General features: G+C 44.3%; 3 protein-coding genes and 1 long non-coding RNA gene across 4 annotated transcripts in view; 2 read left to right on the top strand and 2 right to left on the bottom strand.

Annotated features, from left to right (window-relative positions):
- Positions 1–964, top strand: part of LOC125705833 (excitatory amino acid transporter 2-like) — a 34,517-nt gene extending 33,553 nt beyond the window's left edge. The window contains exon 11 of the mRNA XM_048972121.1: positions 1–964. This exon is cut by the window's left edge and continues 3,469 nt beyond it. The gene's annotated coding sequence lies outside the window, so the exon portion shown is untranslated.
- Positions 965–5,527: 4,563 nt separating this feature from the next.
- Positions 5,528–7,971, top strand: LOC125705838 (uncharacterized). The gene is made up of 2 exons (XR_007381700.1): positions 5,528–6,148; positions 6,330–7,971. It is a non-coding gene; the product is annotated as an uncharacterized LOC125705838 (long non-coding RNA).
- Positions 7,972–13,081: 5,110 nt separating this feature from the next.
- Positions 13,082–25,389, bottom strand: cd44b (CD44 molecule (Indian blood group) b). The gene is made up of 8 exons (XM_048972123.1): positions 25,017–25,389; positions 19,933–20,101; positions 19,433–19,578; positions 18,720–18,812; positions 16,810–17,139; positions 15,354–15,416; positions 14,313–14,391; positions 13,082–14,082 (listed from the first exon to the last, which is right to left on the bottom strand). Exons 1-8 carry the CDS (start codon positions 25,093–25,095, stop codon positions 13,869–13,871), a joined length of 1,173 nt encoding a protein of 390 aa, XP_048828080.1. The 5' UTR covers positions 25,096–25,389; the 3' UTR covers positions 13,082–13,868.
- A 10,366-nt stretch (positions 25,390–35,755) lies between these two features.
- Positions 35,756–66,293, bottom strand: pdhx (pyruvate dehydrogenase complex component X). Its single transcript, XM_048972122.1, has 11 exons — positions 65,977–66,293; positions 63,429–63,512; positions 60,346–60,446; positions 51,997–52,193; positions 50,608–50,706; positions 46,374–46,524; positions 43,643–43,790; positions 41,357–41,415; positions 39,669–39,827; positions 37,190–37,254; positions 35,756–36,500 (listed from the first exon to the last, which is right to left on the bottom strand). Exons 1-11 carry the CDS (start codon positions 66,110–66,112, stop codon positions 36,218–36,220), a joined length of 1,482 nt encoding a protein of 493 aa, XP_048828079.1. The 5' UTR covers positions 66,113–66,293; the 3' UTR covers positions 35,756–36,217.
- Positions 66,294–72,089: the final 5,796 nt, after the last annotated feature.

Below are 72,089 nucleotides of genomic sequence, written 5' to 3'. Positions count from 1 at the left end.
TATTCCCCATAATCATAGAAACATGCCAACATTAAACAATTGCAGACTAATCCGTATAGTCAAAGTGAAATTAAGCCTTTTTAAAGGAAGAACCTCTTTGCTGGATATTAAATATACAAGGTGTTGATAAACAGACGGTCAAATATCTGCTTGGTAAATCAGACTGAAAATTTATTTAAAAATATATATATATATATATTGGTAACACTTTACTTGAAGCAGACACATGTACTGTGTTATAGATACCTTAATAATGCATTATAATGGATTCATAAGGTATTATAAACATGGCTATAACTATTTAAACCATGTGTATTATACGTTATGGATGCTCTATGAAGCTCTTATCTCTAATGCATTATGAATACCTTCATAATGCATTATAATGGCTTATAGTGACCTTTATAATGCACGATGAAGGTATTTATAGTGCATTATAGGTGAGAGCTTCACAGAGCTTTCATAATGTACAATAAACATGGCTATAATGTTTTATTTCTTTTTAAAATAGTCATAGCTGTGTTTATGAATGCATTATAATGCATTATGAAGGTATCCATAATGCATTACGGCTGCTTTAAGTGTTACCAATATATTCAATACAAAAACATGATGTGATGCAAACATAATTGAGCCTTTATGCAGTATATCCTCTGACAAGCTATGAAAGCCTGAAGTGGCTCCTTTGTTCTGTCATTGTCAGAAATGACTAGCACTGATTAATAATTTCACTTCTGCATTCATTTCAATTATTTCGACGGGTCCTTCTGGAACATTGGCTTAAGACATCATTTGGATGTAACGGGACAGAACGTATTTGTGAGAGATAAATAAGTATAGGTATAGGTAAAATTGTTTTCTCTACTAGATTTGTGGAATGAAGCTATGTTGGTGCATATCAGTGAATGCTGTATTTTTGTGCAAATATAATCATGGAAACTAATAAACATTGATTTATGAGTAACATTTTTGCTATTTCTGTCAGCAATTTTGGTAGTGCAGTGGGTAAGACTCTGGCCTCGGCCCTTGCTGCAGCGTAAAAGTTTGTACACACTTGCCCTGTCAGTAAAAAAGTACTGTTGCCATACCCTCAAGGGTCTGCTAAGTGTACCATAGCTGTAGGCAAATGTACTTTTAGCATAATTTAATGTGCAGAAATTGACTCTGAGGAACATTTTTTGTACCATTGGAGTAGTACTCCAAGCAATATTAGCAATATTAAAGAAAATTAAAGAAAAGTATTCATAGAACAAATTTTTCAGGACACACATCTAGCTGGTTCTCATGGGGTACAAAACTGTACAAGGGCTGTATGCTTTTTTCTAACAATGTAGGTGTGTGACTGTTTACTAATTTCATGTAAGTATATCACACCATATCTAACGTATTCTTTTTAAAAAATACCCATCGAGATTGAGACTGGTGGGTTCGTCTCAGATGGTACTACTTAATGATATGGTCCAGGTCAAGGAATTCAAGCACAGGATGAATGTGAAAAAATACCTAATACATATTAGTACTTACAGAAGTGAGGCAGGACAGAATTGGCATAACCAGACACTAGAGAGGCGGCAGAGGCACAGCAAACAGCACAAGACACTCATGCTGGAGTTAAAGGAAACTCTAGCCTGATAATAACAATATCCGATAACCAAGAAGACATGTTTCAAAGAAAACCTCTTATCCAGCACTGCACCTGTGGTCCCCAAAGCAGAGAATAAATAGCTGACTAAAGTTAAGCTCATTTAGAGAGCAGCCAAATTTGTACTAAAGGCCAGAATTGTCATGACACCATCCCCCTCATGTAATACCTTAATATAAATCCTGGTAGAAAAGGATGATGCATTTTAGTGAATCAATGATATAAAGCCACCAGTAGGTGGCGAAAGAGAGAGTATCAATGCATTAGGGTTTTCAGCCTTTCTATCACCGGAGACAAAGGATGGACAATGCCACAGATTTTTTATGTTCTCGATATAATTTGCAAATACATTATATAAAATTTTACAAAATTAAACAATTTCAAAAATGAATATTTTGATCCCGCGACCCAGACGGATAAGCGGTTTGGAAAATGGATGGATGGAATATTTTGATGTCAGAATCAATTCTCAAAACTCATGGTGGGAAAACCAAACCAGATATTTAATCTGTCCAGCTCTATCGCAGATCCTGAATGAAAACAGACTTAATGATAATACTGGCAAATTTCCTGGGGGTTCCCTGCAACTACTCTACTGACCCCCAAGTGACCCCCATGTGGAAAACCCCTGACCTAGTTCTCTGATCTTTTTCATAGTACTGTTTACTTAAAATAATAAATTAAATTAAAAGTATTCATAGAACAAATTTTTACGGACACACATCTAGCTGGTTCTCATTTGTCACCATGAACAGGATCATGCTTAAACCTGTCAAAATTCTGAAGGCCTAGCAGTTTTAGCTTCTAGCTAAGACCATACACCACCCCTGTATGAGGACAATAAAATAATAGTCCATTAAACTTTCAAAGTTTAAACAAAATTATTTTATTGCCATTCAAAAGGACTGCAATTTCTTACCAAAGTTCATCTTCACCATAGATTGACCTCTAATTTTCTTCAACAAATACAGTGGAAGCAAGTTTCCCGAGCATGGCAGGGAGTGATCTCACTAGCCAAACAAACTGGCTAGTCAAGGGGGTGAAAAGTACAGTACGGATCGGCTGGTGTGAGTACACCCTTAGGGCAAGACATGCATTTCACAGTAAAATGTCACATGGGTACGACACTTCATTGCAGCGTAAAATACACTGATGCACACATTAAGGAACAGTAACAGTAGGCTTATATGACTGTCCTGTGGCATCACAATATATTTATCCTTGTAATTATTCACAGAAAACTATAGACATTAACACCTATTATAATGAACTATCTGGAACTGGTTCTGAAACATATAAAGGCTGCTCTCCCACCAACACTGGACCCCCATCAATACGCATACAGAACCAATAGATCAACAGACGACACCATTTCTACAGCTCTTCATACTGTTCTGGTCCACCTGGAACACCAAGGAACATATGCAAGGTTGTTATTTGTGGACTATAGCTCCGCATTTCACACTATCCTTCCAAACAGACTGTTCCATAAAATGTCCGACATAGGCATCCACCATAACATCTGCTTTTGGATACAGGATTTCCTAACCAACGGACCATAGTCTGTCAAGATGGGCCCTCCACCACTCCTCCCTGTCTCTTAGTACAGGAGTCCCACAAGGCTCTGTCCTGAGTCCGTTCTTTTACTCCCTGTATACATACGATTGAAATCCAACCCACAATACTAATTTCATCATGAAATTCGCCGATGACACAACTGTGGTGGGCCTGATTAGCAGTGGAGATGAGACAGCATACAGGGAGGATGTTCATAGTTTGGCAGACTGGCAGACAACTTGATTTTAAATACCAAGAAAACAAAGGAACTCATCATTGATTTTAGGAGGAAAAGGGTGGATCACCAGCCTCTGGTGATAAATGGGGAAGTTGTGGAGAGGGTGTGAAGTTCCTGAGCACATACATATCGGAGGACCTCACGTGGACAAATAGCACAAATTGCTTGATCAGGCTGTACTTCCTGAGAGTTCTCAGGAGAATCGACCTGCCACAACATCTGCTGGTGTATTTCTATCACTGCTCCATTTAGAGTGTCCTGACCTATGGCATCTTGGAGTGGTTCAGCAGTAGCTCTGCAGCTGACAAAAATCCCATGCAGACAGTAATCAGAACTGCAGAGAAAATAACCAACACACACCTACCTACCCTGGAATATATCTTCATCTCTCGTTACCTCCGCTAAACATCAAATATCCTAAAGTACTCACCCTGCTCATAATCTCTTCCAACTTTTGCCTTCAGGCAGACGATACAGGACAATAAAAACACACACAAGACTTTTGAACAGTTTTTACACACAGGCCATCACCACCCTGAATTTCTTTTACTTACTTAATTTAGGCTTATTTATTACTTTTCTTATTTATCTATTTGTTTATTACTTTAAGATAGGAGCTGTATTTTCTTTATGTGAGCACAGTGCAATTTCGGATCCAGGGAGGAAGGAGGAGAGCCGATGAGGGAGCAGGGGACGAGCAGGGAAGTCAGGAAGGTGAGCAGGCAGGACACAGCGGGCAAGACGAACCGGGAAAACAATACTCAGAGAGATCGCTTCGTAAGGCACATTACTAGAATGACAACAATACTTCGCACTGCCTGCCAGGAGAACTGTGGTTAAGTAGCTGACTGATCAATTGGTGATCGGCGGCTAATGCTCTGCCCCGCCCATGTGGGCGTGACAGTGCCCCTCCCTTGACGGCCACCTCCTAGAGGCCAAGGGCGAAGAGGATGGCCACACCGCCGGTTTGGACGAGTGAGCAGCGTGAAAGTCTGAGATGAGAGAGGGGTCGAGGATGTCAGAAGCAGGCACCCATGACCATTCCTCCGGCCCGTATCCCTCCCAGTCGACAAGGTACTGTAGGTGCCCGGTCCAGTTGTGAGTCGAGGAGAGGTCGAACAGTGTATGCCGCAGAACCATCGGACAGCATCGCAGAAGGAGAAGGTACCATGGCCAACGAGGGATGCGAGGGGCTGTAACGGACAGGTTTTAGGAGAGAAACATGGAAGGTAGGACACATGTTGTACACACTGAGGAGATGGAGGCGATACGAGGAGGGCCCGACTTGACGAAGGATGCGGAAGGGGCCAATGTACCGAGCGGAGAGCTTACAGCATGAGGGCAGTCGCAGGTTCCGGGTGGAGAGCCAGACTCTCTCCCCACCCTGTAAGTGGGGCCTGGTCACCGGTGACAATCCATTCGGGCTTTGACGCGAGTCGACTGTGCCAGCAGGGCTCGCCGAGCAAGGCGCCAGACCCTCTGGGCTTCCTGAAACTGATTCTTCTCTTAGGAACTCCACTGATCCCTAAAACCGCGATGGGTTGGTCGAGAGGGTATATAGGGCTATGCAATTGTAGGGTTAGGGACATCCATCCATCCATTTTCCAAACCGCTTATCCTACTGGGTCGCGGGGGGTCCGGAGCCTATCCCGGAAGCAACGGGCACGAGGCAGGGAACAACCCTGGATAGGGGGCCAGCCCATCGCAGGGCACACTCACACACCATTCACTCTCACACGCACACCTACGGGCAATTTAGTAACTCCAATTAGCCTCAGCATGTTTTTGGACTGTGGGGGGAAACCGGAGTACCCGGAGGAAACCCCACGACGACATGGGGAGAACATGCAAACTCCGCACACATGTGACCCAGGCGGAGACTCGAACCTGGGTCCCAGAGGTGTGAGGCGACAGTGCTAACCACTGCACCACCATGCCGCCCCCGGGTTAGGGACAGGTCCATGAAATTACCAGCTGCACCTGAATCGATCAGGGCCGATGTACCATGCATAACTCCATTAAACTTTATGGTCACCAGCATAAAGTTCTGCTCTGCCCCGCCCGTGTGGGTGTGACTCTGTCTATCTATCTATCTATCTATCTATCTATCTTGCAAAGACGAGCTTTAAAAATAAACGTTGAAAGCACGGTGGTTTTGGGCTTCCGTAATTTCCTGTGAATGATTGTGGTCTCTCGTTTCCTATCTACTCCTCTCTTGCTCTTTAAGCTGCACTTCCGCATTCTTTGTTTTAGATGAAGATGGTGAATTTCAAAAAAGACATAGATACAGAAAAAAAAGATGTCTATGCCTATGTCAATCCATCAGATGATAAATGCACAGTTTACCTGTGTCCCTGTTTCTGGACTGCACATGGATACCTGTGTGAAGATTCCCAACCAGGTACCCTCATACATGAAGTCTCTCACGTTTTTGGGGACCGACGACATCTCTTATGACCTCCTGACTGTGGAGCTGTTTGAAGATCATGGCACATTGTTGGGGAAGCGGAAGCTTCTTGAACAGGAAAGTGATATGACCCTGGAAGATGTAACCCTAATAAACGCAAATAGTCTGGAACATGAATTTGAGACTGTGATCAATCATCAGGAGAAATACCTTAATGGAAAATATTTGTGCTGCAATGAAACCAAAAGAAATTCTGTCTGCAGATCTCGATCAACTGGTCATTACCATTTGCATGAAAGATTTGGTATGTATATCTTGTAATACTTCTCCTGTTTAGCTGTTATACTGTCTGGACACCCTTCATGTTAGTGACTGCTATGCGTTTCTCTACCACAGCTGAGTGACACTGTGCAAATGAAACTACGTACCGATGTCACTTAGCTACATGCATTCGCCTCATTTGACATGTTCCTCCTTCTCTCCAGAGTACAGAAAAACAGAAATGGCAGCCAGAAAAGAAAGGCTCTGTAATGAGACAACTCCTGCAATTGTGCGACTAGCTAAAATTAAGGGCGGAGCCTGTCGGAGGACAGTCATCTGTGCAGCCTCAGAGTAAAGATGAGGTTGGACAGATGAAGACAAGAAGTTCATTCACCAGAAATCGGAAACAGAACACGCTTTCCTCAACTTAGACCACATCAGGAATTTTTAAAAGATGTAGTAAATTTCACGAAACATCCTTACTTTAATTTTAGATATCTTTCATGTTTCTGGACATGACTCACTGCTGCCCGTGCATCTTTATTCCTTTTAAGTAAGGCATTGGCCACTCAGACTTCAGTCAGCTGCTGAGGGGGGTGGGGGTAACATACTAATATTGCATTTAATTTATTTTCAAAACACAAGCATCCAACCCAGTTTGGAATTTATTATACAGCACAATACAGAGGACATATCGGGCTGGATATCGCTACATGGTGAGACACCCACTTACACTGAGCAGATTATCAATATAAGTTTATTGGAACAGCACATCTTTGAAGCACATCTTCTGTAAGCATGGCAAAGAGGCCCATGCGGACATTCAGTTAACAAAAGTGCTTACAGGTGAGAGATGGGGTCAGTATTGGGAACAAACTGGATTACCCAGAATCCCTGGCAAGTGTGGGGCTAAGCCATCTATACCGCCTATACTGGTACTATACCACCTGTGGAACTACCATATAAATCAATTTATTTAATTTAACTTGTTTAATGTGTGTCTATATGGTTCACAATACACAGTGCATATTAAATGCCATAGAAAGGAAAACTACTTTTCAAAAAGTTGCATGGGATCAGTCATTACATTTGTGACTGATCCTTTCATGCCATTTTTACAGAAGAATGCTAAGAAGCTAAAGAAATCCAACCACATATGTGAAGTGTATTTAAAGTGCATGCATCAGTATACCAATGCAAATATAAGTATCTTTATACTGTATATATAATTATATTTAAAGTATTGTTTCTGCATAGAAGTCAGGCTCATAAACACACACCTTGCATTATAGGCAATTCTTTACCCTATTTACGGGGATGCAGACGCTGTATTTTTTTATGTCGGCCTCCCTGAAAAATTAGAATCCCAAATTTTTTAGGATTCAAAGTGGCAACCCTGCCAGGGGGGCGTGTCCCCCTGAAGTGCATTTTATATATCCTTTTTCTTCTGTCCCATCTTCCTATGATATAAATTATAATACATACTGTATGTGTACTAACTAGTGAGTGTGACTTATGTAATTGAGGAAATGCTGAATTATAATTTACTGTCTTAAAGAGAATATGATTTAACCCCATTTTAGAATTGATCTAGATTGGTGTTTATTGTTTTATGAATTGCTAAACGAAATTTAACTGCAATTAAATTGCAAACACCAGTATTCGTATTAACTTGTGTGTATTTAAGTTGTGTTGGATTCTGCATATTGTGTTTTTAAATGCATGCTATTTCATGCATTCTGTCTAGTTATACTGTATAGTCACATACAGACCATTTTGTCATATTATGTAACTGCATGTAGTTGAACGAGTAAGCATTCCTATGCACCTATTTCTTATGGCCAATAAAAAATCTTGAATTTTGAACATTCAGTATCATATTTTTACACAATCAACCGTACAATTAGGAGCAATAGACAAAAGTTGCAAAGTTTAACCCTTGGTTTCCCTGTTCTCAAGAACTTACAACTTTTGGAAAAGCCGCCCCCCCCCTGGTGGTAGGTTGACCTGCGATTTGGCAGAATATACCACAGAAACAAACCGCTATATCTGCTGGCATACAGCTGGCATAGCGTGACTTATCTAAGACAGCAGGGGCCTCATGTATAATGACGTGCGTAGAATTCACACTAAGACATGGCGTATGGACAAAACTAGGAATGTGCGTAAGCAAGAAAAAATCCAGATGCATAAAACTGTGCGTAAGCACAGATCGACGCACATTTCCTTTATAAATTCTAATGAGCGTGAAATTTCACATACGTGAACGAGCCCACAGCCACCCCCCCCCCCCCCCGACCAGTCCATAATTATGTATATTTGCATATGTAAATCTGTATAAATACCCGCTTTGTTCTGTTTTTATTAAACAACAATGGATAAACCACATGGGAAAAATAAGTATTTCCGTGAGTTAGAAGTGGAGGTCATGTTAACAGAAATCGAGAAAGGAAAAGTGATATTATTTGGTGGTTTAAGTAGTGGCATCAGCACTAAAGTTGACGGAGCGGCAGAACTTGGCGGAGTCAGTTAGAAGTGTTTTTATCTATTCGCACGGTGGCCGAAATTAAAAAGAAGTTGTCGGACATTAACGTCGACGTGACAAAACAAGTGGCAGCTCAACGTAAGAGTCTTAACAGCACAGGCGGAGGCCTTTTGTTTTTTCTGTTTGTGTATTCTTAGAGACAATAGTACAAGAGGTGCCCCCAGTGCTGAGGACGACACAGGCGGCGATGGTGCTGCTGTGCCGAGCACATCTTTGGGTGCTGGTTGCACACATTCCCGTGCCTCAGAAACCGGGGACGACCACCCGGCCGAGTGCTAACTGAAGCTGTGCTGCAGTCAACAAAATGCGATAGTCAATGCTGTAAGAGATGTTGCCAATGAATTAAAACATCTAAATGATAAGATGTGTGATATTAACAACACATTAAAATAATTCGTTAAAAAATAAATGCGGTGTATGGTTACCTGTTTTACATTCTTGCTAATACATTCAAACGAAGCTGTAATGCTGTTCCATTTGGCGGGAAATTTGGTGGCTCAGGTTCATCTTGCCTAAACTCTTCAGATACCGGCAAGCCACGATTTTGTGCCAGATTATGCAGCACGCAACATTCGTGTACAATGCGACACTTCTTGTGAACTGAATAGTAGCACCCCACTGCTACGAATAATTATGAAATGTGAGGGGGACACATCCCCCTCAGATTTAATGGCGGCGACGCCCTTGCATTAATGAGACGCATGTTCGAATCGCACATAATTTGTACATTAATAGAGTGAAAGTGCTTTCTATTTACATAAGCAAATTCGTTCTCTGAAGGTGCCTTTATAGCAATGTGAGTGCAGTCGATGGCTACATTTTTACATTGGGAAAACCTGACATCGATGCAAATTGCGCTTTAATGTTTGCCTGTTCAACCACAACGTAAGAAAAAATTATATATCTGGGTCACAAGCGGATTATCCCGTCCCATACAGCTAGCATGGCGTGACTTAGTATTGACTAAATAACCATGATCCCTGAATACACGCTCTGTTCTACTACTTCCATAAGCTACGTCTTCCAATAACGCTGCTTATGTTGCTATGGTAGTTGTAATAGTTCGGTCATTTTCTGCACCGTTTTATTGTTACATATTGAATAAAAATCAGGTGCCATACAACGTAAACAACATACAATTATTGTCGGTGTATTGAATAAAGTCAACGTCATGATTGCAAGTTAAAAAAGGGAAATCACAGTTGCAATGACTTACCACTGGGAGCCGTCCGTTTACAAAACCAAGCAGGAACGTGCGTACGTCATGTCTGGAGCTGCTGTGAGAATGTGCGTAGCGGTACGTTAAGTTTCGTTTTTATACATCTCGACGTGAGCGTGGAAATGGACGTACGCAACATTTTCGTACGTACGCACCGTTTATACATAAGGCCCCGGCTTTGTACATGTCTATCTTTTCATCTTACAACTTGTCACACGTAATTTTTACAGGATTACAGAGGGGCCTGTAACTCATCCAAGCCAGCAATGCACATAAAGTATGGGGATCCTTATCCAGAAACTTCCAGGGTTTCCGGGATCAATATTCTTAACCTTAATCTTAAATTCATTAAGCATCTTATATTTTTTTCCATAATTTCCCTCTGGGATCAATATAGTTCATTCTAATTTTAACTCAAGTGATGCCAGTCCAGCCCAGGGCACATATATAAACACTCACACTATGGATGATTTATGGCAGTCATGTGAGATGCTGTGTCACATAACTGCCAGTCTGTGGACTGCAGTCATCCATCCACCCACCACCTACCTACTTATGGATGTGGGGGCACCTAGAGCTTACTTTAGCAATATAGAGGGCAAGGCTTAAGTGTTTCCTGGATGGAATGTCAATAGAAATTTGTCACGCATGAAAATATTGTTAAAATATACAACCAAATCTGTACATTCCTTCCCCTTCGATCTTTGACTGCTTCTTTCTCTTCTGTTTCAGTCCGTCCTTAGTGGTGACATTGTTGCAATGGTAATTTTTCAGGGGAGTACCTGCTTATGTCTCTTATATCACCAATTAATGTGGTTAGATGCTATTGTCCCAAATTTTTGTGGAATTTATTCTGAAAAAGATTCATGCTATTTATTTATTTCATTTATCGGCAAATTGGTACCGACACTTTCCACGAAATCATGTGAACTGTGTATTTGAGATGTGGCATTTAATTTTCGTTAAAAAATTATTATTATTGATCATATCTAGGCAGAATGGGGCGGCATGGTGGTGCAGTGGTTAGCACTGTTGCCTCACACCTCTGGGATCCAGGTTCGAGTCTCCGCCTGGATCACATGTTTGCATGTTCTCCCCATGTTGTCGTGAGGTTTCCTCTGGGTCCTCCCGTTTCCCCCCACAGTCCAAAAACATGCTGAGGCTAATTGGACTTGATAAATTGCCCGTAGGTGTGCATGTGTGAGTGACTGTGCATGTGAGTGACATGTGAGTGTGCCCTGCGATGGGCTGGCCCCCCTTTCTGGGTTGTTCCCTGCCTCGTGCCCATTGCTTCTGGGATAGGCTCCGGACCCCCCGCGACCCAGTAGGATAAACGGTTTGGAAAATGGATGGATGGATGGATATCTAGGCAGAAAAACAGCTGCATCCAGTGACATTTCATGTGTTGCATACACACACAAAGACATTATTGCTTAGCTACAGATGGCTGCTCTCCATTATGTTACATTGCTAATAATGACCTATATCATGACCTAGATCCAATGGCAGGCATGTTCTCTCCAGATCAATGACAGCAAAATTTTACTTCTAATCTTTTTCATTTAATGTGTATTCATATTTATTTCATTTCACAATATTCTTTTTGCTCTCAGGTTAATTTGGATCTGAAGTAAGTTTCACACATTCCTTTTGAATGAGCATAAATGCTGTTGTTTCTGTTCACTGCTTTACGAATTAAGCAATTTGGATTCTTAATGCTATGTGAAGCCCCCCTTAATAAAGAGACAGAGTCATGGGCAGGGAGTTGCTGGGGGGCGGCCAGTAGATTGGGGGTAAGAGAGAAGTGTGGCACTGCCATTCAGGCTTCCTTGGGGTAAATGCCACCATGGACAGGTGCCAGGCTCCCAAACAAGTGGCCCACTGTTCGAATATCAATACACACTGAGCTCCCCAGAGCTTTCAGTCAGCTGACTCAGGCACGGATTGTGGAGAAATTGGCTGAAATATGATGCCAGATTCCACCAGGGGGAATAAAACCTGTAGTGAATAACAGAACAGCTGCTGTTCGCCTTTTACTTCTGAAATATGAAACATAAATATATGTATCGTAAATATATGCCATTTCGGGCAGCTGAATATTTCTGCAATTCAATTTATAATCCATTACAAAAAAAATTTAGTTTGGTATGTAACGTGTGTGTGTGCGTGTGTGTGTGTGCGCGTGTGTGTGAGGGTTTGCATAGATCACATTTGGGGACCAAAACGTCCCCAAAGTGTGCTAAGACTTGTTACTTTTGGGGACATTTTTCAGGTCATTTGGATAACCTTGATTTTATAAAAATGAATTAAATAAAATAAAGATGGTTAAAGTTACGGCTGGGTGGGGGTTAAGGTTATGGTTTTTCCCATAGGAATTAATGGATGGATGGTCCCTGCAAAGATACGAGCCATAGAGTATGACTTCAGGACACCTCTGCTAGTGATTCAGGGGATGTTGAAGTACAGCGCTACGTCAGTGACATCCTGCGTCCATGTCTTAACCCTCTTTCAACAAGACAACACCCATCCACACATGGCATGTGTTTATGGACTGTCTGTGTCATGTTGAGGTCCTCCCGTGGCCAGCCAGGTTCCCCGATCAATCGAACATGTGTGGAATGAGTTTGGACGTCAACTCAGAGCCAATCTGCAGTATCTCAAGGGCCAATTATAACAACTGTGGGCCGACTTGCTGCAGGATAGGATACAACGGCTGCACGACTTTCTTACGCACTGTGTCGCTGCATGTATCCAGGCCCGGAGGGGTGCCCCACCTTACTGACATGGGACCAGCAGTCTACCCACACTGCTAACCATTTGACCTGATATTATAATCATTACGATAGAGTCACATGACCTTTCACCACGTGCAGATTCATTTAATTTCCACCACTCGGTCTCAGTGCATAACTTTTTTTTCTCAGGGAGTGTATATATTCATGTACCAAACTTGTCACAAACGTGTGCACACGCGTGTAAAGTGCGTGGTTTGGCGCTGCAGCTCAAAGTATGATTGCATTTCACATCCTCCCTGGTGTCTCCGTGTTTCTCCATCTGGCATGCAGTTATTCACGCGTTTTCAGGCTTTCTTTTTTTTGAAAGACCTAATTGTTCAAATCAGGTCACGCCATTTAGAATTCTGGCCAAGGCGTGTGAGGAGTTTTCTGGCATCGAGCGAATGTCGTGCCGCATCACAAACATTCACCCACACATTCATATTCCATTTTTTTTAATTAAATTACTATGAGAGAAGAAAAAAAAAGAACCGGCATCTGATTTTATAATGGAGCCTAAATGGGGTACAAATTGTAAAATACAAACAGTATATACAGAACAATACAAAAAAGTCAACAGTCAGGGACAGAAAATACATCCCAATCCACAGGGCACACCAACAGAAACATACAAATAAAACTCAAAGCAATCACTTAGAAATGATTTGCACAACGGTAGATTATCCTGTAAAGTTGTCAACTAGTATACTGTAACTGTACAACTAGTATTACTACCCCCCCCCATCCCACCCTACCCCTGTCATGATGGTTGTCTGCAATTCTCTTGTTTCAGGTGTGTGATTCAGAAAATACCATATTTATATATATATACATCCTTTCCTTCATTCCCTGGCCTCTGAGAATTTCAGTTCACCTCCCAGTAATACCCCCCCCCCCCAACTGATTTTTTTCCTTATCAACCCACCCAACCTCTCCTACGCTCTCCCCTTAGCTCACGCTTTATGTAGCTCTTGGACCTAGAAGACACGCCACAGCAAGTCTGGATTTTGATCTGCTTCAGGGTGGCTAGTGATGGTACGTTTGGATTAATCAGCAGGTTAAATGAGTCAGTGCTCCCTCTCAAATACACATTTAACAAGTTAAGTACTGCATCACGTTTATCAGACCAAACCATACATCAAAACATCTGCTGGTATAGGCCAAGTACCCAGGTTTGCTCGGGCCACGCCTCCCTAAAGCCCCTCCCTGTCATCCCACCCTCATTTCACGCCAACTCGGCCTTCTCTGGTGACTCCTCTAGAGCAATGACGGTGAAATCCTCCTTTTTGCCGTTCTCCTGGATGTCCTCCTTGTGCATCAGCGTCACCATCTCCTGCTCTCTTTCCTCAGCTCGCGAGCTGGCTCCAGCCCCGGCCGCTGCCCCGTTCCCTTCACCTCCATCCTTGGTGATCATCAGAGTCTGATGTTTTCCGCACCATCTGCCACAGCACAAAACAAACAAGAACATCTCAGTCATCACCCGTCACCTTGCCAACTAGATACGTATGGTACTGTGCAACTGGGAGGATTTACATCCAAACGTGGCTAATTATTCAGTGCACATCTTACATAAATAAAAGTCAAGCAGAATAGGTTTGTGGTGTGGCCTTGCTCCTAAAGTACATAAATATTTCATACAGCAGCCAGATTATGAGTTTTGTGGACCCACCTCTTCCTATTCGTAACGGCAACAGCTGCCAGAACGATGAGCACCACCAGCAAGACCACGAGCAAGATGATCAGCCAGTCTGGGGACAGAAGGATGCAAGTCAGTGAGACAAGGGCACATCGACAGGGACCCACCATATTAAAATAGGAAAAAGATCAATATTTTACAGAAAATATGCATTGAGTGTTTTGGCTTCTAGCATTGTTTGGGCTGGAGTTGTTAATGAAGTAGACCACTCACCTGGTACATTTACATCTTTTAATAACATAGACCACTCACCTGGTATGTTCTCATCTTTTAATAACATAGACCTCATATGTTGTCATCTTTCAATAAGATAGACCACATGCCTGGTATGTTCCCATGTTTTAATAACATAGACCTCATTTGTTCTCATCTTTTAATAACATAGACCATTCACCTGGTATGTTGTCATCTTTTAATAACATAGACCTCATATGTTGTCATCTTTTAATAACATAGACCACACGCCTGGTATGTTCCCATCTTTTAATAACATAGACCAGTGTTCCCAAACCCGGTCCTCGGGGGCCCATAAATGGTCCATTATTTTACTCCCTCCCAATTGCCTGGCAGACTCTCTGCGGGTCCCAGAGGACCAGATTAGGAAACACTAAAATAGGAACATGCCAGGTGAGTGGTCTATCTTTTAATAAAGTGGACCACACACCTAGTATGTTCCCATCTTTAAATAACGTTGATCACACACCTGATATGTTCCCATCTTTTAGTACTATACACCACTCACCTGATATTTTCTTAAGGTTTAATAACATAGACCAAACACGGGTATATTTCCAGGCTTTAATATTGAAGACCACTCACCCGGTATGTTCCTTGCTTTTAGTATTACAGACAACTCGCCTGATATATTTCCATGTTTTAATAATGTAGACCACACACCTGATATGTTCCCATCTTTTAATAATTTAGACCACTCACCCGATGTATTCCCATGTTTTAAGAACATAGACCACACACCTAATATGTTCCCATCTTTTAATAATGTAGACCACTCACCTGGTACGCTCCCATTATTATTCTTGGTTTCTCCACCACCCGGTACCATGCGATTCTGTTTATCTGTGGTAAAACAATATAGAGACACTTTAACTAAACCCTGTTAATAACAGATATTCCTCCCACCCTCTTTACCTCCTTTCCTCCATCCATCCATCCATCCATTCAATCTCCTGAATAGATTAATAGATTGATGTGTGTAAATCTTTATTATATTATACAGAATGTTTTTAAATGGACCAAAAGTTTAATAAAATAATAATTCGTTTAAAAATATTAATGTTACCTCACTGGCACATTATTTGCACTTTTACCTACGTAGGTTTGTAAATTATTATTACCTGGTGTAATTGTAGCCCTGAACACTAGAGGGGGCATTTCCTCTCCAGATCTGACTTTTTAGTTGTGTCTCGTGCTTGAACTGGAAGCGCAGCAGATTTTGTTTCTGTGCGTGATTTCGTCGTAGTGCTACTGATCATAAATGGCCAACCAGACCCTTCCAGTTCTCTGGTCAGAGCTGTTCAGAACTGCCCAAAGCTCACCTTTAGGAAGTTTCTGGGTTTAATCTAATTTTCCCAGTAAATTTCGAATCCTCTGAAAGTAATTCAGCACGTGCATGGTAGACTGTGAAGTACTGCTCCCCGTTTGGTGATACTGTGGTAAGTAGTATTATTAGTCTGACCGTGTTGTGTATGACCATGGTGTGGAGGTCCAATTCCCAGCTTAGCACTCAGTTATCAGGTCAGGATTTGAACCTTTAACCTTCCAGTCTTGCACCTTATCATCAGCAGCAGTTCTCCACCAGCTGCTCTTTCTGCAGGGGCGGTTTAGACCGCAGGGATGAACCGCGGAACTATCTGCCATTACCATGACTACCAAACTGCGAAATGTAAACATATGTGCAAAGTTGTTCTTCATTTAATAATAAGAATGTGTCGATAAGGCTGGATGAGAACTGAGGCTTTCGCACTTCTCTTTGAAACCTTTTGTTTTCTACATGATTTGACATTTTCTGTGCATGTCCTAATATCTATTTAACCCTGTAGAGCCTTCTAGGACCAAGTCATAAGTGAGCAGGTGGGAGATGCATGGAGGTAACAGTACAGTAGTGAGTTTGATATTGGAGGGGACACAATTTAAATGCTAAGACATGTTTATTGGGGGGGTGGGGGATGAATGTCTTAATCCAAATAAAACACTGGGGGGCACAGGTCCTCCCCATCCAATTCCTTCCTATTTTCATTCCTACTTATGACTCAGTATAATTTCACTATAGATGTTATTATATAATATGTAATTATATAATTATAATATAAATTATATAACTATAATTTCAGTACAAAAGTTCCCAGTGGGCACCAGCCTCACGTCCTACATCCATAAGCAAAAAATAAATAGCCAACTTTACTCTCATCACATACTGTTCAACAGCTGCACCAATACATCTCAACTTTACCTTGTATGTTTACTATATTGTCTGACACATCAGACGTCGGGGTACTTTCGTCCGGCGGTGTCCCTGATCCGGTTATGCCGTCAGATTCCTCTTCCAGGCTGGAGGTGATGCTGATCGTTGGTAGCGTGGAGACCACATCATACCTGTCCTCCACCTCAATTCCTCTGTCTGTTCTGTTCTGTGTTTCTGTTGGACTGGGGCTTTTATATGCTTCTGTGAATGTCACGGGGTCAGGGATCACCGTAGTGTCACCTTCGGAATCTGAGGGACTGACCCACTCATTCGTGGCAGAGGTGTACGTCTGAAATGTCTCATCTGAACTGTCGGTCTCTGTAGTGGAACGATGGACACAGGGAAGTAATGAAGCATTTTTGTTGCTAAAGCAGTGAGACTATAACTGTGTGGTCATTTTCGGGTCGGGGTTAGCCAGGGTTGACGTCATAAGACAGGGGACAACTTGGATGGAATAACAACCCAATACGGGTAATTATGGGCAATTTAAAGATGACACAACATGTCTTCTCACTGATATACATTCATGTAAATGTTAACTCCTGGGGGCAGGAATCGAATTCATCATTAACAGGCTCAGCATCTCCCAATCGATTACTGTCAATGAATTGTCATTTAATATTAGCCATACATTTCTTATGCAAAGTATGAAATCGGCTACCTAGTTTATCATGCCAGCAGTTAAATAAAAATATTGCATTCTAGTGGCAGGTAAGCAAACGCCCTGAGCTGTGTTAGAAAGTGGGTCTGTGTTTACGGGTCGATTACCTCATAATGTCTAGCATCATGTATCTAAAAAAAACAGCACAATGGAATCTCTGTGCTCTGTATTCTCATAATTGCTAATTACTTTCTCAGTGTATAAGTTTTTAAATGGTTTATGTGAATGTGGAGCCACTAATGGAAGGGACAACAAGCTGATCCAAAAGATTCCCATTCCAGCGCACAACAAGAATTTCCACCAACAACATGAAGTCTTTAGAAAATCGTACTTGTTTGGAAACATTTTACGGAGTGCTAACTCTAAAAATCTAAATCTAATCTCTCAAAATCTAGTTAGATAATATGGACCAGTAGTACAATACTAAGAAGCTAATTGCTAAATCACTAACCTTTGCAAAAAGAAACGTTTTGGTTGTTCATCATAATTTGGTCCTCCAGGACATGCCAGAAGGCAAAAGCAGGCAAAAAGCTTCACTATTTATAAACATTCCCGCATGGAAACACTTTCCGGCCAGAAACTGGTCTCCATGGTCTTCACTGGACTTGCTGTGAGGAAGCAATGTCCTTTAGACCAGTGTTTCCCATCCCAGTCTTCAGGGAACGCTGGACAGCCCACATTTTTGATTCCTCTCAGCTCCCAGCGCACCTATACCAGGTATTTTGTGTTCCTGATTGGCTGGGAGCTGGGAGGGAGCAAAAACACGTGGACTGTCCAGGGTTCCCCAAGGACTGGGTTGGGAAACACTGCTTTAGACACTAAGGTGTCAGATTACCAAAATACCTTCACAACTCGATTAATTGCTAACAGAGGGGTTGACACAATAGTTAATCGCCAAGATAATCCCTTTTGAATCTTTGATTGTTTGCAGTAGCATTCTTGATCAACGAAAAAAAAAATGTCTTTACTGAGATCTGAACCTGGGAACTTTTTCTCAGATGATCTTCATCGCACCACCCAGCATAAAACACCCTCCTGTTACGTTGTTTGGTTTTCCAGAAGAGACCACAGTGTTACATTAATGCTGCAAACAGACGTGTCGAATCTCCTACTCCTCACAGCCTGTGGCATTTTTATTATTTTTTTTTATTTTTCAGTTGAGTCATGAATTTCCCTTGACTGCTGATGACGAGCAAAGCACTTCCTGAGTACATCTGCAGGCGGGCGTGCGGCTCACCTGTTGTTCCCATCGCATCATCTCCTGCGGGAACATCGTCCGTGTCGTTGTTTTTACGAGTGAAAGCGGCGCTGCAGTTCTTGTCTGAAAGATCTGTCATAAAACCATGCAAACAAAAAAATCTTCAGGCCCTTTGCTGCGAGCTCAAATGCAAACAAACGCTACCATTTTCTAACAGAACGTGAACAGAAACTAGCTGCCCATCAATTCCACTTATGACTGTCACGTTTTCAGGAGTTGCGTTTGGCTTTAGCTTGTTATTTTATGATCTCTTTCAGCTTCATTGCTGTGATTGATATTGAAAAGAAAATCACGTGAGATAAGCTCTCAAGAAACATGGTCCAACAAGTCATACTCCACAAAATTTGAAATGTTTGTGGTCCCTGAAACTGTTTTGCTTTCTAAGCTGATGCGTTCATCCAAAAAGGTACACGTTACGCCATTTGATGACAATTGGATCTTTAGAAGATTTCAGGTACCTCAGCAGAACCCCTCGTGGGAGTGGATTTGTTGTCTACTTAAATTACTATAGGTTAAAGGTCATGACCCGAACTGCTCTCATAAAAAAAATTTCTAGTTTCACGCATAAAAACAGAGGGATTACACATCAAACAATTGAAAGTTAAAAAAAAAACAATGCTATTGACAAAACAATGTGGAAAACATACAGCTTCTTTATCGTCTCCGAGGACGTTTCACAGAGAAGGCCTTACCCTTTTCGTCAAAGCAGTAGGCGTCAAAGTGCATGAGGGGGACTGAGGTATTCACATAATATAAAATTCCTGTTAAGTTGTTGGCACAGTTGGGGTGAGGTGTTCTCCTGAGAATGGTGACGTTCCCATTGCTGATCCAGCCGTATCTACAGACAAACAACAAGATTTTACTGGACATCATAACATGACTGATGTTACTGGATTACAAATGTAATATTGCAAAAGCCTTACAGTACCTGATAATTACAGGAAGGAGTAAGTGTAAAATAATTTGTATTTTATTCGTATTTTTGTTTATATTCATATTTTGTTTATATGATGTTGCACTGTGGTGATGGTGTAAATACAACTGAATTTGTTTTTGTTGATAGAGCAGCATCGTTATGGTAACAGCAATTTCACACTAAAAACAATCTGACAGAGATATGTAGATAACAAGTCATCGTCTGAATGTGCTCTGCTGGTGTCGGTGTGGCCTGTGCTGTCTGCGCTAGCTCCACCTGCATATCTCCATGTCTTTGTTGTAGGCTGCTGTGATGTTCTCCAAGGAGGCCAGCGTGGTCCCCAGGCTCCTGCACACGTTCTCTGCTTGCTGGAAGTCTAGGGCGTAGCGGAAGCCTCCCACTGCATGGAAAACTCCAACATAGCTGCAGCTACGTGAAACCACCGCTGGGAAAGGAAGACAACATTAAACCTCTAGGTTTCACACTTCTCTGAGCAATTGTTCCAACCTGCTCTTAAGTGACCTGGGATAGGGTCCAGGACTCCCTGCGGCTGTAGGCAGGATAATTGGTGAATAGATGGATGGATTTTAGAATTATGTTTGTGGGGATCAAATAAGTTAATCCGTCCATCCATTCGTCCCTCTATTTTCTGTAACCACTTGTCATATTCAGGGCGCGGGGGGTCCGGAACCTATACCAGAGGCTATGGGCGTAAGGAGGGGAACAACCCAGGATGAGGCGCCAACCCATCGCAGGGCACGGTCAAAGAGTAATACAAAAATATAATCAATGAATATGAAGAAAAGCGGAATGTAAAACGTTCAGGTGAGCCAGCATTCTGAGTATTCAGCTGAGGGGTATTACAGTTATAGCAGATTATCACGACTCCATCGCCCTGCAGCTCACACTGTAGTTGCAATCGGGTCCAGCTCTCTAACTTGAACTAACACTTAACTGTGGCTCTAACTCCTATCAGACTATTGGATGTTCTTTAAATACTGGCCTTAAGCATCTAACACAATGCACATGAATTTAGGGAGGATCCCCACAACCTCATGTATCCAATGTTACAGGTTCAAGTCCTGCTGCATGTGAAGCCTGCGTTTCTCCCTGTGTTATGTGGGTCTCCTCTAGGTCCTCCGAGACCCTCCGGTGATTAGGCTAAGCGATGCTGATTAACAGTTAGGCTAAGCGATGCTGATTAGCAGTTAGGCTAAGCGATGTCGCTAAATCGTCTGTATGGCGTGGATATGTGTGGTATCCCATTCGTCCGGCATGTGACAGGATGAATACATTTCCTTGTGCACAATGCAGCACTATTCTACACAGTGTAAATAAAAAAAAATCTAATTCGTGAGAAATTATAGAAAAAAGATGGATATTTTCCCTCACTATTTTAACAGCAAGAAATGAAAGTTTGGTGTTTTGAATTTTCAATCCTGGGTAATGTTTGACTTAATTCAATCAAACTCTGACATCATGTAACGCGTAACATACAATACATGTGGTCGCAGACCAGGCAAAGGGTCGCGATATATCCCCCATCGGCACTGATCGAGACCACATGCAGGCCACATGATCCCCTCAAAAACACAGGGTTCAGATTTCTGAATGGTGGGGGCACGGAGGTCTTATGAATTACCCCCCGCCCTGGTAATGCCACCCTTTCATGGCATTATGACCTCAGGCACTGTATTAACCATGTGAGCCAGTACATTCCGGTCATGGCTGCCTGCTTGGGTCCCGTCAGATTAGCCCTAAAATCAAATTACTACCTGCTTAAATATAATTTATTATGCTTGTTTAAGATTGATTCCAGGCTCGTCAGATCTAAGGAAGCTCATTAGGCCAAAAAGATCATCGCCATGGAAACCAAGCAAACAAGTACAAAGTCAGCTATAGGTGAAAAGCCCTGCTTCCTGTTCCATCTGAAGCCACTGTGAAAATCTCACCCTCTCTGCTCAGTGGGCTGTGCAGTACGTGCTGACACGACACAGCTGTGTTTCGTCTTGCAACCGTGAAAATGCTACGGCTGGGTCTGACCTGCTGAAACACAGTCAGCCACACCGGTGTGACGTGCAAATGGGAGACGAAAGCTCCCAAACCCCCATTCCATTGCGCTGATGGTACCCAGGGTCTGGCCGCTGCCAACCTGCACCCATGAAAGAAATGGCTCCGAGATAAGGTGCACCGTCACTCCCCATGAGCGCCCTGCATGAATTAATGGAGCCAAAGTTTGAAAGTGGGTCAAGGAAGAAAGAACATTTCAGCCTACAGAGAATAGCTACAGTCCTGCGAGGCTGTGGATGGTGTTTATGCACAGAGGTGGTCTGCTTATCTCTGTCTGGCAGGGCAGGTTATTACTTCCAGCCCAGAAGGGATGATGAGCCCGCCGCTGGATTCCTATTTAATTGTAAATTACACATCAAAGCATCTGTGTCCTGTTAAGGGAGAAAGAGCCACACCTTCCTTTAAAAGAACAAAGTCCAAACTGCTGAAATCCCCACTAATCGCAACATCGGCTGATAAATTGCCCCCATAGTAATGGGACTCGCTAGGAAGTCTGCCAGCAGCTTGGCCCGGTCTCAGGGCATGACGGGACGCTCCTCCGCGCCCGGCGGACGCCCTGCTCCCCGGCGCCGCCACAGAAGCCGTACGTGGGCGACCTGGTGGGCGGAGCCTGGGCCGTGTGAGCAATAAGCGTTTCCGCGAACCAAACGGACCAAACAGAACCACGAGGCATCCACTGCTCCATATAGGAAATTCAGAGCAAACGCCCCAACTGCTAACGTGCCCCCCCACATTCTCCCAAAGGCAGCACCAAATGCCCGCAGCCCCCGCTCTGATATGGTATCTACTGAAAGAAATATAGAGATGAGCCTTATGTAAAGTAGAATGAATATGACGATTTGTGTCCATCCCTTTACTGTGGAAATGTCCGCTATATTAACCTTCCAATTAAGCCATAAGGATCCGTTCACATCACATTACATTGTTTATCTGATATTTTCCTGATAAGCGATTTGACCTCTAGTATTTAACCTTCTGTCTTTGGACCCCCTCGGCTCTGGTATTGTATCCTTAAACACTTGCACTTCTCCTACAGGGCCTACTGACCGAAAGGCCCTCCCCAGGGTGAAGGTGCCCCCCTCCCCCCCCAAGCTGTGCGCGGGTGGGACCAAATGAAACATGAGATGCCCTTTCGGGTCTCGTTCCCCTGGCTCCAGCTGCGCGAGTCACAAAAAGAGAGAAAAAAAATCTTTGTGTTTCGGCACCTCCGCCGACCGCTGAGGTCCCGCCGCCAGCGCGGGTGTGTTTACGGTAAACAGTGTGTCCTCTTCCTCCGCCTGCCACCCCTGTGCTGCCTTTCCGGACGCCTCACCCTTCCGTTTTTGGAATTTTTTTTGTTTTTGCAGATGAAGCAAAATTAAGTGGGGAAAAAACACTTTCTGCAGTAAAAACATGCACATTTCAAATGGCGGAGCACAGATTCAATACAAAATCTGTAAGTCGGGGTTGGGTGACAGGGGGTTGGGGGAAGGGGTGGGGCAAAGGAAAAGAACTCAGGAGGCAGCTTCCTGGCCAGGAAGATGTGGCACGCACCGCTTTGGCTGTCAGCTTGCCCGAATCGTCTCCTGCTCTTGGCGGCTGCCTGCGCTAATGCACCCGCTGGAACGGCTGCACGGGAGCCACAAAGACTTCTGTGTATATGGCGGGGAGCCGGGTTGGGGGGGGGTTGGGGGGGGGTTGGGGGGGGGGTTAGTGAGCCAAGAGTTCATGAAAAACAGGGCTTTAAGATGTAATTAATAGGTTCAGCTGAGGTCAGAGCGGGTGGGATACTGGACACCCGAAATACGAGAGGAGATTCACCCCTTAAAGCCAATAAAAGGGTGAAAGTAGGATGCCCACCGACCTGGTGCTCCCGGGGGAGGGGGGCATTTTCGGAATTCTATCATATTACCCACAGCCACGTGTTTATTTGTGTGGGGGGGTGACTGGGTTCAATGCATGTCTGAAATGCGCCTCTGGCCCCCATCCACTGTCTAGAGTTAGCCTCGTCAGTCACGCTCTGAGGAATATCATCCCCCAATCCCATTGAAAGGAGACAGCGCTGGGGGGCCAGACACAGATGAGATGCGGGTCACCAAAAAAGCAGCAGGATTCTCGCCGTGGTCTCCATGCAGGTGTGGTAGGAGACCGTCGCCTATTGTGTGCAGCCCAGGGTGACTGGCAGCTCCCTCTGTTTGCTTAAGGGCAGCCGGACCTGACGCGGCTCGCCAACGCTGATGGCGTTTTTAGAGGCATCGAAAAATGGCAGCTCATTCCACGCTTGGAAGCTGCAAATGGATTCTGTCAGCCAGCGTGATCGGGGGGCTAATCCGGGCACTGGGTCTGTGCTGGGATCACCGTGACTGTGAAGACCCAGCCGCTAATTGGCAGAAGCCGTCTGTCTGATGAACCAGTGCACCAAGCGGGAAAATCTGCCCGACTCCAGCTCTCACCCAGGGAGTCCTGTGTATGCCCCCCCACAGCACAGCGAAGCTCACCCCCAGCTAACTGCTTTGTGGGCTGACTCCAGGAGTGAGGAACGTGCACTGGGGTTAAACTGAAAGTTCAGCACCCGCCCCCCCCATAAATACACACCAGCACAACCCTCCTCTTGCTTTCCTGTAACGGTCTGCCCCCACAGCTGTACCATGGTGAAGCTTTAACAATAAGTCCAGGGAGGAGGTGCAGGGGGTTGGAGGGGGGGGGGGGGCACATTATGTCTTCCTGGCATTCACAGCCCAAGAGACAGTCTATAAAACCTGAGACCTGTTTGACTCAACCCCACCTTCTCCTGTGAGCCCAAACCCTGGCAAACCCCCCCCCACCAATGAAAATAAAAAAAGGCACGGAAAAGCACCCCCACGCTGCCTGTACCCACACAGGAGCGAGAGAGAGTGGGCTTCAGTGATCACGCCAGGGCCGGCAGAAAAGGTACTAACAGTCAGATCCATCCATCAAGTGACTGGAAACGACTGAAGCGATTCGAGGCGCGGCGACACCACCTGCTCTTCGCCGTCGCCCAGCAGCGACGGCCCTCTTTGTGTCTGCCTCAGCGGCGCCGGGGGACCCATGCGGTCAAAGCCCGCCGCTCGGTCTAACGGAGGCGCCAGAGTTGCGCCACAGCATGCATGCCTCCCCTCTCCTCCGCGCACTGGGATCCCCCGGCTGCCTTCCGCCACATGCTCACACAGACACGCGCGCCCTCGCATGCACTCACACCCCGACGCGGCTCCCGCACGTGTGCCGGCAGCCACGCCACAGCCTGTCAGCCCCCCCCCCCACCAGACATAAAGGGACGTGGAATCACTCACCGGGAATCTTGCTATCCAGTGTGCCTGAGCGGGAGAATCCCAGTAACGCCAGGGCGACAAACGGGGGTAAAATCCACATGCTGATCCTCGGCAGGAGTGATTGGGGGAGAGGGGGGCACTGGATGATGGTGGAGGTCTGCTCCCTGTCTTGCCACCGCTGGAGGGGGGTGCAAAGGCCAGTTGTTTGGGAGGTCCTGTTGCTGCCGTGTACTTTGCCCAACTTTTAAATATTCTGTGGCTGAAAGAGACACTCGTACCAGTGGCCAGTGCCACAAGACAGGACCAAGAGGGGGGTACGAGCGTGTTCACACCCTTTTTGTCCCCGTAGCTCTCTCTCTCTCTCTCTCTCTCTCGCCCTCTCTCCTACACCCCTCCCTTCTCTCTCTCTCTCTCCGTCTCACAGCCTCAGTGTCTTCCTGTCATTCTCTATGGCTTTCGCTGGTTTCTTTCTCGTTCTAATCATCAGCCTCTTCTCTCTCTCTTTGTTTCATCCTCTCCCCCATCCTTTCACTTCAGTGTCTGATAGTAACACTTACACATGGCAGTTTTTTTTCTCACCATCTCTTCTTAGAGGGGCAGGGGGGTCCATTCCTCTCCACTATCCTGTCACTTTCTGTCTGAGGAAAAAAAAAATCACACGGCAGACCCCCGAGCAATCCAGTCAAACCAGTATACCAGTATGTTTGATCTGGCTGATTTAAACCAGAGGGGACAAAATCTCTTTTTTGCAAAATCTCTCTTTCATCAACCCTTTCATGACACAGTGTTCTGTACAGGTTAATGGTCTACCTCTCTTAGATGAATCAATTTGGAGTTCTGGTTTAATGCAAATATATCTGCCAGCTACTAACGTATTGTCACATTTGTCTCCATATGTGTAAAACCGAATGTCCGTCCATCCCCCACAAATGCCTTTTCTGCCTTGGGATAAATGACCATGATCTCTGAATAACACATCAAAATGCCCGCATTTCTAAATTATGAGAAAGCTTTACATTAGGATGGACGTTATTGATTCCGTTGGGGATTCTGGCGCATACGTACAGCAGAAACAACGTAGTGCATAGACGAACATACATAATACACAGTGCTAAACACACAAAGCGCAGGCAGCAAACAGCGCGAACAATAAAAAGGGCAAACGGAGCGAAAAATAAATTGCCGGCGGTTTGGGATTCTGCCACCAGGGAAGATGGGCTCTACATCTGAGCAGGGTATGCACTGACTTCACACCCCGTATTTTAATATGTGACTTCTTTGTGCGTATTGCACTACCACTGGCAAAACACAACTACTCAAACCAGTGCTGAATTCAACGACATTGCTACCATCCAATACTGGGGTTAATCGCACAGTCTTGGTCGTATTAACACCAAGACCTGACACAGATGGTAATAAATAGATAATTATGGATACAGATTACGGATATGATGCCATAATGTCAGGGCGCCCTGCGCCCTCATGTGTGCTCTCCAGCCCCCACCTTCTGCAAACATCTGCCCAAAGGGACGTGCACATTTCTGTTTGTTAGCCCACATAAGCATGTTGTTACTTGCGGTGGCACAGGGCTTGAATTCGTATCCTCAGCTTTTCACTGGACATTTACAGCTCCTTTGTTCGGGTACATGTGCACGATGGCTTTAATTAACCAGGTCAGCTTCTCTCTTTTGGTAGCCGCTTCTCCTTTCTGCGCTCTGCTCCGTCCGTCTGCTCTCCCGCGTTTCCATACAGCTGTTTATTTGCTTTGTTTCATAAACGGTCAGAATAAACTAAGTATCGTCTTCTAACAGATGCCGCCATACATTGTTGATAGGAAACCAAATAAACACAAGAAACAGACCGGAAACAACACGCATATATGTTAAAGCGCGTTTGCGTCCGGTTTTATTTTTATTGTCTTTGTCATACTGGAATTTTTAGGAATACAGTTTTTAAAAATTAATCTTCGCAATACAACGATATACACAGCTGTTAGTTTGACTTTCAGATATCCCCTACATCCCCCGGTACAAAAAAACGCTTTTGAACAGACAGAAATACAGGATGGAAAAAATAACGAAATTATAATGCATCATTATTATGTTTAGGGCTGAATTGTATGACGCTCTTGTCTGTATTTCCTGAAAGCGTAGGGTATTGTTTAACTCCTGTGCAGTTTCACATATTCTGCAGGAAAGGAAGAACGAGGGATCAGCTATTTTATTTAAAAAAGTAAATAGTAGGGTCACGGGAAAATAGGGGATAAACAGGGCTAATGGAAACCTGCGATGAAGTCCTCATTGTTCTCACGCTGTTGTTAGTCAAACAGTATAACAGAGTTGGAGGGAGTGTGCTGTGTTTGGCTTTGATAGGGGCAGTTTGGGAGCGGGGCGGGGGAGGGGGGTCAGGTGAGCATGATTACAGTTTGATTAAACTTAACCTGCAGTGCTGAGAATGACAATTTAGAAATCCCCTTGTCTATGGGGGAAGAAACTCGGAAGCAAGAGGAGTTTATATAATGGGTGCCGATGTTATGTTAACATTAAACGAGTAACTCAATGGTGGAAGGGAGGGAGGCGGAGAGAGAGATAGACTTTATTAAGTCCACAGGATATTGTAGGTTTACAGTAGTAAATCTCACACATTTAGTGAGAAAAACAACATTTAGACAGTAACAATAAATAACTGACAGACATAAGATAATGTCAGTGAACGTATAACACCGAATTCTGTAGTAATGACTCAGAAAGAAATTTGATTGCACAGTTGTTGCACTTTTTGTTTTGTCAGTGTGCCTAAGTGGTTCTGGTCCATTCAGATCGCCCCCCCCCACCACAGGGTGATTTGCTGTACAGTGTAATGGCCAAAGGTAGGAGCCACCTTATGTAGCACTGCATGGAGCAGCACTGCTGCCTTAGTCTGTAGCTGAAAGTGCTCATGGGGGGGGGGGGGGGGGGGGGGGTTATCTGCAGAATCCCGAGTGCCTCCTTCTCCCCCACTATCTCCCCCACTATCTCCAGTGAATCCAGACTGACTCCTAGAACTGAGCCGGATTTCTAGATCAGTTTGTTGAGCTTTTTGGCATCACCTGCACTGATGCTATTGCCCCAACACACCACTGCATTAAAGACTGCACTGGCAACAGTGGACCAGTGGCAGGCATGTGGGAGTGACCTGCACGCACACCGAGGGGCCTCCGTCTCCTCGGGAAGTACAGGTGACTTGGACCCTCCTATTTCACAGCCTCTGCGTTAATCCTCCACTCCCGTCTGTCATCTCGGTGCACCCCAAGATACCTGTAGGTCTTCAGCAGCACCATGTCTTCACTGACAATTGCCTTCAAGTCCACCACCGTCTCCTTCGTCTGACTGATGCACAGATGCAGATGGTTCAGTTTGTCTCGCTCCACAAACTCCTTTACTAGGCCCAGTATTCATCATCCCTGCTGCATTGCTGGGCTGTCAGAGAATTTCTGCAGGTGGCACGAGTCCTTCGTCTAAATGATGCTGATGTGTGGATGGTGAAGAGAAAAGGGAACGGTACAGTCCCTTGTGGGGCCCATGTGCCTTCATAAACTACATAAACCGTGGTCTGCCAGTTAGTCTGTTATCCTGGCTGTGGTGGATGTCCACCAGCAGCAAACTGAGCTTCTCCCCCTCAGATTGCCCTAACTATGGCATTGAAAGCAATAGTTAGATCAACGATCCTTCAGGAAGAAGGCCAATGCTTCCCCAGCAAGCAAATGGCAGCATCATACACTCCAATGTCCTCCTGCTAGGCAAACTGCAGCCAGTCCAGTTCTGTCTTGACCAGTTAATAGAAAAGGAGCAATATATGTCATTCTGGGGTCTTCATTATGTGTGAGTTACGGGCCACTGGTACGGTGACCTGATAAACCATTTCAGGATGGACACTTTGAGCTACTTCAGGCTGTACGAACCACTTTAACACTCAAAGGCTCCCGTGCTCAGCTGAATAGTTCAGTTCTTTTTGCACTTTGACTGCTTTGGTTCCTTGCTTGAAAGACTCACCCAGCTGTATAACATTAACATTAGTGGCACATGCATGATTAAAGGAGACTGACCAATCAGCACACGGCAAGAAGTCAGCGCTTAAGAGAAATCCGAGTCCTTTTAATCGAAATGGTAGTGTACAAATCCTGTCCTAGCTCACAGCATACTCCCTGATATGGATTACCCAGCCACCCTAGCCACTGGTCAGTAGATGTTAAGGACATCTGGTTGTCCTTGTTAGGCACCTCTAATAGGCTTAGGCTCTGGTTCAGTAAGCGTTGAAGAGCCCTGCAAAGCTGCTCCTTAGGGTTTACACCGTCACGTCAGGTGTAAATGCCTGGGACACAGGCCTGGGAGTTACCGTGTACCAGTATACTTTCAAAACGAGGTATGCGATAATACAATACCCTTTACATAAAATGCTTTTAGATTAGGGCTCTATTAAAGATTTTCAATGGAAAGCAGTAATACTCCTTCCTGGTTGTAAACAATGCAAGCACTTTGGTTGTGACTTTCCAACAGAATCCACAGCAAAATCATACCGTTCAATTAGTGAATATGGGGAAGGAGAACGAGGGGAAAGACAATGAACCGTTGCTTAGTTCTTTACGTTTTAAGACATTGACAAATGGCTTACAGGTTAAAAATATCATAATTTGCATTTTTTCATTTTGTTGGAGAGGAATTACTTAAAATGAGCGTCTTTCCAGTTTGTTCATAAACATTCACCCTGCTGTTTTAGAGCCCATGCCATGAACTGTCAGGAAGGCTTTTATGTTGAAGCTGCATTATTGGAGCCAGGCAACACAGATATAGGCACAATATATTTTTGGTTTTATATGTTCGCAGTAATGAAAATGTCTATACTGAATAGTTATAGCTCAACTGTGAAGCAAACCCTGTCTTGACCACACCGTTTTAATAAAAATGTTAGCGACGTTCTACATGTGGCTTTGACTTAGAATGAAATATATACCCCATTTAATAGAAAGTACCTACCTAAATACACAGACACACACACACACACACACACACACATATATATATGTATAAGTATCAGGCAAAATTTGGGACATACCAAGCAACCTACAAAGGACAGTGATACCGTCACATCACATGACCTGGCCACCTGACCTAAACACAGCAGAAATGATTCTGGAGGAGCTGGACCAGAGAGTGAAAGAAAAGCATCCCAGGAGACCACCTCATGGAAGAGGCAGAGAGGAGGCAGTTAGGTCAACCAGTCCCTGGAACTATTGGGCTGAAAGACCCAATGGTGGGACAACTCTGCTAACCCCGGGATGAGATCCAGCAAACTTCCAAATCCCAACCCCCAGAGCTACCCAACCGCCCCCTCCCCCTCAAGAAAAAAGCAGTTAACCCTTTCTGTTATATACTTTTTTGGTCAGTGCATAATTCCATGTTTGTTAATCTTAATTTTTAGCTTTGATGTTTTTGTAATTTTTCTAAATTTAGAGAATAGCACAACTAAACCTCTCTATTGGCAAGTGTGTCCAAACTTTTGACTGGTACTGTATATATACCGTGTATAACGAATCTGAGTTAAAATACATGAGATATGGCTTTCGGTGACTATTGCCGAGCCCTACAGGGACATAGCTGCCGTGTGCAGTGTGGCATACAGCCATGCTCTGTTTCACTCTGCTAGGAGCCAGGATCCCACTAGCTAGAGAGTGGGTGGAGTGGGAGGGCGGCAGGTGTGGGGCAGCAGTGCTAACCACTGCGCCACTGTGAGCACCGGCTTCAGAAACGAAGAAACCTTGTCAGCTTATGTAGTACCCAAAACCAAGTCTACAACCTTTCAATAACGAATGCCACCTGAAAATGTTTAGGTGGCAAGATGTTTGTGGTACTGCTGTTTCCTGTGGTTATAAACAAGACACCCAAGTGGGAAAATAAAAGTGCTTTCACAATGTTTTGAGGGTGAGTGAGGGAGGGTGGTTGGGTACTCCACCACAGCGGAAGCTCAGGCTGCAGTCAGCATTTAGGTTTTAGCTTGATATCTGGAGGTTGGAATTACAACATGGACCTGAGCTACAGCATTCACAGAAAGTCCTGGGAATCTTGCTTAATTCTGTAAAAATGTTGCAGAATTATCAGCTTCGTAACAAATGTCCATTGGCAAAGCAATTTTTGACGTATCCGCACATATTGTCCACATAGACATCTTATTTTTTGATTGACACATTCAGCTCTGCTCTTGCCATTTTGATATTAATTGCAATTGTACTCAATGGCTCCCAAAGGGTTACTAAAGGCAAATGTTTGGTGTTTTATTCTATTGCAAAGGTGCAACAACCCAGAACAGCTCATTCGGAATTATAATTTGGGTTTCAATGTATTATTAACTTGAAATGAATATTTAACTTAAAAATACTGGTTGTTTGCAACGTGATGCATATTTTTTTGTGAACAAATCAATAAAATAATAACTATTATTATTAAACCATTACATTTGTAATATATTTACTGAATTAAACACGCTTCCCAAGACTTTTTGCACCTTCAGTGCTCACAGAAATGTCAAGAGACACAGCAACCCAGTTACTAAACTTACATGATATTTGCTGCCTCCATTCTGTTGATGCTAGAGAAGATACGAGATATGAGGTGATTCTGAAACCCGCGTTGGGTGCACTGTTGGTTACCAGTTGTTTTCACTATCCACTTACTGAGGCTTCACATTTTGAATTACTTCACCATACTTTACTTTACCATAGAAACCAGCCAGAATGGATTTTTTTTTTTTATTATTATTTTATTTTTTGGAGGGGGGGGTTGCTTGGAGACAGACATGTCAGAAGCCTTTGAACGCTCAGTTGAAAGGGTCTGTGTCATGTTCCTGTCCCAGACCTCACTCCAGGGTTCCAGAATTAGCATCAGACATTGACAAATACGATGACAAGTTAGCTGGAGTTCCACAAAGCGGGCTTCCCTTGTACTTTTCAATCATAGTAACAAATAAATAACTAAGCTGTATTAATAGCAGACATAAAAACCTGTCTTTGCAAACTATACCATAATAGATGAAAGTGCCTTTCCGAGGAAGCTTTAGAAATGAATAAGAGCATTGAAAATGATTATTAGGGAAGGTCGTTTCATTTATACACGCAAGTTCCATATTCAGTAGAAAAGCAGGAGGGAGAGAAGACTGGAGACAATATGAGATTCTATGCCCAAAGGCCCAAGCAAGCTTTCATGAGAGCGTGTGGTTCTGAGCGGCCTGAGAGATGGTCACAGACGTGCCCAGACAAGACCGGCTCTGTGGACATGATTAATCGAGAATCTACAATGGCGCTCGGCATGAGGAGAACAAATAAGCTGGAAATCACCAAGCCCTGCATAACAGGCACCACGTACAGTCAGGGGCTGGAGTTCATAATCCTGCCGTTGGATGGTTGTCGTCTAATGACATAGAAAGGAAGATGAGATCATTGGTTTTATAAATTCTTCTTTTGGCTGCTTGTCTTGAGGTAAAAATGTTCAGTATATACAGTTCCTCAGTAGGTTTAAACAGCACAATGTGGATGTTCAAATGAACAAGCTAATGACGACGGACATGGTCTGCTCTGCCACGAGCAGCTCACCAACGGCCATCACAAGACCCGAGGAGGCAGAGCCGGGGATGACCCATATGTGTCACGGACAGTCATTCTGGCATCGTCCTGAACACCAGTGTCTTTCCTTGCAGTTGGATTGATCCGTGTGAGATCACTTCAGCTCACCACAGGGGGAAAGTCCCAGAGAATGCAAAATTAGATTTGAGGTTGTTTCCAGGAAGTTCTTCCCCCATTTCTTTTTAGATCTACATCTTCTGCAAGGAGAGCTAAATGTCAGACTCAGTTGGGAGGAAACTGGTTCCGGTGTCTGAGAAATGAGTGGGGTGATTTTTTACCACTTTCTTTGGATGATCCACCAAGAATAAATGATTCTGCTAATTTCAGGATTATTGTCTCATTCGGCATGTTGTACATCATCGCCATTGGCTCTCCTTTTGGTCTAGTCGTCGTCTCACAATTCTAACAGCTGAAATAAACATTTATGTAGGGGGTCTCCTGGTGTGTCGAGGCACGGAACAATGTTCCTGTATTTTCTGTCTGTGATTCATGAAGCTGCTGATTATCCCTGTGTGGGTGTCTTACTCCCCACAGGATATTGCCAGGACTCCGTCTAAGAAGCACTACAGACACCCCCCACTTCGTCTTAAGCCCATTCTTTCCTCTACTCTGCCTAGCCTGCCATCCCAGTGGCATGCACCCCCGGGCTAATGTACCTAGGTCTATCATTTACAGCCTGCCTGCAGACAGAGTCCAACAATTCACACCATTTATGAAGAGACACTGTGCTAAGAAGAATCAAATTCAGTAGAATAACAAGCGAATGGGTGGTTAACTATTGACCTTCTATTACATGGAGTCCCGCCGAGCTCCTGTTCTGCCGCTGTTTACTATACTGCACGAGTAATCGCCGAACTTCCAGCAATCACAGATAAATAGATAATGTAGCTTCACTGACATTCTTTCCAGCTATGCTGTTGCTTTAAAGAAAATTCAGCAGACGGAGCGATGATTGCAGCATTACCCTAGAAGAACGGGAAAGAAACACTAAATCTCTTTGGCACTCAGCGGCGCATCTTAGGGGGGGGCGATGTGGTCCAAGCGTAACAAAATCGTGAGCGGAGCAGACGGGGTCAGCCTGGAGGATGAGCTCAGGAACAGACTACTACAGCACACAGTACAAGTGGCTTAAGGACGGTTTGAATGAGAGGACAGAATTCCTACACACAACAAGTGGTGGCTGTTCAGCAAGTTTAGACCTATAATGAGTGACATACAAATGGCAGAAGCATGGAAGGAAATCTCATCTAAAAACACAAAGAGTTCTCCCTATAAGATATTTGAGCCTTATGCGTTTTCCCTTTGTTCCTTGTAGTTGGCATGTTCTTGTGAACAAGGAGGTGCAATAAAAAAACATCTTGATTCTGCTGTGTTAAATGAGAGGAAACCCAAAAATGTGCAGAGCTCCGGTCCCCCAAGACTGGAGTTTGACACCCGTGGGCTAAAGTATCCAGTCAAATACCTACGTTAACATGTAGTCCCAATGAGGACAAGCCATATTGCTGTCCGATATATTCTGCATGGGTCATGTGAGTGAAGGTAACCAAGATCACTGTTTTCTCCACATGAACTGGAACACGCCATTTTGAGGGTTGGCATGGGGGGGATTGTGCTGTGATAAACTGTATCGCCCGTCCCCAAACTGCCATGCCTTATGCACTCAACCCCTGTAGAAATGGTGTGGAAGTGCACTGAGGTTCCTGTGGCTGACATGTATTCTTGTCTGTTCCCTTCGCTTTCTGACCACAGTGCTGCCTGAGCCCAGCGGTTGCCAGGGTGACGATGGTGACAGAACAGCAGTGGGGCAGAACAGACTGTCCCAAAAGCCCGGACCCCACTGAAGACACGCCGACACATTCTTTTCTTCTGAAATAAAGGTATGGCTGCAGACTGAAAAGAAGCACACTGCACTCCCTGACCGCTGATATTTAGCACGCGGCGAGACTCCTGGACGACATTTAGCCAAACAGTCCAATGCAGACACAGTGACACAGGCAGTAATCTCGCTGACTGTTAATGTCGTAACAAGGGAAAATAGACTTGCACCTTAGCCCGTCGGTTATTCTCCAGAACCATCAAAGCATAAAAGAGGGCCTGCAGGGATCACCCAATAGGGTGGAACGAAAGGGACTGAAAATTTAAATTTCCCTCTGCATGCTGCAGCACTGTACTCATTACAGAATGAGATATTTAAGAGCTAGAGAGAGAGACTGCATGAAGAGTTAAATTCAGGGCTGGTTGGAAAGTTTAACTCTGAAAGTGCAATTCTAGGTTACTTTTTTATTACAGAAGTTAGGGCACCTTTCCACCACACCAGGTACCATGGCAAGGTATTTTAAGTACTTTTCCTTTTCCATTGACTTCTGGTCGAGTACCAGTACCAAAAGTTCCAGTAAATAAAGTGCTAAACCACCTGGGGTACTTCTTTGATACTTCGGTACTTTTAGGGTGGGACGTGCTTTAAATAGCAAGGATGAAAATGAGTATGATTGTCATACTTATACATATTGGGTCACATCTCTAGGTGTGTGTTTACATCAAGGTAATGCTATGATTATTTAATTCCTTGGTAAGAATAGAATGTTGTGTACAGGTTTGGTCACCATACCCTAAGAAGGACATTGCTACCTTGGAAAAGGTGCAACGTAGAGCTACGAAAATGATTTCTGGTCTTAGAGGAATGTCTTATGAGGAGAGATTAGCTGAGCTGAATCTGTTTAGCCTCGAGCAAAGGAGACTAAGGGGGGATATGATCCAGGTATATAAGGTCTGGATGCTGTTTAGCCAAATGGCTATTTCAATATTAGTTTAGATACTAGAACTCGTGGCCATAAGTGGAAATTAGCGGGAGAACATTTTAAAATGAATTTGCTATGAATTCCTGCTAGCGTAGCGCAAGCGAAATCCCTGGGTTCCTTTAAATCAGAGCTAGATAAGATTTTAACAACTCTGAGCTATTAGTTAAGTTCTCCCCAAACGAGCTTGGTGGACTGAATGGCCTCCTCTCCTTTGTAAATTTCTTATGTTATGTAGCACCTGGTGCAATAGAAAAGCTTCTTTAGAGAATGACAGTTCATAGTGTGAATGACAAAAAGGAAAACACGTGCTATCCATTTCTGTATTCCTTTATTATTGACAGGGCCTTGTAACTGCCACACATTTGGACTTCAATAAATAAACCAGTGTCTCAGAACGGAGCTGTATCATGTTTTTAATACACTAGAGCACAAATCCCCTCTTATACTGTAACCTTATTGAAGTCTTCCAGATAAATACTGTAATCACCCCCACAAAGTGTCAAACAAAACAAAAGATTGAAAAATGATCATATGGTATTTAATGTGAAGACTTAAAGTGCCAAAATAAGCCAGAGAGAAAAGTAAAGGGAAGAAGGGAGCTGGATGGTCAAAGCTCAGTCCACAGGGTAACTGGTGTTACGGAGCTGAGCTTAAATATTAAATCAAATTCTCCATGTGATCTCGTCTGTAACATTCTGGAAGTGACTCCCCACTGCCTTGCTCTACGTATTAGCACCTCACTCCCCCCCCAAGGCCCCTCCCTCGCCCCCTCCCTACACGAGGGCCATGCGTTGAGGCTTCTCCAGGTTGGACCGGAACTTGTCCAGGAATCGGGAGGCCAGCTCGTCATCCACCAGCCTCCCGTCGCTGGAGAGCGTCACTGTCATCAGCTGCTGCCTGCAGAGTCCGGGCATGCCATTGCTCCCCCTGTCGCCGGGCCCCGCCCCTGCTGGTCGCAGCTCTGTCCGTGATTGGCCCACGGCAAGGATGCAGGCCTGGGGTGGGTTGATGACCGCACTGAAGGCGCTGATGCCGAACATGCCCAGGTTGGAGATGCTATGTGCACAGGGACATGGATGGGGGGGGGGAATCATGGATTACACATATCATTCTTTTGTTCGCTTTGCAGTTTTCAAATCGGTGTTCAGAGGGAATAAAATGCTGATTTAATCCAAATCTTCCACAATAACAAAGGAGATTATCTGATGTGTCACTTATTCACCAAAAATTCTGTTTAAGCCAAACATGCGCCTATTTTGGAGAAGGAAGTCTTAGTTTGCATTCTGTTGCACCCCCAGAGTACTGTAACTTAATTTAAAAACGTAAAAACTTAAAAAAACGTCAGAAGGTGTATGGACTTTCCCAAAGAGAATAGTCACCAGTTAACAGGCCTGAACTGGGTGCGCTGGGAGGAGTCTCAACTCAACTGGAAAAAATGGCTTTGCTCCGCCTAAACAATGATTAACCCATCGTTGTAGATACAGTTGTCATAACAGCTTGGAAAGGATCATTGAAAACCGAAACAAAACAGGAACACTGTGGTAACATGAGGTAGAGCAAGGGCACCGGATTCAGACCGAGATGAGCCAAGGTTTACTGTGAAGTCCCGGAAAGGACCGGCCAGCTCTGCCGTGGCTCGCCGCCCAACGCTTACCACTGCTACCTCAGCAGTGAAGGAGAAAGGGAGCCGCCATGGCAGTTTGAGACCTACGGCGTCCCATCAAGGTCATTATTAAAGCGCTTACCTGAAGGAGCCACCCTGGTATTCCTCAGGAAGCAGCTTCCCCTCCCGAGCCTTTTGGGCCAGCGCCTAGAGAAAGATAACCCAACACACAGTCACGGTCTCGGTCACGCGGGGGCCACCGGCCAAGTGGCCCGGTGCCGGCCCGAGGACCATCTGGAGGGGGGCGGTTAGGGAATGAGCAACAGTGAGCTACCTGCCAACCCTGTGATGACCAGACTTTTTACAATCACTGCTGTAAAACTCAGTAAGTGCTGAACTTGTGAATATTCATACACACATTACAGGAAGAAGTGTTTATTAAAGAAAATAAATTTCTCATTCATAGCAGTTACCAAGAAATGGAAAATGGTACATTACAAAAAATAAAAGAAGAACACAGCCCTGAGAGAGCAGGGCACTGAGAAGATAGGAAAATACTACATATATATTAACCCTTTTAATTAAGCTGAGAAGTGGTAGCCTTATAGCCCCAACCTGGTAGGGCTGCGGGTTCGATTCCTGCCACCAGGGTCGAGCATCATTTCCATTTGTCTGCTTTTCTTTTCACAGTCCAAAAATATGTAATTAGGCAAAGAGGCGTCTCTAAATTTCCCGCAGTTCGTAACCGACATCAGAATGTTCTTCTGACTGACTGTTAAAACAGGCAGGCGGATCTTGATATGATCCAGGCGACGTGGGGGAGTGGACCTAAGGAGCGGAGGAACCGTGACGGTCACAGGAGATATCCGTGTGCATCACGGGGACCCTCGTGAACAAGGCAGGAAGTCGGGCACTGAGGACGTTAAGCACAATTCCGAGCAACCAGATGGACGAAAGGGTTCAGCTGGCAGAATGTATGGAGGAGAAAATATATAGTGGAACACAATACATTTCTCCTGAGGGGGGAAGAGATAGAGAGAATAATAACAGGCATTTCAGCATCACCAATGCCAGTGGAAATGCCAAAACATTAACAAATCAGGCAACAGATGCTAGGAGCATACAAATAACATCGTAGGATTTCCCACAATGCAAAGTGTTAATCTTCAACAGAGGCACAGCAGATAGACGTGTTGGAGCTAGACAGGGACAAGCCATATTGCTGTGTGTCTGCATGGGCTATATGACTGAAGGAACCAACAGCACTGTGATGCCCAGGAGAACAAGAACATCCCATTTTGGGGGCTGGCATGGGTGCGAGGCGGGGCTGTGCTGTGATGAACTGCGCCATCAGGTCATGTGTGAGAAATTCACACCAGTACTGATGCGGTTCACAGATACTGGCTGTGGACTCCTTGTAATTTTAGGCGGTTTCATGTTTGCGCAAGACAGGACCAAAGAAAGCGGCTTATTTCCCAGAGCAGTAACACAAACACGGGCCACAAGTGTGTCTAGAATGTCGTGAACGTTATGGTCGGCTAGCTTAGCTGGCACAAAAACGGACCAATAGGATCCGTTTGAGGTGGGGGGCGGGACTTCTGCCACCACACACCTGCTCCACTCAGGAGTCAGCAATAAGTCTCCGGTTGGTACCACGCGGCGGAGGGGGGCAGTTGCCATGGAAACGAGCCAAAGACCTGAGGCTCTTCCGACAAGCGGTGGATGCTTGCGGGACACGGAGGGGCTGTTCGCCCCAGCAGTAACAGCATATGCTGCGATACACACCCCGCTGATCCAATCACAGACAGATGGATTATTGTATGTGGAAGCTTGCCTGCTTGCCATTCAGAGCACCTTGAACATAATTCGCTCACTTAACGGTCATTTAACATACAAAATACACTATTCATAAAGCAATTATGCACTGCTGAGACGTGGCTAGCCCTCTCTCTCTCTCTCTCTCTCTCTCTCACACACACATACACACACGTTTTCATGCCTTTACTCCAAACATGAATTTCAAAGTCAGTAATTCATATTGACGCAGCACGCATGTAGGATCAACTGCATTGACACAGCATAGCATTTATGTTAAGGGAAAACAAATGAAATGGAGAAAATGCCCCATAGTGTACACACACACACAAAGGCACGTCATGTGCGGACCGCTTTCACATCGCAGCACCCCCAGAGTTCTGGCATCGTTCTGAGAGTCAGTGCGGTGCAGTGCCGTATGGCAGCACGAAGCCCTCTACCACTCATCACTGCCCGTCTTGACGCACACACCATGGCCTCCAATAGTCCATTTTCACTTTGGTGGTGTCCACAAATATGAGAATTTCGCCGGTGATTCTCACTGTGACAGGCTTGCTCCATCCCCTTAGCCCAAACCATGTCCCAACCAATTTAGATGTTCCAGTTCAGATGGTTCTTTCGGGTTCTCCAACTCTTGTTTTATGGGACATACTTTTTGTGTGCGATTGTGTGGCTTTTTTGCCCGTGTTGGGTTTGGCATCACCCAGCCAATAGACAGCCAATAACTGTTACCATGGTGATACGTTACCATGAAATCATCATTGCCGAGTGCGATAATTCAGGCTCCGCCCAGCCCCAGCTCCTACCTTGGCATCGGCTGCGATCTCCTGAACTCCCTTGTCGGCAGCATCCCTGATGATGGGTGTTATGAGGCCTCGGTCCGTCGCCACGGCGATGGAGATATGGATAGAGTCCAGTGGCTGAGGCCCATCAGCCACCCAGGTCACGTTGACCTCTGGGAGTTCCTGGGATAGAGGAGGATAATTCACATGGAATTGGCTGTTAGGCGTAGCTGTTTACAAGGCCAGACTCCCGAGCCATTTTTACAGTTCATGTTATGTAAGCCATCATTACCATAAGAGATCCAGCTAGCAAAGGCTAATAAGACAGAGCTCTGCCTTCCTATTGGTCAATGAAGCCCCACCCCCAACTACATTGTACAGGGCACGCAGACAGGTGCAACTGTGGCTAGTGCCGCATCAGTTATCCTTGTCAGACTGTCAGGGTCAGTCGCATGGCACAACTGCACCAATTAGACCAAAGAGTGAGAAGCCTGGTGCTTCATGTACTGCAGTCAGACAGCGTTCAAACCACAGAGGAAGGAAATGTGGCAATGGGATAAGTGGCTAGTGTAGGCAGAGCCAGGCACCACTAACCACTCCCCTCAACGACCCCGGGCTGACACCAACCACTGTGGTTTCTTTAACCAGTTTAACGAGCAGAAAAAAAGACAGTGATGAGAAGAGTGCACGTAAAACATGGTTAAAAAAAAAGGTCACTTCCTGTTTTCGATGGAACATCAAAAGTTAACAGGGGACACACCTTCGCTTCCTGTCTTGAGATCATCATCATTTTACAGAGGTGAAGATGGCATGATGAGACATTCCGAGCATCTGCCGACACGTTTCCTGGGACGTGTGAATTTCAAGCATTTTTTAAGCTATAAGAAAAGCTACTGAAGTTAGCAGCCAAGGAAACCGAAAGACTACAGCAGCATCTGTATCTGACCAAAAATGAAACCAGTGCAGCGGGGCACAGTGGAGCACAGTGGAGCGCAGTGGAGCGCAGTGGAGCGCAGTGGAGCGCAGTGGAGCACCCCTCAAACCCTGGACCTGGTCCAGATGGGATCGACATCAGAACTGGGGGTATCAGCTGACCTCATGTTTTTACACACCTAGTTATCTAGCTGGGCATCTTATGCTGGCACCTAAGTTTGGAAATTATTAGTCCCTCCCCAGGACTGATTACTCCCCAAGACTGATAGAAGGTAATCTCAGACACTGTTACATAATTAGAATAGAATATAAAATAATAGAATACAATAGGAGTGATGCTTAGTTACCCTCATGGGGAAATGGTCTTTTCACCCATCCCATTTTCCTATCCGCGAGACACAGACAGGTGAGAACAAGCTTAGAGGTCGCAAACATCACCCCTGGGGCAGCTGGGGGTTAAGGGCCATGCTGAGGGGCCCAATGGTGGCATCAGTCTTCCGGAACCAGGACACATGGAGCACGAGGTGAAGCCTCTGGATCAGCTCAATAATTAGCATTGAGCGACACGCCCCGCCCTGCCCCGCCACGCCCCGCCACGCCCCGCCCCCTCAGACTCAGAGTCCCTTCCCATCATGCTGATACCACCTTACCCTTTTTATACAACAGCCTTAATTATTTTTATTATACTATCCAGTTCAATCATTGGTTGTTTCTGCTGTGGAAATTTTATCCTGGCATTTGTGGATCAGGGAGGTGCGTTTGCACACTTTCAAACTTACCTTTAAAGTAACTGCTACAGCCTTGATGATAAAATCGTTCACAGAAACCTTGATATCCGCTGAAACACAGAAGCAAGATACACATCACTAAACAGACACGCACACTCAGGCAGCCAATCCCGGGAGAGCGAAGCGTCCAATCCCGAGACAGAAAAGCACCAGCATGGGGGGGGGGCAGCCAGACTGAACTGGGACCCACGAATGGTCACCATGACCAGAAAAACAGCCTGTGTGTTATTCAGCTGCCTGTAAACAGAACGATGAATGGGCTATGAGGAGGAGAGGAAGAGCCAGAAATGGGACACTGCCTACGCTACGTCAGATTTAACCTGCAAGCTGAAACCCCCGTAAGCAGCACTTTAAAGGCGGCTGGAAGCTGCAAACTGCCTTTGTTCTTTGTTCCAGGCAAAATGAGGCAGGTGGAGGATTTGAACTCTATAAACAGGCACTTTCTGGGACGAGTCCTTTTTATAATCTGGGGACAAAGAATCAGTTTGGTAGGCGTGAGTGCCTATTTAAGGACACTGTTTGTTGGCAGGGCCAAGCCTGAAGCCACAGGTCTCCAGCAAGCAGGATCTGCTCCATGTAAACCTGGCGGCCACACCCCTGGCCCGTCCACAGGGCCGCGCCCTTCCTTCCTTTATGCTCTTCTAATAAAAGCAATTGACAAAAAAAGTCAATTATCAAAAAAAAAAAAAAAAAAAAAAAAAAAAAAATCTATTTATTTGATTCCAGTGTCCGCTCCTTCATCCAAGAAAACTTTGCACAGCGTTTGATGTGAGCTTGTCGATTACCTTTAAATGAAATATATCAAAAGTCAAACACACGGTTGCTCCAGCGATTAATAATCGGACCATGATGATATTCATGACTTGTGAGCGATTTGATCAGTTGTCGTAGCTGCTGTGATCAGCGGGTGACACTGGAATGTACGCACCGGTGCGCATGTCATCAACACAAGCCGGATGGTATGCATCTCCATGCTCGCTGCCCTAATTTCTAAGCACTACAAAAGAAATGAAAAAGAATCCAAGCATGACTTAACGAATCAATTTTTGGCACCGGAATTTATTTTTGATTTGCTCAAGACTTCAGCAGTGGCTACCTATTTCACTAAAACAATTATATGGCTAGCCAAAAGTAGGACTAAACAGGAATGATCGCAGTATCTAAAACAACTAGCCCGATGCCTGTGTGGAAGAATGTTTCCACGGAGACAGGAAGGGCGCTTCAGCAGACTGGGTGGGGTTAACAGAGAACCTGCAGCAGACTGTGTTTGGACAGATTTGCAAAGTGCTCATCTGCTCTCCTCATACCTTTTGCAAGCGACAGAATCAATTCAGAGGCTATACTTTTTTTTTTACCCTCTGTGCACTGAGGGTAATTTGCATTAATTAGTGGAACTTGGGAATTTCAAAACTGTGCAGCCTGGGGGGGGGGGGGGGGGCATGCTGGTTTTAGTTTATTAGCCTTGGTTACGTTCTGCCTGAGTGAATCGGCACAATTTAAGGTAAGCAGACTGTATTCATCTCTACCCCATGACAGACTGTATGTTGCAAGATCAAATCAATGTCCTCAGTTTTATCACGTTTCAATTTGGCAATTATTTCAGCTGACAGCTTAACGAAGGTTAATTTATCAAGATGCGAGAGGAAATGACAACCAGCATGCCTTTCGCCCCGTGGCCTGAACGCACATTCCCCCCTGTACACTATCGGGCAGATAACAGATCCCCCCCACTAACAGTCAGGGATAATTCTGTTTTCTGTTTTGGTATAACAGTGGATGTGTTCACAGTCTGCTCACTGACTTTTCTTCATTTGTCGATTCCTTTATTCAGTCACTGATTCCTACCGTTTCCCTCCTATAAGGTTACACGCTAGCCCCAAAGTGACCTTCAAGTAAAGGTCACAGCTCTCCGTCCTCCAAGGGCACATGTCCTCAGGCTAACACGTTAGCCTTCACCAGCAGGCGGTACAGGTGGTCATTCGTGTCCCTGTATACGCATTGTCTGCTTGCACTTCTGTGGACCTAACACAGGTTATATAGTGTAGCGAATTCTTGTTCTCATCCGTCTTCAAAAGCGACTTGCGACAGACCCACATCCCCCTTTATCAGTGTGTGAGGCCCCCCTCGCTGTGTCACACAAACGAGCAACGCTAATAATTCATGAGGCGGTTCTATCTTAAGAGCCATGGTGGCCGATATTTTCTACGAGGCAAAGCTAGGGATTTGCATATGGCAGCAGACCGCTCCAAAGCCCATACCACCCACTGATGCCCTCACCTTTGGCAAGGTCTTTCCGCAGCTGCATGACGGCGCCGAGGTCGCAGTCAACCGAGGCGTAGGCGTGAGGGATGGTCGTCTTTGACTGGGTGAGCCTCTGGGCGATGACACGCCGCACGTTAGAGGCCGGGATCTCCGTGAAGGAACCCTAAGCCCAGAAAAGATTCCGGAATTCCACAAAACGCCACATGCTGGGCTTATTGAAGACCATGAGCAACAACCTACTATGGGCACGCCTCAAAACCTGTTATTAGAAAGGGCTTTGTGGTTAGAACATGGTGGAAGATCGCTGTTGACAGTTAATGTACAGAACTAAAGAATCATCTGTGAACGATTCTTTTCTCATGCAGTGCTTCTTAAAAGCTTCACGGGTACTAAGTAACCTCGTAATTTAGAAAATTTATGCCAAATTCCTAGTTACAAAACAAAGGTACAGCATTGTTTGAACTGGCCATACTATAATCTTATAAGCTCAGTTGTTCAGCAACTACACAACTGTCCACTTTGTAAGCCTGAAAAATCTGATGCCCCTTTGCAGGATGGACATAAACAGAGGTGGATAGTTCAGGTCCAGAAAGTAAAAATCCAGATCAAGATTTTGTTTCAACCAACCGAGTACTCTGCACATTTTGGGTTTTCCCTCATTCAACTCCTTGCACCTTGTTGTGCTATATAGCCCACAGCTCTTGAGATAATTTATGATAGAACAGGGAAAGAAGCTACACAGGGCTCCAGCCCTCCAGGACTGGAGATTGACACCCCTGCTCTACACTCAACTGGTTGGCTGAAACAAAATCTTGGTCTGGATTTTTACTCCCAGTGATCTGCCTCCCTCATTATCACACACCTGAAGTTGGGGAAGGTATCATCAAAAGTCACTGTGGATGGCATGGTTAAACAAGGACTCCCCGAAAACCACAACTAGATTTTGTCATATTTGCTTCAAGTTGGCATTAAGTCTCAGTGCAGCATCTGATCTTGCAGCTGTCAGGCAGCCACTCTTAGTGCTTGTATAAACAGATCTCCTTATCAGGGCCAGGAAAGATGCATGCGAGACGCCAAGCGTGTTGAAACAACACTGGCTTGCTTGCTTTTAACACAGCAGCGGGTGGCATGGCAGAATCCCGGCTATCTCATTCAGTAGGTAGTGTGAAGACCCAACCCATTCCATTGTCAGCTCTCACTATCTGTGGTATCTTTGAGGTGGTCAACCTGCCAGTGAATCAACGAATATTCAAGAACAAGCCTTTATAGCCAAAAGGATCAACCACCGCCTCTAGTTCAAAACAAAGGCATAATTGGAGCCTTCGTTTGCACTTGGGAAGAGGACGGATGAAGACACATGGAAGCTTCCCGCTTGTCCCCCTTGCTTGATCATATCGCAACGCAAAGCACCATCATCTGCACACTATTAGGTTCTTTACTGGCAGAAAAGCCCATAACTTGCATTCTGAAGGGTGCCAACAGGCTGTCAGGAGGGTTGGGACAAGCCAAGTCTGAAGCCATAGTTTACGGTCATCAGATAAACTGCAGGGATGAGCACCTTTGATGTCAGCCATAAAACAGCATGTAGTAAAATTCTGAGTTCTTGCAGCATTCACTGTTTTTCTTTGCCATTGCAAGCCTTGACTTGGTAATAAAAGGGAAAACAGAGTCAGTGAGGTGGGGTAAATTTGCATATCATCTCGCTGTTGCTAATACAAGAGTGACGTGCTCATACAATTTTAAATATTACCCGGGTCACTGGCCATCCCATATCTATGCCAATTTTGCTTAACGCTCTGGGTCAGTTGGCCACCCGCTGCACGCATAGCCCTTGTAACACCGTTGTACAAAAATAACTGGCCAAACAAAACACAGCTTATTAGCCACCAGGATTCCTCAACAAACCATCGTATCCTTTGCGCAAAGTTCTGCTCGATTTGCCGGATCTCAGTGTCATCTGTGGTGCTGATGTAGTTACTGGCGTATAACCCACAACATTTAAGGACCGTCTTTACTATAGAATGACATGAACTATCTGTGCTACTCTGTGCAACTGAGAGCGCAATCGGGACCGGAGAACCTGAACCGCACTGAACATATCAGGTTCCTGCAGGCTTCCCACGCTGACATACCAATTCAACTGGAAACGGTATCACATCTCAGTTTAAATCTACAATAAATCACAGCTAATTTCCTTAAATAATAAAAACAAAATAAAGAATCGGAAGCAATCAGGAGTAGTTTGTATGTCAGCATGTAGTATTTAAGTGTTTAAAACTAGTCCGGCTTTTTTGTACCTTTCTGTTTTTTTTATGCTGCTTTCATCAGAAGCTATGATTGGTTCTCCCTCTACAGCAAGAGCCACTGGCTTATGACATAACTACAGAAGAGATGTGATAACTGTAACCTAAAATGCACTTCATGGAAAAGCTCTACTAAAAAGATTGTTATCTGGAATTAATATTGGTGTTTTAGAATCAGGTCCCCAAGGGTGACTGAAAGAGCAACTATGAAAAATGCATTAAGTCAACTGACCCTATGTACGTGACTCCACAGTCCATCAGTACGCAATTTGTATTTCCAAATGTTTAACAGGTATACTCCTGTAAAGCATGTGTTTGCTACACCATAGCATTGGATTACAGTTATAGGGCCCAACAGAGGGCGATCTGCTATGGTTTTAACAATTGTCTTGCAGTGTGTTTATCCCGTCCGTACACAGACAGGATGTGGATTCAGTACTGACCGGTGCTCCTGTCTTTCCGGGTACAGAGATTGGAGGGTATGCAGGTCTTCCAGAAGCTGGGGTAAGGTGTGCGGGGGGTGCTGTTTCCGGGGCCGTGCTGGTCACCTTGGGGCCCTTGGCATCTGCCTTTTTCAGCAGGTTCAGAGCATCTCTGGGCAGGAGACAAAGGTTGGATCACCACCGATACCAGAATTTAAAAAAAATCAGGAAAGATGACACTCTCCTTCGGCCTTTTCTCGGTTACTGGCTTTCAGCATCGTTGATGCTCCGGTGACAATGTGGCCCTCAGCTTGGGGTCATACTAACCCCCAACATAGGAAATAAGCCTGTTTGTGCTGAAGCTGAAGTGACATTTCACCAGCTGGATGCATGTGTTGAGGCAAAATGTTTCCCTGTACAAAATACCTAGTGCCTGGGGTTTGTCTATTGGGCATGATGTCATTTTTAGTCAGATCTCTCCCAAGACTGTGAGGGTGGAACCGATGTATTGCTTCGGTAGATGTATCGCTTCAGTAGATGTGTTGATAAGCCCCTTGCACCTCACAAAAAAATACATAACAGCCTGCCATAAAAGTGTCATTAGTGTGGACCATATTTTTACACCAGCAATAATTCAGCAGGATAAATTAATGAGGCATTTCTGCTTCTCGGACAAGCATCTATTGTAGGGAGTGAAGTGTTGAAATTTGACACTGGGCAGCTTTACTCTTCAGGCATGCCTTAGTAACCATTAAAGGAGAATGCAAATCCATTCCTCCAGACACTAGGGGCATGAGCCAGCAAGACTATCGCTCAGACTGGGCACCACAGGTAAAGGAGCCTTTTAATTATAGTTTTGCAGTATAGACACACCTTCATTGTAGAGACTCAAACCTTAGCTTTTGTGGGAATTTTGCATGTAGAAGCGGCTTAGTTCACAGTTCCTTCACAGACCTGCCTTAAATACATGCCTGCCTCAACGCTGTAGGACTTCAGTCTCCAACACCAAATAATCATGTACAGGCTAATGCAGTGGCCTTCAACCTCTTTCTTTATGGTTTGATCTACTCTTACAAAGAGAACAATCTAGGCTGCGAGGGGCATCCCAGGTTGGTGACCCGCTGGGCTAAACAACGGGTATATGTCCCCCTCTCCGAGAGACGGCATGGGATCTCGGCCAGCGGCGGTGCTGAGGGGTACCTGCCACGACGTGATTTTCGTAATTCATTGCTGCGTCAGGTGTCATTAATCAGAGGTGGTTACATGAGGGTGGTGTACTGCTGGCCGCTTTTTATACTGAGTGCTGGGACGGGGGGGGGGGGGGGGGGGGGGGGGGGCATGTCGGTGTCAAACGGGGAGCTTTTCATGCCAACAGCTACCGATTGAGTTACGCCTTACCACGTCTCTCAAGATGCCTCCTGCCATCTGACTAATACCCTACTAATTTTCCCCGAGGGAGAAAGGAAATCTGGTGCTTTTAGTCAAAGCTTCCATGGGCTCGTACACAGATACATTGTTCTCTCTCTCTCTCTCTCTCTCTCTCTCTCACTCGTTCTCTCTCTCCCTGCTGTTTTATCAAGGTGCCAAGTTTGACACATTGCTGAATGGAAGATACTTGGGCATAATCATTGCTGCCTTATTAAAGTACATGTATGCATCTTCTTCCACAATTTGAAAATTCTTACACATTGTCTCACATTCTTGTCGCTGATTGTTGTTGCTGTTACATGTATTGTCTTGTAAATGTCTGTATTCTATTATTTTCTATGATTCTTTTTTTTTATGTTGTTATGTTAGTGTCCTTACGTTGTATGCGAAACGTCTGTCCTCGGAATATAAATGTCCTCAGCGAAACGGAGATTATGATTCTGATTCACATCCAGAAACGAGGGCCGCCTTTCACCTGGGGCTTGCTAAGATGTGAATTCCTGCACTGCCATTTTCTCTACACAACCCCTCCTTCGCAGCCGCACTCTTAAAACCTTGTCCTCTCGCTCATCTCTCTTCTTCATCATCACTGTTTACAGAGACCAGAGCCCCCGCCTTACTGGAAAACTGGAGTGTCCTCCCCCCACCACCACAGCCTCACCCCCACCCCCTAACCTCAAAAGCATCATTAGCAGCTCTTTTAGGATGACAGACAGGCACTAGGAGGCAGGGCAGTGTATCTGGGTTAAATTGAGACAGGGCTGGAGGCAGCACTGCGAGCCCCGTCACGTGGGGACGCTGTCAGGGTAACACTGCAAGGTTTAACCAAAGCCGCATCTCTCAGCCAACAGAGACCGGCATTTAATCCCTCTTCAGCCAGCATCCTATCCAACAGCTGCCGCCACTCTAAAGATACGTTTGATGAACATTTAAATTGCCATCTTCCCAATATAAATTTCACGTACATCCACAACCCCAAAGCCTCGCCTGAACTTGCGTCATTTCCAAGGCGCTCCCATCTCCGTACACTAGGGGGCGTATCTCAGAGTCAGCGTGTGGCATCTTGCCTTTTTGATTACTACAGCCTTACATCTGTCCTGAAAACAAATTAGGTCAAATTGAAGTGTAAAGACCTAAACTGAATAAGATCCCTCAGTGGGTATTTTTAAGATGAACCAAGTTTATTAAGAATGGTAATGTAACCATGTAATACATCTATAAATATGATACAGCTCTTTGCGAGCCTCGGCATCATCTATAACTGGAGCCCCTCCAGTTTAAACATCCCCCAGCGTTGTCTGGGGTCCTGTCTGTAAATCTTTGCCTTTTCCTTTCCTGCTAGACAGGTGAGTGATGAAAGAAAATAATAAAACTGAAGGCTGGGAGCGGAGCCCAGAGACACGACTGGTTTTACCAGCCTGTGAAATCGGCCTCTACTGCGATCAGTCTGCCCCAGCTGTTAATAAATTATATGCCACTTATTGCTTTTTATATGACAGAAGAGACAGCTAAACAGAGACCTTCGCTTGAGCCCAAGACTTCGGATAACAGCAACTAAAACATATAGCCCTAGAGTGCATTACAACCACATTTACGCTGCTGAAGTCTGTTTAATGGCAGTTGCATCTCCTAAAGCAGATGCGCTTATCAAAATTGCCAGTCGATAAACCATGTACATTCTTCACCAGGTGCCACGAACCCCAACTATCCCCAACTCTATTTTAACCAGGTTTAAGCTATAAACCCATGTCTGTGTCAAAGTGTCAGGACGTCTAGTGGCAAGGATGAAGACAGGAAGGGGCCGCGCGCGTGTCAGTAAAATGGGAGAAGGGGGAGGGCACAGGCAGACTGTTTAAGCTGCTTTTTGGAGGGGGGGGGTTGGGTTGGTTTCTCTATGGCTGTAAGCTGAAAATCGTTGTGTAGAGTCTGGGCCTGTAAAGCATCTATCTGCTGGTTTTATAACAAAGTGATCTTACATCACCGCAGGTGAGTCATGTTATCGGGAAAGTGATTAAGCCTCCACAAGCCCATAATTTCACTTTTCAGAATTCACTTTGAAGGCCAGAGGGGTTAAAATCTGCTGATAATGATCTGGTCCACATACCACCTTTACAGCGTTTTAAAGAATGATCACTGGTTTCCCTACCTTAACTCCCTGTGATACTGGTAACCATAGCAAAAACTGCAAATGAGTCATCCGTACAACCCATGATCCGCACATCACACCAGACGGGAAATGAGAGTGAAAAAAAAAACACCCTTAACATTTAATGTGGAAAACCTCTCTTTAAAAATAGGAAAATTATAAAAAGCCCAGCTTCTCTGTTACGGCAGAATGCTTTACTTTAAATAATCTAAATACACGAAAGCACTGATTGCAAAAACTAAATATACGGACCGTTTCTATGGACACAGGGGATGGCGGAGACTGGGTTGCCATGGGGACAGCAGCTCTTAATAAGGCATCTCTGCAGACGGCTCACCAGTACCATCACTGACGGAAACCCCATGAGCGAAGCAGGTGAATGTGTGTTCACCAGGCGCGAATTCCCTCCTTCCCCAGGCTCATCCCCGTAACCCCCCCCACCCCCCCCCCACCCCACCCCCACCAAGACCCTCAGAAACCCAGGACTCCAGCCGGCACTTTAAAATGTGTTTTCCAGTCTTTGAGGCAACCACATGCACTCTGAGCAAGGTTATTCTCATCAGAAAGCTACATCGTTGTCTGATGCTAATTTGATCCAAAGGATCCTCCCCTTTTCCATATATGGGATCCTCCCCTTTTCCCCTTTTCCACCGCATACTACACACTCCGTTCCACACTTACTCCTTGGTAATGAGACCCCGGGGCCCGGTGGGCGTGACCATCTGAGGGTCCAGGCCATGCGTGTTCAAAATGTACCGTGCAGCCGGACTCAGGCGTGGCCTGGAGACGGAGGGAGGAAGAGACAGACAAAGCAAGTCAACCAAATACATAACCATGTCAGCATGCACATATCCAATCAAATCCTTACATATGCAGTCAATACAATACAATTATGCACTTCTCAATTACCCATTTTTCCATTGGCATGCAGGAACTGAGCGGAACCCGAGCGGAACCCGAGCCGTACCACAAAGAGAGGCTAGTTACAACATGATTCCAGCTCACTTTTTTTTATCATTTGCTGTTTAAAATCACTCCTAGATGGGATTGTGAGAAGCTTATGCAATTTTTTTTTGCTTTAAAAAATACCCCAATATCTACCGCAAAATCACATCACAACATTTGGAAATTTTTTAATCCCATGTTGTCCTAGTACAGTATATTATACAAAAGACTATTTCCTGTAATGTCGTCCTTACCTTGTATCTTTCTCTTCCAACCAGATCGCAATTAAAGCTTGGGACTGTCTACTAATTACAATTTTATTTTATTTTTTTTTACTTTATCGTTGTTTTCTAGGTAATTTTTTTCAAGATGGTGGTTGTATTATGTTTAAAGGGCGGATATTTGCATAAGCAATAACCAACAAAGAAGGCCAAGTACCACCCCAAAGTACCGAAGTACCAAAAAAAGCAGCCCAGCTGCTCTGGTATTTAGGGTATTGGAATTCTGCATTCCTTCACTTTCTCGCAATTCTGTGCATTCGCCTCTCTCTCCTCCAACCTACGGGGGGGGGGGGGTGTGTGATGCTGCTGCTTGCGCCTTAAACTTCATTACATCCCCAAGGCTGAATAAACCATCTACAAAATGCAGACTTAAAATAGTGAGAAGACCACTGGAAATTCCCGAATGTGAGGACAGACTCCATCAAAATTTTCCATTATGAGACGCAAGTCTAACTGCCCCATTCGCCTACGTCCCCCATTTGTAGATATTTGCCAGGACAACCAGAAAAACAACAAAACTCTCATATAATGAAACTACTGGTGTAGGGGTCACATATGTTCCTCATTTGCAACAGGAAGGGTAGCTAAAAAGGAACTCTTCATGACTACGAAAAGGCACCTTCGAAAAAAGAAAAAAAAAAAAAAAAAGTGTGAGTATATGGGCTCAGCAACGCGATGTTTACATCAAAACAGGACGAGTTTAGCAGCTGCTGTTTCAGCCATGACTCCAGGCAGCCATAGGTACCATGTAAACAAATAAGGGGGGCTTATCCATTTCAGTCCGAGACCTCGTGACACTCGCCCACTGTGTGATGGACACTCAGGGACTCCTAGTGACACTCACGGTCCAGGAGCCTTTGCAGCGGGAGGTGGCCGCTGGGCTGGATGTTGGGGTGGAGAATCGGGGGCAGGGCTGGGTGCAGGAGGCGAGGGGGTGGCAGCCCCAGCGGCAGGGATCTCCACCTGCTTCCAGTCCTCCCCTTCCTCCACCATCAAGGCGATCAGAGTGCCCAGTCGCACCCCCCGGCTCCCCTCACCCATCTGCGGGCAGGAAGGAGAATCGAACACTTTACTTATAATGGCTCATTTATACAAGCTACTAATATAACCTTTTTATAAACCCTACAGAAGGAGTTAAAAGAAAAGCAGAAAACCATACAGTTTGGCAAAACATAGAGTACACATGCATGAAGTCATCCGTCTATCCCTTGGAAGAGATCCTTGAATACGACACCAGCATTAAGACTCTCTCAGTAAATGAAGAAGCTTATATAATTATGGTTAATTATACACAAAAGTCTGTTAGAGACAGATGCTAACGCCATAGCCAGCTGATATAAAAGGATGAAAGGCAGGGTTTGGAGACTATAGAAAAACACACAGAGGTGGCAAAGGCAGCATCAATCTTATTATTAATCCCTATAGAGACGCTTCATAGAGAAGAAAAGCACGGGAAATGCGTTTGGGGTTTCGCGAGAGGCTCGGCATGAAGAGCGAATCGGAAGGCAGCTTTATGGGACCCACTGAATTGAGCTTAATTCGGGAGGGACCTTTTCAGATAGGTCTACCGGCGAGGAGGAGAAAGTCACTGAAATGACAGAAGCATCTCAACACGCCTCTTGCATGCAATTCTCGAAATAGAAACCATCGGCGTACCTTTAACCCTTCAGCAGTAAAATTTAGTTTCCTCTTTTGTGGCTACAACAGGGGATCTAAGGTTGAGCCGTTAATAAACGCTGTGTTCCTCTTGGCCTGACCTCCAACAGTCACAACAGGCAAATTAATCCATTTAAGGAACCAAAGAACAACCGTTCCCACAGTCAATACTGATCACGTTTAGCACGTCAGCTACTAGATGTGACTAGATTTTTGGTATATATTTCCGACAAATAATTAAAATTAAAAAAAAGAAAACTTCCTTCCTTAAGACTTCCTTGACTAGGAAAGATTTTACCAGAAAAGACCCAGATAAATAGAGAACTCAGAAAATGCTGGTTTTATAACACTGTGTACAGACCACACAGAAGTCAGGGCAAGATCGGCTCTCTGTCAGACTCTCCTGTAGAAACTCAGCTTGGGTTAAAAGATTCGATGAGAAGACAAGACGGTCAGTCAATGACTCGTCAGCAGATGAAAATGCAAACAAACTAGGCTTTATTTCCTTGAACCATTCATATTTCATTGATAACCGACTCACAGCACCTCAAATGTGGGGTTGGTGATAATACAACATTGCTGAACTGTTCAGAGAATGTTATAATGTAGCTGGGAGGGGGATGATGTTTAAAATTCAAATTTTTAAGTGTTCAAGCATATCAGTAAAAGCAGCCATTGTGTACGCACACTAGCCATTAATCAGAGCAAAAGTTTGACCTTTGGCCAACAAAAAATTTTTATGCAAGATCAAAGATCCCAGGATGATGTATTATGAACAAGCTCTGTAGACTACATTTAGCGTTGTGACTGAGGACAAGTCATCTCATAACCCACGGCCCTGCACCCAGGACCTCCTTCTGCCTTCAACGTTACAGTCGGTGAGTATAGCCATCATCTGACTCACATTTTTGTTCCAGCAGAGTTCTGCATAGAACTAAATATGCTAGAATTTCCCTCTGGGATCAAAAAATTCTAATTTCTAAGTTCTGAAAGAATTCAGATTTTGGAATTTAAGAAGACCCTTCAGTAATACTGCATTGCCCATATTAAAAAGGAGTTACCTTTTAAGCAAGGTATTCCCACACTTTTAGAAAAAAACTGACTGACCAAAATGAAATTATTTACATGACTATAATATAATACATGATTATAATAGGATAGGTGTGGGACTGAGACCACGTTCAGATTAAAGTCAGGCTCAGATTTGAGAATCATCATGCTGATCACTTTCCCCGTTCAGAGTCACTTTGAAAGCAGCAGTACATTACTGGGGGAGAAAGGTGCAGGAGTGAAGAGGGATTTTTAGAGAGAGATTATGGTGGGATCATCGCAGAGCCAAACTGGGAAAACCACAGGTTGCAAAATTCTGGAAAAGCACTGAAGGATATTGCATCATTATTCTTCATCATTATCATTATTATTCATTTTAAATCATTACTGTGTCGCGATCCCGACTACATCATCTTCCTAGTAATGATACAGCTAGTGCTGGGTGATATCATACCGATAGTACACCATAGTATACCAGAACAGTATTATGCGGTGTGCACTGCTACAGTGCATATCGCACTGAACTATAGCAAACCGTAGTATACCAAAACAGTATTATGCGGTGTGCACTGCTACAGTGCATATCGCACTGAACTATAGCAAACCGTAGTATACCAAAACAGTATTATGCGGTGTGCACTGCTACAGAGCATATCGCACTGAACTATACCAAACCGTAGTACACCAAAACAGTATTATGTGGTGTGCACTGCTACAGTGCATATTGCATTGAAGTACACCAAACCATAGTGATAAACGTTCGCGTAGTAAAAATAAACGTCCGTATAGTACTGAAAAGCCAAAGTACCGGCCAAATGCTTCACCTGTCATCTGAAGCCCTGGTGATTATTGGGCATGTGCGATATAATATCAGTATGATATTGCCCAGCCCTACACACAGCCATACGATTATAACCCTCGCAGTGTGTAATAATGTTTATGGAGCTCCTGGACTCATCGCTAAAGGGCTCCAGAACTGCTCCCTAATCCGCATATTAACCATATGACGTCTACCTACGTAGGATGCTTTTTTGTTTTCACCTCAGGGGAAAAAAAAACTCAATATATTTTTCTCCCCTCATTTTCTACTATATAAACAGCTGCTACCAGTATAAGGTATCGCAAGGATTAGCAAAAATCCCGGATGTCGGGTCGGCGAGCAGCGTCGAGATCACCTGGAAGAGGTGACAGCTGCCACACGGTATGTCTCCTAGCAACTAGGCATTAGGATGGAGGTGGAGGTGAAGGGCGTCGACTGACAAATTCCGCACAAAGATCTCCGTCGGGGTAGGCTGGCAGGGCGGGCTGTCCCTGCAGACATCCGGGTGTTATGTGGCATCCGCGCAAACGGCAGGGTGTCATACGCTGTCCGTGCAGAGATCCCTGTCAGACACACACTGTAGGGCTTTAAGCTCGACTGTCCGACACTGTCAGATATCACCAAGACTGACTGGGTTAGCAAGCAATGTGGTCATGTACTGAATCGCTATGCAAAATGCAGAAAAAAATCCGGTTATAGATGAGCATGCCCATCCCCATGATCCCTGGAGACCTGATTACAATCCAAAGCCCCACCTTCTTCAAAAGAGCCTCAAACTCATAAACACTAATTAGAACAGGAGGTATTTATAGTGCGAATCTAACACTGCTCTCTCGTGAGCAGCTCATTCTGGCACAACAGCGTTATGCCACGCGAGTTGCATACGTGACTGGTCTTTGGGTCCTTTTCGGAGACACCTGAGCGCCGTCTGTGGAGCTCAAGGCTGCCATCGCCAGGTGTGTGGGCGGTACTGCGCTCTCAAAGCATTTCCCCCAATCACCACATTAGACAGAAGGGCTGTGAACCTGTTATTCCTTAATTAATTACTGTCAAACTGTTTAGGGAGCTGGCAAGTGGGGGGGAGGGGGGGGGGGTGCATACGAATTCATAACATAACATTCAGACACATACATAATCTTTTGGGGAAGATGGCAGACAGGGGCTTTAACATGATTCCAGCACAAAAGGAAGCAGCAATGATTAGCTGCCCCCCCCCCCCCTCCAAAGTGCCACATATTCAGAAACGAGTAATTGTTCCCAAACTCTCTGGCAGTAACAGCTTGTTGGGGGTGGGGGAGGGGGCTTCCGTTCAGAACTGTAAAAATTCCACCGATTGATCCACTGGGAAAAGCAGACAGCAGAAAGGGTAAATCTATATTTGAACCTGACAGATCCAGTATCCAGGCAGACTGTGCTGGACAGTGAGTAGTTAATCACACAGGAGGAGTCCAAGGATGATTTGGGTTTAATACAACAATTAAAGCGTATTAGTTTGAACAGAGTGCTGCCTCGGGTCAGAAAATAGCATGCTAAGTCTGGAGATGTCCTTTCAAAGCTTGATGCAATAACGAGATATTTTTATTAATGGGAAAGAATCTGCCACCAACAGTGAAAACAGGGACCTTCAAGTGGGTTCAACCAGGGGAGGAGCAGACACTCATTCCTGTTTTGTCAGTATTTCACATGATGATTACTGGCTTTGAAACACGCAAAAAGAAAACTGGACTATCTGGCAAAGCAACAAAAACACAACTAATACAAGACAAAAAAAATTAATAAATAACAATCGGAGGGAAGACAAACATCTTGTAAACAAAATCTAATCATAATTATGCCATTGAAGAAAGATTCTTGGATAAGGCTGATACCAAGCGGATCTTCAAGTGTTACATTTTTAAAATTTTCCTTTTAAAACACCAAGCATAGGACAGATGCTGAAAACGCACAATCCCCTCTTTTAAACTTGCCATAAATTTCTTGTACAGTGTAGAATTTTCTAATGAGAAAATTCATCCCAGATGGCAGACCCGTCCATGTTCTTCCCCGTCCAAACTGTGCCGGCCAATTCCCCGGCAAGCCGTAACCGAATGCCGAAGCTGCTCTTGCAGTTGTGTTCCAGCTGCCCAGGGTGACGGGGAATCCCACCGCTTAAGAAATTTGTGCTTTGGTTTACCATGAAAAAACAGAACTGCTTCTGCAGAAAGTCTGTGGGCACAGCAGGAAAGTAGGGGTGGGGTGGGGAAATGCACGCGCAAAAACAGGTGGTGGTAAGGAGGGGGCTGACCTCGTTGATCAGTGTGGTGTGCGGCTGTTTGGTGATGGGCAGCGACATGAAGGGATCTGCATGTCTCTTGGCACAAGTCACAGCCCACTCACTGCCTCCAGGTCACGGCCAGCTACCTGCCAAATGCATGTTCGCATCCCTACTAGTAGGCAGCTTGGCAGAACTATACAGGAGACCAACCTGGTTTCTGGGAAATTTCAAGTTTGTTAAAGGTTTTCTGTTTGTTGCCATGTAATAGCGGCTTTTGGAAGAGGGATGTACCTCTGAACAAGGTACGTACCCATTTTAAAATCTGAATCCAGGCAAGTTTTCCAACTACAATCATAAAACTAACATTGTCAACCTAAAGAGTATGACATGCAATGTGGGATGCGTCAAGTTCTGGAGAATTTCTAGGATAAGCAGCACCCAAGGGAAATGCCGATTCTACTGCTGGATGGTTACAGTCATATATCCCCTGTGGAAACAACATGGATGGTCTCATGACGATAGTGCATCTAACAGTCCTCTGTAATTACAACAGTGCTCTCAGTCCTTAGCTTGGACTGACATAAAGTGATCAGAGTTAACACTGCTGGCCTTGCTGTCCGTGTATTTCTGCATCTATAGAATGGACGTTGGACTAGTGCATCTTAACGGGGGGAACATTTGTCTCCTGCAACTTTCAGAGTCCATCCTTTTACCTGCTCCATCACAGGGTCGTGAAGACGAGAAACGGCAGCATCGATGGTGCGAATATTGATCGAGCGAATGACAAGTGCACACGCTCACACGCAGAGAGATGCGATTACGGCTTTCTGCAAACAGCCGTTTCCCTTCAAATGGACTCGTGCCAGGCCTGGTGTAGAAAGTCTGGAAAGACCGGACACTGATTCGGCGCGAGCCAAAGCAGGATGACGCCGGTCTTGGCAAGACAGAGGGAAGCGTGGCGTGAAGAGGATTTTGGCTTTTCCCAGCTACTTAGCAACTGCTCTTGGGGAAGAAGATGAATGAGGTGGTCTTAGCAGAAGGCAGTCAGAATATATAGTCCGCTTACGAGACTTCAGGGACGCAGACCTAAAATGAACTAGACGGTGTTTTACGTCATACCAGCTCCTGACTCCTAAGCACACGAAGCGCATAGAGTATTCACCCAAGGCATGAAAAGCTACAAGGAAGCTGTGCTTCAATGCATGGTTGCACAACTGTAAATGCGCAGCGAGATTAGCAGCAATGGAATGGATGTTGGGAGTTCTACACCGTGGGTGAAACGCAGAACGCCGACTTAAGTGAGCCATGCGGCCTTCCAAATACTCGGAGTCCTACAGCTTTTCAATTCTTTTACACAGGCCTACACGTTTGTACTGTGGCTTCATGGTGCCTATCTATCAGTGTCCTTCAGGCAGCTTTCCTGGAAAATTGACCCGAACATCACGACAGTAGTTTGTTAATTTTGTGTTCACTTCCTCCAGTCCACAATCTCGTTTCCAAAACACCACAGAGTCAAACAGAATAAAAACAGCACCTTTGAAAATCAAATGAACGGCTTCACATGCCACTTGATTTCACTTTCCCTACACTCTCTAAAAGACTGTGGAATAGTCAGACGCACTAGCAGCCAAGCAGCCACTGGTTTGACTTGATAAATGTAAATCTTCCTGTTGCTTTTATTGCTGTAGAAGAATGTGCTGCTCCTCAAACAGTCTGCTGGGTTGGAGGTCTTGAGAAGTGGAAGGGGGTTATCAATCCCAGGCCACCTTTCCCTCAAGGTTTCCATGGAAACTGCTTCAATTCACGAGAAGGATGGAAGTGTTACATGTCCAAACAATGCATAGTAGATTGCTTCTGCTGGGAGCGCATTGAGAGAGCCGTCACAGGGCATATCCTGCTGTAAATGCGCCTGAATAATGAATGATACAACAGGCACCAGAACGCAAATGTCTGTTGTCCTAGCAGCACATTTCACAGTCTGGGCGGCATAGTCCGTTCCAACGAGAGAATGGGCCAACATCGGGAAATCGGGAAGACAAGCGGGACAGACAAATAGATAATACTGCCAAGACTGGAAGGTCTTTATTAGTTAAGTGTGATGCCATTCGGCCTGAGGGAAAGTGACTGAGCCCTTTATCCACAGAGTCGCATATGAATCCTCAGTAATGCTTCTGTAGCACAGATTCACAGCTTAGCCATCCGGTGGGCTGCTTGGCATCCTGGCCTTCCTACTAGCTACTGCAACCAACTTTGAGGCGTCATCCTCAAACATCCTTTAGCCACGCATGGCTGCATGTGGCAACCAGGGGCTGAACAATCGGCATGGTGAATTATACGGTAAATTTATTACACATGCTTCTTACAGGTGTTAGGCACGTAAAAGTGATAATACATGATAGAGCAAACACAGCAGGTGCAGATCGTTTCTGCAAGTCAACTAGGCTATAAATGTCTAAACAAACACGCCTGTAGAAGGGGACTCATAAGCCATTTCTAGCTGTGGTATCTGCAAGGCCAGAAGACCGGAGGAGATAGTGAGCTTCACAATTGTCTGGTCACTATCAGTACTCTTTTTGTGGGTGAGAAAACCATTCACTGCATAAATAAAAACAAAAGAGCAACCTTTGATCTCGACACGGCAAACACCATGATGCGAGGCCTGGTTACTAATCTCCAGCTCCAACAGGCTTAATGAGCTTCTGTAACAGAGAAAGGCCAGCAGACAGGATGACAGTTCTACCACACAAGACTTTTAAACTTTTAAATGGTTGATGAAAACCAGCAGGGGAAAATATTAATATATAAAAATTATGGCTACTGATATTCTTCCTCAATTTTTACATCAATGCACCACCTTAGCTAATATAGACTGTCCTGAACTTAGAACCTATATCACTTACGACGACTGGCATATACGGCCAAAGCTTTTAAAGGAAGAAAAAAAAATTAAGTAAATGCATAAAAAATAAATTTCAGGTCACTGTAGGCCTGGAATCACTACACTACCCAGTGTGCTCTGCGCACCATACCATAACTGCCTGTACTGTAGGGCAGTGTGACCGTCCCAGCCTCACACTTATCCTCCAGTCTCATTCTCACACCAAAAGTCAGTGCAATTACCTATTCTGACATACGACCATTTCGACGTATGACTTGTAACTGAACCCAGCCATAAATCAGGGGCAACGTGTATATAAACCACGATTGTGACTCTCTTATGAAAAGGGTTTGCTAAGTAACTCAGTGTAGTATGTTTCCAATCTATAATCAGGTGACTAAGACAATAGGAATTCCTGGCTGATAATCAAAACATTGACTTTTCCCTGGTCACATGGTACTACAGTGACAGTGTGGCAAGAGATGCAGATTTAGGTAACGTCAAGGAAATGTTAGGGTGGACACGCGTCGCTTACCAAAATCTTGGCCAGCACGCCATCGTCATTGGATTCCATGGTGATGATGGCCTTGTCGGTCTCGATCTCACACAGCGGATCTCCAGCTGTCACAGGTTCGCCTAGCAGAGAAATACACAAGATTTTCAAGCCTTGCAAAATTTCCAAATCTCTGGTCGGCCTTTGGGCAGACACTTCAGATTTGACTATAATTTTGACTAATCCAAATTTAAATTTAAAAAAGCAATAAATCGAAAAACTAAGACTCCGACGATGAAAATGCAGCATTAACAAAGCATGACCCATCTTGGTGAACTAGAACGGATCCGGACCCGCTACAATTAAATGCATTTTACAAGAGAATGCGTGAAGTTCTTTAACATCGTAATGAGCATTTGATCTTGCCTTGAATCTACTTCACTTCAGAATGCATTTCCTCAGTGTAAAAGTAAAATAAAGATAACACGAATTTGACAGATAGACAGACAATCACTGTTGGAATATGTCAAATTCAGATTAAATGCTGGACATTATGTCATAACTCACTCAAATATTATAATTCCATTGAACCAAACTTATTTCAAACTGTAATGGCAGGAAAAAAATACTAGATGTTTCTGATTAACCTAAATCACTAACTACTCTGCAGTTTCGAATAACCATTTTACCACAGGAAAGGTGCAACAGTTGGGCTAACATGGTAACATTTCACAACAAACCCTCCTGCACCCATCATGTGAATTATATTGAGGAACTCGGCAGACACAATGTGCAATGAGGCCCAGCATTTAAAAGCAGTACAACAGATTATCTGAAGTTTCAATAATCAAGAACGCCAATGCCAGCTTATTTATAGATCTGAGATCGATTTTTCAATCTGCTGCTAAACACTAATTGGCCTATAATGTCATCTGCATGCTGTAGCACCGCCTGCTGTAATGCAGGGGAACTGCACTGGCTGCCAATTTTGTTTCTGAGACAAAGCAAACAGACATTTACTTATTCAATAACATCTGGGGGCCTGCCTGAAAGACTGGGTATTGATCTAAAAGTCGTATTAGAGTATTCGCTCCACTTCTTGTAGCATAAGGGGAAATATGTGATGCTTAATCTAAGACAGATTCAGGGACTGAAAGTACACAAGGCAACGCAAGCAGACTGTTTGTTTTGAAGAAAAAAAAAAAAAAAAAAAAAAAAAACATACAGGAATGTGACCCCACAAGTTTTAAAAAGTGGCTAAATCACTGAGTATCCAGTGAGCTATAATTCAATATTTAAGAGCACAAGACAGGGAATATTTCCTTTAAAATATAAACCAGGTGGGGGAGAAACCTCAAAGGAGAATACAAAATGGCACTAAAGGAGACAGCGGAGGGCTTTCCGCTGCAGGATGAAGCTACAGGACGCCAGAAGCTGTCATGCAGGGATGAAAGGCGAGCTTCAGCTCCAGAGGGGTAATGGGCACCGTGGGGTCTGACCTTACCCTTACAAGGCATTTCCAAGGGTTAGGGGCAGCTGGAAATTCATGTGTTTTGGTGGAAACTGACCCCAGAGGTCAAATGCTCAAAGTCTGAGAATTTAAAGTGTCAGTACTGTTTATTCTGTACATCACTGCACATGTTCATATTCATATTTTTGCGAGGAGCGTCCATTCATTTCTATGGACATAACCCTGATCCCGACAATGACAACCCTAACCCCCACCCAGCCCTAACCTTAACCATAAGTAACCAAACCAAAATGCAAGACTTTTGGAGATTTTTATAAAACTGAGTTTCCCCTTGTGGGGACTGAAAAGCTGGTCCCTGCACCATCAAAATGTTTTTTTTTATCCCATTTGGTCCTCACAAAGTAATATATATGTCTTATACACACACACACACACACACACACACACACACACACACACACACACACACACACACACACACACACACACACACACAACACACACAACACACACAACACACACAACACGCACACACACGCGCGCACACCTACCAAGTCTATGGATGGCCCCAACGGATCTTTTTAAGGCAACCGATTCTACAACCAACAAAAAAGCCAGCAGGCAATTTCCCACAGGGAGATATCAGGGGTGACAAAGGCTAGAAACGAAAGCCCATTAGCACCTTCTGCCAGAATGTTCCATTTAGGTACATTTCATCCCATTTACAACACCATTTTTTCAGTGCCATCCCTTCAGTTAATGTTAGTTTTGGTACCAATTATTCACACATATGCTGTTCAGTGATCTTAGCACCAACGTATTAGTGAGAAGAATGTATTAGCTTTGTTAGTAGGTATTATGATGAAGTACATCTATTTATCTGATTAAAGACTTCTTTGACAGAAGGTAGCATCACGGTAATAATTTTTTACATTTATGGGGGTCTTTTTGTGACACTAATTACTTTTGAGGCCTGGAGGTAATTTCATTATTAACGCTGATTTATGGGCTCAAAACGGTGGTCATGTCACCCTGTTCTAAGGGCTGCTGTGTTCCATGGATTAATGACTGTTTCCCTCCCTCAATGACGCCTTAAGCATTTCTACACCCTGTATCACACACTCGCTTTGTGCTGCACCCATCTAAATGGAGAACGTGGCCTGGAAACCATTAACACTCTCCTGACTACAAGCTGCTTTCCTTAAAAGGCACATCTGCCGCGTCTTTGGAATCCCTTTGTCACCATAACTATGATTGTGACACTGACCTTCCGACGGAACCCTCGCTTCATTGCGGTCATTTAACTGTCATCACCCCCAACCAACCTCATCTTCCGAAAACAAACGGCAAAATTACCGTCCGAGGTTCACCCATTTCAGTCGTTGATAAGTATTCAAACATTTCAGGAAATGAGCAGAATAACCATCTAATGAATACATTAAACATTCATAAACATAGCAAAATCTCTGCTGTAAAGATATAAAGAGCTACGAGAACAGACACTATGCCGCGTTAATAAAAATTTTAATCATTCTTTAAGCCAATGAATGTGCACTTGGAGAAGGAAAAAGACCAAAATGATTTTGCGTTTTATATATAGTCATCTTTGCCAGAGCCATCAATGACGAGCGTGATGGAGCTCTTCAGGTCGTACCTTCCTTTTTCAGCCACTTGATGATATTACCCTCTTCCATGGTGGGGGAAAGTGCGGGCATTTGCAGCCTAATAGGTGGTGCCCCTAAAGGAAGCAAAGGGAAACAGCAATTGGTCAGTCACAGAGGGGAGAAACTGTGATACTGTGCTTATGAACTGGAAAAAAAGAAAGATGATTCAAAAGTATGCATAGTTACGTTTGTATGTTATTCGTGCATCCTGATCATCCAGTCACACACTAACTTTGTGTTTATACTACCCATACACGGCATTGTGAGTGTGCATGTGTGAATATGTATGCATGTCTATTGTCTATGTATACGAGTGTATATGCATGTGCGCACGCACACACACACACACTTCTATATTGCCATTTATAGACAGATTTCATACACTCAGTCACTTTATTAGGTTCACCTAGTTCGTACTGAGTAGGAGGACCCACTTTTGCTTCCAGAATTATTTCAAGTGTAGCTAAGCCATTATATACAACACTGCTGTACTGTGCCGTCATTTCTGCACTTGTGGCCATTCTGTTAACCCTAATCAGTCTGGGATTCTCCTCTGATCATTTTCATTAACGAAGAGCTGGTTCTATTTTACAGAAACATTAATGATTCCAAACAGTATCGTTAACATTAAAATAACTGTTTGGGTTTTGATTTAAGCAGGATATTTGCCGTTATACAGAATTAAAAGCAATTAGTTTAGTCAGACAACATTGGAGCATATAGACACTTGGTGAAACAAAAAAAAGGGGAGTGTAACCATGACGCAATTTTCTATTCGACCGAATTGCGCAAGCTCTTAGCCTCTTTGATGAAACCACATATGGCCGAGTGCCTGCAGGTTTATCAGTGAGACTTTTGGTCAAGGATTTCAAAACAGGCTGTTAACGCAACAATATTTGCAATTTTGAAATCCATTAGCGCTCCACATGAAAGGAACTGCCTGAAAATTTAAGACTCCAGATAGTAACTGTAAAAAGTAGCAAAACGCTGTAAAAAAAGTTACAAGAACACCAGTAAGCTCCTGAACATATGATTGAACACAGCTGCAGCAGTTGTTAGGAAGAAAGATGACAAAACACACAGCTTGCAGTTGTACTTAACAACAGACGGGCCAATGCTTCTGGTTAAGCACTAGATTCAGCTTCAGATCCTGAATTTCTTCATGAAATTAACCAGGATGGCGCAGTGGTTAGAGTTGCTACCTCACAACCAGAAGGTCCTGGGTTTGATCCTATAGAACTCCTTTTCCAAAAAGTAAAAGTTGGATAGATTACGTCCAGCAGCCTTAAGACACAGGCAAAGAGCGATTTTAGTGACAGTATATGTTGGAGAGGAAAGATCCACAGAGGTTTCCTTTATAGTAACACACGAGAAGGCAGAATCCACGCTGCAGTGAAAGATAAGTAATGCTTGAACGTGATGAGCTCGGTACCACTTGTGCAATTTAATAGAGCGAGCGTCCAGGTGTTTTTGGGATGCGATTGCCCCCTGCAGGCCATTATTATACTGCTCCGCACACAGATAAAGTTTATGATTAAATAAGCGAAATGTACTCCGAAATTGATTGTTAGTTTTAGATGGAAGTAATGCCTGAAAACGCAGACTGTTTTACGACTTATGTAATTCTTACTTCAATGAATTCCGGAAATTATATAAATTTAACTGAATTTATCTTGATTCACTAAGTGCAATGCAATGAGGGAAAATGACTGTGTCCTAACTCTAGTAGGAATGTTGTATCAGTTTATTACTAGCCGGAGAAAATTAACTATAGAATATTTGCAGTCAGGCCAGCTCAGTATTTTCAAGCAGATGTCAATCTTACAATATAACACGTTTTCCGTGGGCTGTGCTGAAAAGCAGTTGCACCTAGGGTAAAATCTCCCAATAATCCCCAATTGACCTTACATTGCATCATTATAACGCAGATATTACCTCCAGGCACTGTATCCCTAACAAATGTATTAGAAATATTTTACCGACCGGATGATGATGCATTAATATAAACTGCATTTCGTAAGGTATCTTAAATTTATCATAGAATCTAAAGAAATTACCGATAACCTTTTGTTAAAAGATTGGTGATCATGACCAATGCACTATTAATCGGTTGCAGATTAACTTTATGCAGAAGATGCAAACGTTGTCCACACGCACGTATATTACATCTACACTGTATGTGACCAGCTTTACACTGCCCGTCGACATCCTTCGGTTCAGCTCTTCAATGCTCTTCTCAGCTTTGCAACCTGACTATGCATTTTCTCCCTCCCTCCCATCCAATCATCCAACACAGGGTACAAGGCTGCGGCACACCCTGGACGGGATGTCAGTCCAACGCAGGGCACATACGCACATTCATACTCTACGTGAATTTAAAGATGCCAATAATTCGAAATGCATATTTTTTTATTGACAACAACATTTAGTGGCCGGTTTATCTCATCTTGTGTGTTAGAATGACAGCAGGTTATGCAGATTGCAAACGACCAATCGCTTTAGACAAGCAGGTGTGATTAGCTTTGTGACAATACTCACCCAGGAATGATGGGGACAGGAAGAAATGCCTTAAGTTGCTTCGGCACAACTGCTGTATCCTGGATGCATTTTGTACTTTAAGTAATCTCAGCCCAATTATTATCCCCCGACGTCCGAGCCGCAAGGAGGCCGCCATCTTTGTGTCCTAGTCGATGACACGTGCCCTCAGAAAATGCCTAGTTTTACCTCATATTCTATGATAATCGAGTTTATTGCCAATTTAGTAATCCTTATATACAACTTCCAAAACACAAGGATATATTTAATAACTGTGCACTTGTCAAATTTTACACAGTGCTTGTTCACCCGTCTTTCTGTGCACACTGCAGTGTGTTATGTTCAGGCAATCTGCTTGAACAGCACTATTATAGTTGCGGACCTCCTGGGTCCTTCCGCGTTTTTCGTCAACATTCACTAATACGGACACTCACCACATTTGGGCAACACATTTATTGCTGTTAATGCATCTAAATAAATTGCCGTACACAAGCATTTTAAGATTGCTGTTTGTAGGCTTGCAAAGTTTATGGCGAGACACACACACCCGCACCTTTAATATCCGAGCACCCCTTCTAATATCCAATAATTAAAAAAGGTTCGAAATGAAAGGTTAAATCGTCTCGTGCTTATACAGTATACTTGGAAAAATATATATGTGAAACTTACAGATGTATTCTTCTGTGTTTTAATTTTCCTCTCTAATCTTCTGATATGTTTGCAAAAAAAATCGTGGGATTGGTTGTCATGTGCCCCAGATCTCAATAAAGTTTTATCTTAAACTAACCAACCCATCCATCCATTTTCTATACAAGGACCCGCTTGTCAATACGAAAAAAAAATCGATGTAGTTATTGGACGGTAGGTGGCAGCAGAAACCTCTGCAGATTGTGGTACTGAAACGATAACGCTCAAACGAAACCGATCAAAAAGCAAAGGTTTTGTAGGTGCTGTCGAAACATGACAGTCGGAGCAAAATAAATTTCTTTGCGATTAATATTCTTTAAAAGACATTGTTGGCTGTTTTATCCTTTCATTCTGAAACGGGTGGAGGAATAGTTAGTCAATTTATAGATTGATTAATGTATAAGATGCAACAGTGGATGGTTTATGGGGGTTGTTATGATTTTACTATGAAAATGCTAAATATCCCTGATAGGGTGGAGCACTTTGGAACTGAACGGGGTTTCGGGGGTGTTCAGTGCATCTATGATGGAGTCTCGCCTCGTGATCTGTTACAGGCGAGAGCAAAGTATGTGTCACCAGATAGCACAATGGCACCTTTGAGTGCGACGTTGACATGATAAGAGTTATTATTTTAAATTTGTGACTGGGTATCTGGTCTGTGAACAATGGCTCTTCTGATTAACGATCCGCCGGAGCACTGGCTCGCTTCAGCGCTGCCTTCACACTCCCATTTATCGCGATCGCTTTGGTTATCGTTTCCCCCGTAACGCAGCAGCGGCTTGTATCAATGTGTTCTTTAACATGTAAAAAAATATATATATCAAATTAATCGTGCCAGACATACCCTTCATGCAAATTTGGCGATTATCTTATCAGCGTGAAAGATATGAAATTGTATATTATGTTTGATCCGTGTCAACTTTGCCCAGTCCGAACATGCAGAGTAAGATTTTCATTAAATGGAGTAACCTGTTTTGCCATGCATAATACAATGAACTTATTAATGAACTGATATGTAGCGACAGAGCATCGATTACTTAAAAAAAAAGAACATTAAAGACACTGAAAGGAGTCTTTTAAGGTCTAAGGGGTGGTGGAACAGCTCAGAGCATATATGTTTATTAATTTAATAGTAATAATAATTATAATTATTTTTATTTTGTTGCGTTTTTCGAAAGAGGGAATGATTTTTTTTTTCTGCTGTGGGAGTCTGTCTCCGATCCCTGGCAGCTTCTGCAAAGCCGTCTGTAGACTTGCAATGAAGAAAAAGATGAATTACTAGACTGTCCTGTAGGAAATCTTATCTGCTTTCGAGGTTGATTCTGGTCACCGCTGTAGAGTGAAATCTCACGTTGGAAATACATATAATGTGTAATTACACATGTTAAGTGCTTTACCCTGCTGTGGGTGGACCCAGGCATGTCTGTGGCGGCCAATGCTAAAGGACCGTCATGTTAACGACTCTGTCTGGTGGGGGGGGGGGGGATCTGGCGGGAGTGAAGAGAGTGAAACCATAGATGTGCAGAATGTGGTCTGGCCACTCTGGAGAAGACTGATAATGGGCTGCCGGTCGCCTCTCCTTCTGGCTGAAACCAGATGCCCCAGCGCCAGGCCCTCCTCACCCTTCCATGCGTGGGAGCACAGTACGGCCTAGGGGATCCTTTACAACAGGTTTGAGAAGGCGAGCAAGCCAGTGGGTTAACAGTGCTTGCTGGGCCGGTTTTGGGGTCTCATTTTGGACCAGCTCAGTAGGGCAAGCTCAACCCAAAAGGTTTTCAGGCTATGAACCTGCAGCTTCGGCGTCACAAGACTGGCCCCTTAACCGATACGCCCCCTGTTGTCCACCTTGAGAGATGCATGGTGGGAAGCGAGAGTGTGGTGTGCTTTAGTACGTGACCTTTGTATCAATTGACTGCAGTGTTGCAAAGATCCAAACCAACAAGGAAATTATCGTGCCTTTTTCTCAGGAATTTTACATACATTGCATAAGCACATTTTCAGCCTGAAGGCTCACCCACACACACACACAAAGACTCTGACAGTTCAAAATTAAAGATTTCTTATTCACCTTTCGTACTTCATTACATAAGAAATTATTGGAATTGGTCTGATGTTCGTAACCCAACAGTATTGTGAATCTCACTCTATTTGTAATAATAACAAAAGTTCAGAGACAAGTGGGATTCGTGCTCAAGTGGTGCACATGTAGCTAGGAGTGTTGAAATAATATATGAATAAATAATGTGTGAACGGTTATCTTTGGAGCGCAAGGTGTGAAGATACCTGACATGGCCCAGTGCTGATGGTCCGTTAGGGAAATCAGTTCTGTGCTGAGGGCGTCTGAGTATGTATCTATTGGGGCCATTTGCCTAACAGCCCCGAGATCTGACAGAGGCTTTCATCAGAGGTAATTTTCCTCCGGGCAGCAGAGAACAGCGACAGAAAAAGAATGTGAGAATCCATATGGATCCAAACTCCAGTTTAAAAGTTACACTTTCTCATCTTTCTGTTTTTTTTTTTTTTTTTTTTTACTTTTGCCATTTTATGCCAACTGAAGATCAGATAACATTTTAGGAGCCATTCTCACAGAGATCTAAATCGTTTTCCCAACTTTATTTTATGATATTTTTTTACAGTCCTAAAACATGCCGAGGCTAATTGGAGTTGCTAAAGTGCCCGTAGGAGTGCATGTGTGAGTGAATGCTGTGTGAGTGTGCCCTGCGATGGGCTGGCCCCCCATCCTGGGTTGTTCCCTGCCTCGTGCCCATTGCTTCCGGGATAGGCTCCGGACTCCCCGCGACCCAGTAGGATAAGCAGTTTGGAAAATGGATGGATGGATGTTTGAATTATGAAGCCATTATATTCTAAAAACTTCAACAATCATACTATCAACAACACATCCATAAACACTAATCCAGTACATGGTTATAATGCAGAATTTCATGTGAGTTACAGAAACATAAAGGTAAATGTTTTTGTTGTTAACCCTTTTACTGATCCCTTTCACATTTTGTGATATTTACAGCTGTAAATCTCATGGGAGGCAGTTACAGCACCTTGGTAGTGATTCTCTGGGTCATCCATTTAGTTTTATACCCTTCTGGTTCGCTCTGTCCAAAGTGGTTTGCTACCAGTCTCTGTCCTTCATCCATCTTCTGTGCCCACTTGTCCTATTCAGGGTTAGAGGGGATTTGGATTCTATTCCAGAAGCTACGGGTACAACGCACGACAGGGCACACTCACACACCAATGGGCATCTCTACTTCAGCAAGTTTTTGGATTGTGGGGGGAGACCAGAGCACATCCCACAACAACATGGGGAGAACATGCAAACTTCACACACCTGCAGCCAAGGAGTCTCGAACCCAGGACCGAGAGGTAAAAGGTAACGGCACTAACCACTGCACCACCCTCCTTCAATTTATGCAAAATTCTTTGGCATTCATTTCATAAAATCATATCCCTTAATTCTTACTGAGAATAACATTTATGTCTGTTTTTATCAGAAATAATCAGCCACAGATTTTATGGTTAATGGGTGGCATTTGTAGAAAGATAACGTTTAAGAAGCATTCATGTTTAACCATGGACATGGCGCCTTCTTCGTTTACCGTCCTGCTCCCGTTCTTTACATACACAGATCTGTTTCTACCCCCGTACCTTCAAATGAAGTCATATAATGGAAAGCAGCTCTCCTACTTAATATAAAATTTATCATGACATGGTAGTCACAGCAATCAACACTAGGTTACATCTGAGCCAGCCAGGAGAGAGCTGTAGATGTTTCCTCAGTATTTTCCTGCGATAAATGGACTGCTGGTATCCGATGATGAGCTGTACAATATGATCTTCCCAACAGCTACATTACAAAACACGATGCCAATGTCTATTCGTAGTAATTTGGATCTTTAGCAGTCTTGTGCGGAAACCTGAGACCTCATTTGTATGCATTATTGTATGTCGTATATTCATATGCACGTAAAGGAACCACCTCTTTTGCATGCCTTCTTATCCAATCAGAGCTGGATGTATGCTCCCTCTCCGAGGTTGCGGTGACACAATGGCAGGTGTGACAGCTTGCTGAGAGTCGATAAGGCTGACATTAATGAGCAAATGGGACGGCCGTCAGCACAGATAACAAGCCCTGCAACAATCACTGTCCTGTTGATAAAAGTGAGAGTGGCACAGGGAGGCAGCACATTTGCCTGTGATTCGCTGGCGTGAGGATGAACCAGAAAGGGACACCGTTCGTTTAGGTGTCTGTGCTGAAGTCGGTGCTCATGTGTGTGTGTGTGTGGGGGGGGGGGGGGGGGGGACAATAAGCTGTCTGACATTTCGAGACAAGTGTAGTGACTGGTGACTTTTTAATTTATCTGAGGCTGACAGGAGCATCCCCCCCTCCCCAAAAAAGAAAGAAAAATAGATTAAGGTCCAAACAAAAATAAAATATGGAGACTAATCCAGTCTATGGTCCAAGGACATGGACTTCAGTGAAAAACCTACTGAGAAATCAGGCTTTAATCATGTGAATACTGCCAACTAGTGTCTGGAGGATTATATAGTCATTTAAATGGTACTGTTTAATTCTGAGCAAATGTCAGTTTTTATACATATACAGAGGCTCCTCTATTTACAAATGAGATACGTTCCGAACGGCCGTTCGTAACTTGAAATGTTCGTAAGTCGTTATTCAACATCATTTTAAGGGTATACGCAAGTACAAAGAACTAGGATGTTGGGAGTACGCACGCTATGTGGCGGGAGTAGCGGCCAGAAGTCGTACCAGGCGGAAGCAAAAAAATGATGTTACGGACAGGAAATGGGAGCCCAAATGAACAGAATTTGGACTTACCACTTCGTATGTATGAAAGTTCGTAAGTTGAAAGTTCGTAACTAGAGGAGTGCCTGTATATTTATACATATGCATAAATTCATACAGCTGTTTCAGTCTCAAGGAGCAAGATATGTGTTAATACCTAGAGTAGAAAGAGCTATGGCAGGCTGCAGAGCATTCTCTTATAGAGCTCCTCAGCTGTGGAATGGTCTTCTGGATGTGGGGGATTCAGGTTTACCCTCAATATTCAAGTCTAGACTAAAAACACGCTTGTTTAGACTAGCTTATAGGGACTACATAGTTCTAGCTCTAGCTAACTGCTCACTCCCAGTTAGACCTACAGTGTGAGCGGTAGAGCTGGGTGGGGATCGGTGCCATTGGCTTTGGATGAACTGACCTGTCAGTGCTGTCACTCTAGCTTCACACTCCCTTGTGGAATTGATAATAAAACATACTTTACTGATCACAGACACAGAGGCTTAGCTCACTGAGCCACTCACTGCCCCTGTTGAGGAGCTGATGTTCAGGGACTTCCCACGCCGCACTTGCATGGGTGTAAGCTTACATATTGTACTCACCTAACTGTTTGCACTGC

The sequence above is a fragment of the Brienomyrus brachyistius genome, chromosome 13 (assembly GCF_023856365.1).
Source record: "Brienomyrus brachyistius isolate T26 chromosome 13, BBRACH_0.4, whole genome shotgun sequence".
In the NCBI taxonomy this organism is placed as follows: Eukaryota; Metazoa; Chordata; class Actinopteri; order Osteoglossiformes; family Mormyridae; genus Brienomyrus; species Brienomyrus brachyistius.
The sequence above is the reverse complement of the archived record's forward strand: the minus strand, read 5'-3'. Positions and strand labels throughout refer to the sequence as shown.

Coding starts and splice junctions, on each gene's coding strand:
- pdhx (XM_048972122.1), bottom strand. CDS start 66,112: ATGGCGGCCTCCTTGCGGCTCGGACGTCGGGGGATAATAATTGGGCTG. Junction 46,525..50,607: donor CGGGGTCTCATTACCAAGGA/GTAAGTGTGGAA, acceptor TCTCCTGCCCAG/AGATGCTCTGAACCTGCTGA. Junction 39,828..41,356: donor CTGTAGCAGTTACTTTAAAG/GTAAGTTTGAAA, acceptor CCTCTATCCCAG/GAACTCCCAGAGGTCAACGT.
- cd44b (XM_048972123.1), bottom strand. CDS start 25,095: ATGTGGATTTTACCCCCGTTTGTCGCCCTGGCGTTACTGGGATTCTCC. Junction 18,813..19,432: donor CTACTGCTTTGACGAAAAGG/GTAAGGCCTTCT, acceptor GTTTTATGACAG/ATCTTTCAGACAAGAACTGC. Junction 15,417..16,809: donor CAATATAGTAAACATACAAG/GTAAAGTTGAGA, acceptor GTTTTACCACAG/ATAAACAGAATCGCATGGTA.